Here is a 60251-nt window from a genome sequence, read left to right on the forward strand (position 1 = left end):
TTGAGAGTGTTCCCGCCTGATCACGAAACTGCTTACGCAGACTGTGCAGTGATGTGCGGCCTGTCTTCACGCCACACACCCAGCTCTGCTGGGCTCTGCCTTGAGACAGTCTCTTTGGGAAGGAGGCAGGGCCAAAGTGGGCGTCCCTGGTGGGAAATAGGGGCTATAGGAGTGTGATCTGAGGGTCCCAGAAGCCCCTCCATCCCCAACTGGTCTGGCAGGTGCTGCCCCCTCCTGTCTGTCCTGAGTCCTGCCGGGAGCCACAGACCCAGGCCGAGGTCCGGCAGGCTGTGGTCAGAATGCCTATGGGGGCCAGACTGGGGTCTCTGGTGTGATCAGGGTCTCCTGTTAATGCTCCCCTGTTAGGCTGCCCCCTAGGATCAGGGTGGGGGAGGCTGGCTAGGAGAGAAGCCCACAGAAGGAGCTGTCAGCCCCAGGGTCCTCCTTCTTCCTGAGTCTGGGATATGTCCTGACCCTGACCTGCCTCCTTGGGGCAGTGGTCAGAGCTGAGCCCTCTACCTGCACTCACCCCCAGCGGTTGAGTCCTCTTGCCAGCAGAGCAGAGAGTGTGTGAAAAGGCCGCCGTTGAGTAATCTACTTCTTATGAGTATATCTGGTAGATTTCTCATCAAAGGGCTCAGTTCCCATGGTCTGGAGATGGGAAGCTTCTAGCTGTGAGCACAGGCAGAGGATGACGAGGAAGAAAGGAGAGACCAGGGTGGTGAGGCGGGGTGCCCAGCAGCCAAGGCCGCATGGGCACCATGAAAAGGCTGGCGGGTCAGGGTGGGGCGAACTCTCAGGGGCCACTCTGTCCCTTCACTTGCTGTGCTCCCATGAGAGTTTTTTGTCTGTTTGCTTGTTTTCTCTAAGATTAATTTATTTATGGCTGCACTGCATCTTCATTGCTGCATGCAGGCCTCTCCAGTTGCAGCGAATGGGGGCTACTCTCTAGTTGCAATACCCGAGCTTCTCATTGCGGCGGCTTCTCTTATTGTGGAGCACGGGCTCCAGACACGCAGGCTTCAGCAGTTGTGACACACGGCCTTAATTTGTTTTGTGGCATGTGGGATCTTCCTGGACCAGGGATCGAACCTGTGTCCCCAGCATTGGCAGGTGGATTCTTCACCACTGAGCCACCAGGAACGTCCTTTGTGAGAGTCATTTAATGTTCAGTACCTCCTGATGGCAGCTACCACTTGCACCAGATTTTAGAGCCTTCAGGGCATGGTCAGGCATGCCCAGAAATCCACTTGTTGTTCAGTTGCTCAGTCGTGTCTGACTCGTTGCGACCCCATGGACTGCAGCACGCCAGGCTTCCCTGTCCTTCACCAACTCCCAGAGCCTACTCAAACTCATGTCCATTGAGTTGGTGATGCCATCAAACTGTCTCATCCTCTGTTGCCCCCTTCTTCTCCTGCCTTCAATCTTTCCCAGCATCGGTCTTTTCCAATGAGCTGGCTCTTCACATGAGGTGGCCAAAGTATTGGACCTTCAGTTTCAGCATCAGTCCTTACAATGAGTATTCAGGGTTGATTTCCTGAATCAACTAGAAATCCACTCACCTCAGTTCAGTCTCTCAGTTGTGTCCGACTCTTTGTGACCCCATGAACCGCAGCATGCCAGGCCTCCCTGTCCATCACCAACTCCTGGAGCCCACCCAAACCCATGTCCATTGAGTTGGTGATGCCATCCAACCATCTCATCCTCTGTCGTCCCTTTCTCCTCCTGCCCTCAATCTTTCCCAGCATCAGGGTCTTTTCAAAGGAGTCAGCTCTCCGCATCAGGTGGCCAAAGTATTGGAGTTTCAGCTTCAGCATCAGTCCCTCCAATGAACTGCCAGGACTGATCTCCTTTAGGATGGACTGGTTGGATCTCCTTGCAGTCCAAGAGACTCTCAAGAGTCTTCTCCAACACCACAGTTCAAAGGCATCAATTCTTCAGCACTCAGCTTTCTTTATAGTCCAAATCTCACATCCATACATGACCACTGGAAAAACCATAGCCTTGATTAGACAGACCTTTGTTGACAAAGTAATGTCTCTGCTTTTTAATGTGCTGTCTAGGTTGTTCCTAACTTTCCTTCCAAGGAGCAAGTGTCTTTTAATTTCACGGCTGCAATCAGCATCTGCAGTGAGTTTGGAGCCCAGAAAAATAAGTCAGCCACTGTTTCCCCATCTATTTGCCATGAAGTGATGGGACCGGATGCCATGATCTTGATTTTCTGAATGTTGAGCTTTAAGCAAACTTTTTTACTCTTCTCTTTCACTTTCATCAAGAGGCTCTTTAGTTCTTCTTCACTTTCTGCCATAAGGGTGGTGTCATCTGCATATCTGAGGTTATTGATATTTCTCCCGGCAATCTTGATGGCAACTTGTGCTTCCTCCAGCCCAGCATTTCTCATGATGTACTCTGCATATAAGTTAAATAAGTAGGGTGACAGTATACAGCCTTTTCCTATTTGGAACCAGTCTGTTGTTCCATGTCCAGTTCTAATTGTTGCTTCCTGACCTGTATACAGGTTTCTCAAGAGGCCAGTCAGATGGTCTGGTATTTCCATCTCTTTCAGAATTTCCCACGGTTTATTGTGATCCACACAGTCAAAGGCTTTGGGATAGTCAATAAAGCAGAAATAGATGGTTTTCTGGAACTCTCTTGCTTTTTCGATGATCCAGCAGATGTTGGCAATTTGATCTCTGGTTCCTCTACCTTTTCTAAAACCAGCTTGAACATCTGGAAGCTCGCAATTCACATATTAGGAAGGGGCTTTTATTACCATGTTGTGGATGGGGAGGCAGAGGCTTGGCAAGGCCACTGAAGCAGCTGGGCTGCTGCATCTCTGAGCCACAAGGTGGACCCTCTCCCCCTACTCCTGCCCATCCCACCACAGAGAGCATCCTTTCAGAGTGGATCACTTTGCCCCTCTGCTCTAGAAGCTCTGACCTCAGAAGAAGATGAGATCCCCTCCCAGGCCCTCAAAAGTCTCCTCCGTGGCTCCTCTCCTCTCATTTCTTTCCTCCTCCACCAGCTCAGGAGTCCCACTGGTCCAGGGATCATTGTCTGTTCCGTGGAGGCCTGACCATCCTACTATTTGAACAGTGTCCACTATCTATGTTTAAGTAAGCACTGCTGATGGAAGGAAGGCCAGCCCAGGTACTGCCTTTCCTGCCTCGTGCCCAGCATGGACCCCAATCCCCTCCTGTACCACCATCAACCTACCTGTAATGTACTTCTCATCCTCTGTGTACTTGATCATCTATGTGTCTACCTTGCCTAAAAGGCTAAAAGCCCCCAGGTTATCTATTTCTTTCATAAAGTGACAAATGGATTTTAGCTTCTGTAAAGTTCAACAGCATTTTGTTCCACTTGCAATAACAAAGAAAGAAATGAAAAGGCTACAGACAGCCAACTTGTCATAATTTTCTGCATTAACTGTACTCACTAAGTTAGCATCAAACACCATTTCACAAATGACACTTTATTTTACAGAAACAAAAGCTGAAGCACTGACTTTGGAATTGTCCGGGTTCTAAGGTATTAATAACTTCTCTACCAGTTTAACTTTTCTCTAAGTTGTCTGTTTCCAAGTGATCCGGGGTGGACACGGGCTGCAATGGCTTGAAGTGGGGCTTGGGTTCCCAGCCAGAGATTGGGGCCAGGTCGCAGCAGTGAAAACACCAAGTTCTAGCCACTAAACCAGTGGTCAATGACAAGGCTCTGGCTCTTCAGCTTTGCAGAAAAGAATTCCCACAAAGACAGAAAGTAGTGACTCAAAGGATTTATTATAAGGAAAAAGAGTACAGTACGTGTGGATAGAGACACGGGCAGACTCAGAGGGAAAGTCCCTGAGTTGCACCCTTGTGGCAATTTAAATCACTTAAATGGGGCGTTTCTTTCTGGTTTCCTTTGGCCGATCATTTTGATTTGTCTGCTTCACAGTCTACATCTGGTGTGTCTCAGAATCCTTCTATATGGGCGCACGCATCTTTTAGCCAAGATGGATTCTACCACAAAAACCTATGGGTAGCCTGGTCCCCTTTGACCCCCAACAAGCCTTTCTGCGCCTGTGTGGTTGGGAGGTCTCCTGACCTCCAGAATGAGAATGTCACGGTGGAGCCCAGCCTCCTCTCTTAATTGTCCTGCTATTCTCCTCTTGGTTTTTGGTCCGCAGGGAACGAATCAATTTACCCTGGGGGTGCCCATCTATTGGCTCAAAACCACGCATAAACAGAAGGCAGCCATTTTTAAAAACTCTTTCAGTATTTTCCTGTTTCATATCTCAAGTCAGCATCACATAGTGGAGTGGACAAGGATTGTTTGTGTCATTTTCTCAGTTTACAATTCCTGGGCTAGATGACAAGAATGAGGGCCTATGTGTAACAGCACCCACCACAGAGGGGGCTCAGAGACATGTACACAGAGACGGCCGGGGGTCACATTTTCCATGCCATCCACACCTCTAAGACCCTCTGCCTTTCCTGGAACACGGAACTGTTTTGGATAAAGTATTTCAGCTTCCACGTTTGTGGGCTAAGGGAGGAGAGCCCAGAAAACGCCCTCATCCAAACCTCTTTTCTTCTGGGCCGGCTCCTCACTCTCGCCGGCTGGTCAAAACGACGGCCAGTTTATATGAAATCCTGTGTTGTTCATAGTACCCACCCCCTCCTCCCCCCGCCCCCAGACTCTACTGGCCAAGCACACTTAAAATTCTAAGGCCTCTAATTGAAAAAGGTGTTCTCAGTAAGTTTCAGGAGTCCACCCAGCCACAGGGGGCAGGGAGAAGGGCGGCAGAGAACCATCCGATCCATACTCCAAAGCGGCACATCCTTTTCCTCAACCCCTGGCTAGAATCGCAGGGATCCCAGGGGTGGAAGGGAACCAGGCAGCGTACACCTCCCGTGCCAAGCTGGAGGGGAAGGGGTGATGGGTGGGTCGCCTGGTGCCCTGGAGAGGTGGACTGCGAGTCCCAAGTGCTGAGTCAGGGTCCACTGGGCGCTGTCTGCCCGCAGTGTCCTCCCTCCCCCAACCTCTGGCGATCTGGGAGACGGCGGGGGTGCGGCCCCGAGCGGTGGGAAGCCAGGTGCGCAGCTGGGGGCCGCGGCAGTGCCAGGCTGGGCACAACAAAAGCCGGACTTGGGGGAGGGCCGGGAGGCGCGGGAGGCACGCGTGGAGGGGGGGCGGCCGAGAGCTCCCGGAGCCGGCATTGGCCGCCCGCCACCGGGGGGCGGAGCCAAGCCGCCTCGGAGCGCAATAAAAGGCCGGCTCTGCCCGCACCCGCAGCGCACACATCCATAGAAGGCAGTGGAGCACCCGGGACCAGGTCCGCGGCGCGCGCACTCGCTCGCTCGCCGCCCCCCAGCCAGCTCTCGCCTCCGAGCCGCCGACCGCGCCCCGCGCCCCCTCGCTGCACCCCGCGACCTAGAGCCAAGAAAGTTTGTGCGGCGAGTGAGGGCCGGAGAGGAGAGCGCGCCCGCGGAGTGCCGTCCAGACCAGCGCGGCCCCGGCCGGCGAGAGGGGAGCGCCCCGAGCCCAGGCGGCGGCGGCTAGCCCGAGCCCGCGCCCCCCGCCCCTCCGCCCGCCATGGGCGCCGCGGCCCGCAGCCTGCCGCTCGCGTTCTGCCTCCTGCTTCTGGGGACGCTGCTCCCCCGGGCCGACGCCTGCAGCTGCTCCCCGGTGCACCCGCAACAGGCGTTTTGCAATGCAGATATAGGTAAGGACGGCGACCCCGCCCCGGCCGGGCGCCCACCGCCCCCGCGGGTCGCGCGGGACCTCGAGGTTTCGCCAGCGCCCCGCCCGCCAGCATCCTGCAGAGGGACCCAGCGCCCGCCTCTCGGGGGCCTTGGTGCCTTCTAGAATCCTGCAAGTTGAGACCAAAATCGTACTTTCTTTTTCCCCATTCCTTCTCTCCCTTTCTTTTCCTCTCTGCCGAGATGCTTCTCAACCTCAAAATTCCACCGAAATTCCGCTGCATTTCCAGTCCCAGAAAGGGAGCCAGGGAACGGATTGGGTTTTGGCAGGCGGAGGGCCCGGGGATGCCAGCGAGGGGGGGCGGGGAGAATGGGGGACACAGCGCGGGGGTAGAGGCCCTCTTGACCTCGGTGGGTTGAAGGACGGGGGACCCCAGGAAGAAACTTTCACAGGTGAGATGGGACTTGGCTCCTCTGGGCTTGGAGCTGGGTGGGGAAGAGCTACTCCGCCTGGGCCTCTGCCAACAACCCCATGTGGGGTTCACCAGATCCGGCTGGGGCTGGATGGAAGCGTCCCTCCCTTGGGCAGGTTCCCCAAGGGCTCAGTGGGACAGCCTGAATGATGGGCCCAGCCCCAGGGCCGGCTCCTCCCCGGCTCTGCCCAGGAGGCACAGCTCTGCAGGGACAGGCAGAATGGTCCTTGAGTGGGGACCGCTTTTTCTGGACATCCACACAAGCTTTGGTGACTGGAGATGGCAGGTAGGGTTGTCTGGCTGCCTAGAGTCCGCATATCCTTTCCCCTCCAGATTTCTTGTCCCCCAAATACGGGAGCTGGCAAGGAAAAGAGAGCCCAGTTATTCTGAGCCCCAGAGGGGCAGGAGACAGAGTGGGGGGAGAGAACAGCAGAAATGGGGAGAACCAGCTGACCTTGGAGGTTTCCATCTAGTTCTGTCACCCGTGGGCCTCCACTGCCCTGGTTTTCCTGGGACAGATTTCACCAAAACAACAGATGTACAGCAGGTGGGTCTCCGCAGCTCCCTCTCACTTCCGCACAGGTTTATTTTCTGCTTCTAAGTCTCAGCCAGCCCCGCAGCCTGTTGCCAGGGGTGGGGAGGCTGGGCCGCCCTCACCTGTGCAGGCTCAAAGCTGGGGTCTCTGGGTTTCTCCCGTTGTCAGCCATACCGCTCTGATCTCCCCATGACTCCTGGCCACACCCCAGTTGGCCCTTGGAGCTGCCACCACCGCCTGCTCCAGGAAGTCTTCAGGTGATCCTACCTGTGCGAGTCACATAGCTCAGGCCAACCTGCGCTTGGGGCCTGGTGTGTGCTCGCAGAGTGGTTCCCCACAGCACCCTGACTGTGAGAAGCTCTCCAATTTGGCTTCACTGCTCAGGAAGATTGGAGTGGGGAGGAGAAGCTTGTCCCAGTGCGGGAGCCAGGATCAGCCTTCCAAGGGGTGTCCCCTGGGAGTCCAGACCTGTCCAGGCCCCTTGCAGAGAGAGAAGCTGTGTTTCTGGGGCAGAATCAGGCCCAGGCCCAGAAGGAATCCACGGATTAGAAGATTCTAGGAGCAGGAAGGGGTTGGGCTTGGGACCACCTCACACTCCTCAGCTGCACAGAGAGGATGTCCAGCCAGCCCCTCCCATCCTTGCCCAGTGTCAGCTGAGGCAGCGCTGGGGCTGTTTTCTGCTTTGGGTTTGGATCAAGGGCAACAAAGGTCAGGGTCCAGGAGTGTCCATATGCCTCAAGGCTCCTTCTTGCTTTGCAGGTTGCCCTCTCTTCCACCTGCATCTCCTGGCATTTGTGTCTAAATCATTGCATCAAAGTCATCGTAGAGCCAAAACATTTCAGCCCAGCCCAGCCCAGAGGTTCCACAGGGCCTGCTGATGCCAGGGTCCTGCTGCAGAACCCAGTGTTTTTGGTCCCCATGGTTACTGTAACAAGTGACCACAAACTGGAGGGGCTTAAGACAGCAGAAATTGATCTCTCACAGCTTAGGGGCCTCAAGTCCAAAAATGAAGGTGTTGGTCGTGCAGGTTCCTTCTGAAAGCCTGGAGGGAAAATCTGTGCCAGGCCCCCTCTCCTGGTAGCTCCAAGCAATCTTTGGCGTCCCTTGGTTTGTAGACACATCCCTCCCATCTCTGCTCTGTCTTTAGGTGGCCGCCTTCTCTGTGTGTGTGTGTGTCCTCTCCTCTTACTAGGATACCAGTCATTGGATTCATGGCCCACACTAGTCCACTGACCTCATCTTCGTTTGATCACATCTGTGAAGACTCTTATTTCCAAATAAGGTCACATTCACAGCTTCTGGGTGGACGCGAATTTGGGGGGAATGCTGCCCAGTCTTGTTGTGCTGGCAGCCCTTCTGTGTTCAGTCAATTAGGGACATGTCACAGAGACAGCCCAGGGTGTCGGACCTGGGTGGCCATGGAGGAAACCTTAAAAGCAATAGCCTTTCCACCTCCACTTTACGTGGTACAAGTGCATGACTTCCTTGATGGTGATTCTTTGCTCTGACTGAAAGCAGAATTGCTTGGGGTCTGGAGCTCTTTGCAGACACAAAATCTGGCTCAGACCTTGGCTTTTGTAGTTGTCAAGCTCTATAGGTGACTGCCACCAGGGAAGTGGGCCAAGGATCCAGAAAGGGTGATGGCCTGTGGCACACTGGGGTTCCCTAAAGACTGATCTTTAATGCAGCGTGCCAGCTCCTTTCATTGTTGGCTGGACACGGGCTTAATAAATGGCTTGGGGTCGGCAAGAGGCAGTTGGCTTAAGAAACAGTTATGTTTCCGTCTGCCTGTGTAGAGATTACTGGGGGAAGGGTGGGGGTGGCATCTCCTTAGCTCTTGTAGCCTGTGGGATTGGAACTGGGATTGGCAGAAAGTTTGTTATGAGGTTATGTGATTGAGGAGGAAGGGGTGGGAAGGGGTTACCGGGGCTCCTCCTGGAAGGCCCTGCTCCCTGACCTTTTCCAGGAAAGTGGGAATGAGCCGGAAGCCTTTTGGGTCTCAGAGCCCTGTTCCAAAGTGCCGCTGGCCTGGCCCCGTCTCATCTAATGGATGAGTCCTTCACCATCTCCTGCAGGGCATGGCCCCAGGAATCTGGCTGGAAACCAGCATTGGGCTTGCTCTTCGGGCAGTGCCACAGTGGAGGAGCTTGGAGTTCCTTAAGCCAGCTGAGTGACTGGGCAGACCTGGGCTGCTCCGGCTGATTTCTGGAGTCACCGGTAAATCCAGGAGCTCCCTGGACCCAGAGGGTAAAATCTCCACCAGTGCCCACCCACCCTGGCCTGGGTGGCGGTGCCCAGGGCCACTGTCTTCCAAAAAAGTGCCTCCAGTCCATCTTTCTCAGAACACTCCCATCTCCAGTCTCTGCTTTCTGCAGACCCTCCAATGGTCTCTAGCACCAAGTGGGGCAGAGCCTGCAGCCAAGGCCACATGCTGGCTGCCAGGGCAAGTGGGCTGGCCTGGGGTACATGCTGATGGGGTCCAGGTAGTGGGCTCTCAGGGAAATACACAGCAGGCACTCAGAAAGGGCAGTGCCCTCTCCAGACACGTGCTTGGGGAAAGCAAAGCAAAGCTTCCTGTGAGCAGAGTGAGGCCTTGGGTGCAATGGGGGTGTGGGTGGGTGCTCTTTAAAGACACTGTTGGCAATTCAGTTTGCAAAGTATACAGTCAGCTGTGTTTTGTAATCCCAATTTGCCTATCGGGCTTGCTCATGTTTCAATAAGCAGTTACGGAGTGACCCGCTCCACCCCAGGGGACAGCAGGGAGATGCAAGGCATTTTCCCTGCCCTCGGGAAGGAATACCAGGACTCCAGCTCCAGGCAGGGTGGAAGCGGGTGTAAGACTGTATGGGTCAAGGGGGACTGAAGCCCTGTAGAACCCCTCACCCCAACCGACTGCCAGGGGATGGTTTAAAGTAAACCAGGCTACATGTGCTTTGGGCAAATAATGAACAAAGTAACTGGGTCACAAGATGAAAAGCATTTGGGGTTCTGAAGAGAGATTCCAGGTTCTGATGGGAGGAGGAGGGTACCATGGCGGGGGTGGGGCACTTGAGTTCCTGGTCCTGTTCCGTGTCCCTGGAAGAATGTATTCTCCAGTGTGGGTGACTAGAACCTGGGTTGGGAGGTGAGAAGAGATGTGTGCAGGGCTTAGAGGCTGTGCTGTGGGTGTGGCACGTGGCTGGGAGGGCACTCTCCCACCCTACATATTCTTCCCTCTCTGATCTGAGGGTGTGGTGCCATCTTGCAGCCTGGGGACTGCCATGTCCTCTGGAATCTGGTCTTGGATGCCAGTCCTTGAGCTGCAGGTGGGTTGGGATCCTGCTATTCCTCTTGGCCATCTCTACTGGGTTGCATCCCACATGTGCGGGTGTAGATGACTCCCAGGCTTGGGTGGGGTCATGCAGCCACCCTCATCGCGATGCAGAGCCACTGATCCAGTGCCCAAGGGGCTGTGGGAGCAGATGAAGCCCTTGGCTCCCAAAACATCTAAGAGATACACTTGGAGGACCCCAGGCAGTCTAGAGGATGGGCAAAAGAAAAAGGCAGGAAAAAGAAAAAGTGTGTATATTAACTGAACCACTTTACTATACACCTGAAACCATCATAGCATTGTTAATCAACTATACACCGATGTAAAATAAAAAGTTTAAAAAATAAGTACTAAGGATGTAATGTACAATGTGATGCCTATAGTTAAGACAGCTGGGTGATAGATAAGAAAGTTGTTATGAGGGCAAATCCTAAGAGTTCTCATCACAAGGAAAAAAAAATTGGTTTTCTTTCATTGTGTATTTATATGAGATGATAGGTGTTAATGGAATATTTTGTGGTAATCATTTCATGATATATGTAAATCAAATGATTATGCTGTACACCTTAAATTTATACAGTGCTATATGTCAATTATATCTCAATAAAGCAAAAAAAAAAAATACATGAAAGGAGATAAAGAGAAGGCAGACCGGGGGTCGGACTGTAAATGCCACTGATTCTTCTCCCCTGTCCTGGACATGCCTTCCACCCTGCGTATACACACACACACAGAGCCGAGAGCAAGTGGTCTTGTGGCTAGGACGGGCTTTCTGAAAAGAGAATGGCAGACTTAGGAAGTCAGGGTTGGAAGCATAAAGAACCCTAAATTGGAGGATGGAGCTAGGGGAACATGGGCGAGGCGTGGGTTAAGTGCCATTTCATGGTGCCAAAGTAGACAGACAGGCTACTTGGGAAACGTGAGAGTCTGGGTACATAGCAGACTCGGGCAGGAGGGCCCAAGAGGGCGAATGGGGCTAGACATCTGGTTTATCATATGGAGTTCGCATTCCACTTCGAAGGACCCGAGGAGAGGCATTGAGGGTGTGTACCTGTGGGCGACAGTGGGCATCGCCCAGGGAGTTTGCCAAAAGGCAGATGTCAGAATTAGCGTCCCATATTGGGGCTTTCCAGGTGGCTCAGTGGTAAAGAATCCGCCTGCCAATGCTGGAGACAAGGGTTCCATCCCTGGGTCAGGTAGATCCCTTAGAGAAGGAAATGGCAACTCCCTACAGTATTCTTGCCTGAAAAGTTCCATAGACAGAGGAATCCAACAGGCTACAGTCCATTGGGTCATAAAGAATCAGACATGATTGAGTGCACACACAGACACACATGGGACCCTCAGGACCCAGGGCTTGGGCATTGGTTTCTCACAGGTGATTCTGATGCCCACCGAAGTTTGCACAGAGCAGTCGCCTCCAAGGTGGGTAACCAAGGCAACTTGGATTTGAGAAGAGAACCTTAGAGATACTTAGAATACAGACTGACAGCAGCGCTTGTGCCTAGTTTTACAGTGAGCGGGTAGATTTTGAGCGTGATGGGCTAGATTTCTGTTTGGTTGCTACAGGGTCCGTAGACCATGAGGCCACAGGGTGTTAGGGTACGTGAGATGCCCTGGAATGCTGGGAGGAAAGGCAGTCAGGGGAAGTGAGGCTGCCTGACTTGCAGCCTGAGGGACTTGCAGCCTGAGGGATGGTCAGGGGCACCAACATTTCAGAAAGGGCAGGAATGAAGCTGGCTTCCCCCAGCCCAGGGCCCATAGTCCCGGGACCCCAAGGCCTGGTCTGGCTGGAATCCTGGAGCCTTCGATGCCGCCATCACTGCATGGATGTGCAGCTCCTGTGGAAAAGTGATAGAGACCCAGGGGAATCCCATTTTGTAGCTGATAAAATTGGGGTCAGCTGTGTGCAGTTAGCCTCCTGGGTTAAGCTTCTGGAGACCCCAGCAGGGTGGACTGGGTGAGGGTTTGCTGTAAAAAATCAACTTGAAGGGCTTCCCTGGTGGTCCAGTGGTTAAGACTCCTAGTTTCCATTGTAGGAGGCATGGGTTTGATCCCTGGTTGGGGAACTAAGATCCCACATGGCCTGCAGATCAGCCATAACAAATTTTAAAATATAATTTAAAAATTTTAAAAAGTTTAAAATCAAATTGAGATATTACCTCTATAAAGAAGGGTCCTAACCCGAGGGGCGGGGAGCTTCCCAGGTGATGCAATGGTTAAGAATCCGCCTGCAATGCAGGAAGCACAGGAGATTTGGATTCGATCCCTAGGTCGGGAAGATTCCCTGGAGGAGGAAATGGCAACCTGCTCCAGTATTCTTGTCTGGAAAATCCCATGGACAGAGGAGCTTGGCAGGCTACAGTCCATGGGGTCACAGAGTCGGACACGACTGATCCTTTTCATCCTTTCAACCTGGGGGGTGTGGACGTGTGTCCAGAGATGGGCCTGAAGGACACCCTCGAGTCCTGAAACAGTAAGCGCAGCTGAGTGTATGTGTGCCCGTGTTTGTGGTTTCCAGTGGACAGGGACTGTGGTTTCCACCAGATTCTCAAAGGAGTATGTGATCTCTAAAAGGTTAGCCACTGCCTTAGAAGGCTTTCTTATGGCCTGTGGGGGGAGTAGGGGCTCTGGAACCAAAGGGTGGGAAGCCTTGAGCCCCAGCAGTGGGGACCAGGGTGAGGGTCTTTGCTGTCCCCCTGAGAGCTGTTAGACAAGGCAGGGGAGGAAGAACGAAGCTGCAGGCAGGAGAGCCACGTTAAGGGGCAGAGCAGGTACCTGATGGAGGAGGAACTCAGGAAGGAGGGAGGGTGCCAGGCTGGAGAGGCGGGGCAGGGTGGGGGGTGCTGCCTCTGGGGTCTGACCTCAGGGCTGGGGCCAGGCATCCCCTCACATAGTCAGGTGGTCAGCAGGGGTGTGTTCTCTGTTGAGTTCTGGGAAAGAGAGACAGAGGGGTCTCCAGCTGTAGCTCCAGCAGATCATGGGAATGAGTGAGGGGCCTTGGAGGGAAGAGGCAGAGAAAGGGGTGGGGGCACGTAGGTTCGGAGCATCATGGTCAGGATGGCCGCTCTGCAGCCCAGGCCTCAGTCCAGGGGTGAGACTTGGGCAGGTGCCCTCTGCCTCGGTTTCTCCATTTCCAAAGAAGTGATGATCACTTCCTACTTCCTAGGGCAGAGGTGCAGTGCCTGGGACGGTGCCCATGGAGGCTCTCGGGGTTGGGGGGGTATTGACTTTTTCTGTGCGCGATGCTGTGCTGGGCGTGTAATTCTCACCCCACCCCGAGGGCTGGCCGTGGCACTCACACAGGTCGAGGGGAGTGCAGAGACGCACAAGCTGGGCTCTGGTGCCTTCTGGAGGGCGAGAGCCAGGAAACTGGGAGGGAAACTGCGCTAGGTCTGTTATGGAAAAGAGACTATGATAGTAACAGCAGCTGTCAGCATCAGGGCTAAGGTCTTGGAACCTTGTTTCACACAGTTTTCCTGCTAATTCACCTAATTTATAATTATCCCTATTTTACAGATGATCAGATTGAGGCACCGGCTGATTCATTTGCTTGGGTCATATGACTATCAAATAGCAGAGTAAGAAGACAGGGTTTTAAAAATGAGAGGAGGCGTACAGAGGAAGCTGAAGGCGGCCATTTCGGTGCACCTTGGCTTGGAGTGGGTGGTCTCTGCGGAGCATGAAGGATGGAGGACCATGAAGGAGAACTCTTCAGAGCTGACCTTGTTCGGGAGATTCCCCCATCAATTGGAGATGAGCTAAATTAAATTAAGCTCTATCCTGACAGCAGAATATTAAGCAGTCATTTTAAACAGTATTATAGATTCATGTTTATGACCTAGAAAAATGTTCAGAGTGCATTAAATTTAAAAGCCCAGTTACATCTGTATGCTTTCACATTTCAAACCCTGTCTAATATAATTTTTAAATGCACAGTGCATAACTGTACACTGTTAACAAAGTTATCAAGCAAATATTCAGGTTAAGAAAAACAAGACCCTGCCACCCTAAAAACTCTCTTAATTCCTCCTGGTCCCTAAGGAAAGGGGGACCTCCTTTTCCTTAGATAACCACTGTCCTGGGTTTTATGGTGAAAATTCCCTGGCTATTTTAATGTAGTTTACTGATTCTGTGTTTATCTCTAGTCTACTGTTGTTTTTTTTTTTCTTTAATTAGGCTTATACATACACATGTAGAGAAAAGTCTAAGAAGGATGTCTGTCAAAATTCTAGGCAGTGGGTGAGATCAAGGGTGGTTTTTATTTTTTTTTGCTTATCTGTATTCACTGAATTTTCTGTGATTAACGTGTGTTAGTTGTACAATTATTTTAAAGTGAAAAGGCAACAAGGAGACATGGGTAGGGGTATCCTCAGGATGGGAGAGGCGGAAGAGAAGGCTACAAGCAAGGCCATGAGAGCCCTGAGCCTAGAGGGTGGGGCTCACGTCCAGGGCTGCCTCCCTTTGCCTTGCTTCTCTGAGAAGCAGATTCGGGAAGGGTTTATTGCTTCTTGAAAAGAACTGTTACCATTTTTCTGCCTCAGAGACATATGCTTTTTATCTGCTCTGTTGAGGTATGATTCTACTGTTCACCCATTTAAAGCGGGCAGTTCAGGGAGGGACTTCCCTGGCATTCCAGTGGTTAAGACTCTGCGTTTGCACCATAGGGCGGCACAGGGGTTCGACCCCTGGTCGGGGGAACTGAGATCCTGGCATGCCACGCAACATGGCCAAAATAAATACATTTCAGTTCTCCTTTATAAGTTAATTAATTAAATTATAAATTAAATAAAGTGCAATTCAGTGGGTTTTTAGTGCAGTCAGAGCTGTGCAGCCGTCACCACTATCTGATTTTGTATCATCCCAGGGGCCCCAGTGCTGGGTTCAGGCTGATATTTCCGATGAGACTCAGGTAATATGTTTCCACTTCATGCTGCAGCAGCAAGGCCATGCCCTGCAACAGGACACATGGGATGTAGCCTTTCAGGCCTTGGCAAACAGTACCCCCACAACACCCCCCCACCCACCTCTGATCTCCTATTAGGGTAAATACGGTTTTACTGGAATGCACCCACACCCATTCCTAACACAAAGTCTGCAGCTGCTTAGGGGCTGTAAAAATGGCAACCTTGAGTGGTTGCAACAGAGCTACGTGAATTACCAGCTGGCCCTTTATGAAAACTTTCCCTCACCCCTGGGTGTGAGCTTCCTGGGGCCGACTCACCTCTCACCTGGTGGCCTGCTCCTTGCTTTCCAGAAAGATTGATGCCTTGGGGTATCATTCTCTGAACTGACCTTGAAGATGCAGTGAATCTTGAACCTGTGAGCCCGAGAGAGGGAGAGATGAGTTTCAAGGCTGTAACCCTTCTGCTGTGAGACGTTCTAGGGTGGAGAGTTCCCGGGGACAGAGCCTGGTTTGGGATGAGTCTTCACTTGGCCCTTTCTCATCTGTGGTCTGGGGGTCTTGGGCTTTCTGGAGACCCTGTAGGGTCAGCTCATCTTCACCGACTCGGCTCAGCTCTCAGGCTCTGCACCAGGCTTTGCTTTGACTGACTCTGATGACAGTCAGGGACTCTAGTTAGGAGGCACTTCAACAGCTGATTCTTAACCAAGGACAGGATGGGGAAGTGGACTGACATTTAGAGAAAAAAAGATAAAGTAAAAGATATCAGAGGAAAAGCCTGGGTCTTTGGAACCTACTCGAGCTGGTTCTGAGTCCTGACTCTGTGCCTCTGTGAGCCTCGGTTTCTTCTGTAAAGGCAGGATTAAAGTCTCGGGGACTTCCCTGGTGGTCCAGTGGCTAAGACTGTGTGCTCCCAGTGCAGGGGGCCCGGGTTCAATCCCTGGTCAGGGAACTAGATCCCACACGCTGCAACTGAGTTCACATGTCGACACTAAGACCCAGCGCAGCCAAATAAATTTTAAAAATATTTTTTGAAAAAAGAAACTCCTCAGGGCTGGGCCACAGCAGATGGTGAGTGAATTTCTGATGAATGAGTAAAGTGTGTGAAAGCACGGGAGGGACTCAATAAATGTCAACCCCGCCCACTCCATCTAGATTTCTGAGATCCTGGATAATGCTTCTGTGAAACCTTGTGGGCCTCTGTCCCCAGAGCTCCTCAAGAAGAAGGTCATGTGCATAAAAAAAGAAATAAACCTCCTCTGACATTCCTGGCCCCCTCTGGTTTTTTTTTTGGCTCTTCCTTGTTGTTCAGTCGCTCAGTCATGTCTGACTCTTTGCGACCCTATGGACTGCAGCACTCCAGGCTTCCCTGTCCTCCACCATCTCCCAGAGCCTGCTCAAACTCATGTCCATTGAGTTGGTGATGCCATCCGACCATCTCATCCTCTGTCGTCCCCTTCTCCGCCTACCTTCGATCCTTCCCAGCATCAGGGCTTTTCCTAATGAGTCGGCTCTTCGCATCAGGTGGCCAAAGTATTGGAGCTTCAGCATCAGTCCTTCCAATGAATATTCAGGTTTGATTTGCTTTAGGATTGATTGTTGTTCTTACTACGTGGGAAACTCAGCCTGGTTTTTCTCTTCAGCTCAGCTCACTTCTGCAGCCCTTCCTTTGGTCCAGATCAAGAATTCAGGGCCCGTGGATGGGTTTTTAGCACAGGCACGTGATGTGAGGGTAGTTGAGAATTCACTGTGCAGAGTTGGTAGACACGCCCCAGGCCACTGTGACCTCACATGGGTCACGAGACATGTGAGGTAGTGAAGAACAAGGACTGGGAGGGAAGGATGCCAGGAATGCATTAGACATGGAGATGCATAGGAATGATCCTACAGGGCCCCATGTCTAGAGCGTTTGCGCACACACAATGAAGCGGGTGCCCCAGGCGCTGGAGTCCAGGAGGCTGTCAACAGCTCTCCAGGGACTTCCTTGGTGGCCGCTGGACCCCCAGGGAGCATGGAGTCTCCCAGTGCAGGGACCAGGGTTCAATCCCTTGTCAGTGAACTAGACCCACATATCACAACCAAGAGTTCAAATGCTGCAGCTGAGACCTGGCACAGCCAAATAAATAAATAAAAATAAATATTAGACAGTGTTCTGTGTAGCTGGGAGAATAGACTCATGGACTTCAGGTCCGTGTGGATTTTTCCACTCCCAGGGAAGCATCCCTTTTCGGAAGGACTGTTGACCCTGTGACAGGACAGCTTTGAGGGCAAACACAGTTCTCTCCTGGGGGCTTGTCTCTGCAGCCCCTCCAGCATTTACCCTTCAATCCTCAGGAGCCCCTGGGAGAAATGGCCCCGCCAGGCTCTGCCCAGACAGAAACCAGGTGTCTCAGGAAGAGAGGCCTTGGAGCAGAGAAGTGATGAGCACGGCTGGTCTCTGATTCTCTTGTTGTGACATCTTGGCCTCTCGGGCCCATTGGCTCCAGGAGGGGGCTTCCCTGGTGGCTCAGACGGTAAAGAATCTGCCTGCAGTGCAGGAGACTTGAGTTCAATCCCTGAGTTGGAAAGATCTGGAGAAGAAATGGGCTCCCCACTCCAGTATTGTTACCTGGAGAATCCCATGAACAGAGGAGCCTGGCGGGCTACAGTCCATAGGACCACAAAGAATCAGACGCGACTGAGCGACTAACACTGGGGAACAAAGGAACACGTTTAAGGAGGTGTTTATTTCTTGTGCGCCAGTTCTGGAAGGCAGGGTAAAATGACCGGCAAATAGTTGCCAATCAGAAGTCCCTTACGTAAAAACTACAACCTTTTGGTGCAAAAGGACTTCTGTCTCTTCCTGTTGACAAGGACTCATGAGGTAGGTGGTAGGTCAGGCAGGTGTCCTCCCCTGTCTGGATGGGGAACAGTCGATGACTCACCCAAGGTCTCGTGGTCAACGCGGTGCCAGGAATCTAATGAGCCAGAACCTGGCTCAAGTCTCTGGAAACAGGTTGGACGTCACAGCTACAGCCTTTCCATTGCTCTGTTCCACGTGGCCAAGAAGTGTGTTGTCCTTGGAAGGGCTGACTCTAGGTGGGTGTGTTTTGTCTTAACCTGAGCAGTTTAGAAGTTTGAAGGACATTTTGACACCGCCGGTCTACAACTTTAAAAATAAGTCTCCCCTTGAATGTAAATTGGTACAACCGCTATGAACAACACTGTCGAGGTTCCTTAAAAAGCTAAACGTGGAGTTGCCACATGAGCCAGCAATCTCATTCCTGGGCTTGTATCTGGAGAAGCCCTGGTTTGTAAAGATACATGCACCCCAGTGTTCAGAGCAGCACTAGTCACGATAGTCAGGACATGAAAGCGACCTAAATGCCCAATAGATGAATGGATAAAGATGTGGTTTGTTCATACAATGGGATACTACTCAGCCATAAAAAAGAATGAAATAATGCCATTTGCAGCAACACGGATGGACCTAGAGATTATCATACGAAGTGAAATAAGTCAAAAAGAGAAAGGCAAATATCATAGGATGTCATTTATATGTGAAGTCTCAAATATGATACAAATGAACTTACTTACAAAGCAGAAACAGACTCACAGACATAGAACGGAAACATGGATGCCAAAGGGGAAAGTGGGTGGAAAGATAGATTATATAAACCGCTATATATAAAGCAAAGTTCTATTGTACAGCACAGGGATATATTCAATATTCTGTAATAAATCATAATGGAAAAGAATATGAAAAAGAATGTGTAGTTTAATCACTTTTCTGTACACCAGAAACTAGCACAATATTGCAAGTCAACTATACTTCAAGAAAAAGAAAGAAAGGGAGAAAATAAGTCTCCCTTTTGATCAAACAACTCTAGAAATTTTTCTGCAGAAAATAATAAAGGACGTGTGCTAGCATCTCATCACAAGGATGCTCACCTCCATCATGCTTATCTCAGTGTTAGATATAGCAGCAGGGCAGTGGTCAGATACATCACAGCCACAGATGCTCTGCAGGACCAAAGGTTGCAGATTTTTTTTTTTTTTTTTTTTGGCCAAGCTGAGCAGCATGTGGGATCTTAGTTCCTGACCAGGGATAGAACCTGCACCCCCTGCAGTAAAAGCACAGAGTCTTAACTCTGGAGTCCCCAAGGACTCTTTATTGAATTCTAAAATGTTCAGGTAAAGGAGGAGGAATTAGACTTGCTTCTGCAAGTATGGTTTTCTAATTTTTCTGTGTTGAACTTGAATGACATGTGTTGCTTTTAAAGTCAGAGTTTACTGAAGGATGGGTCTGACTGTGGGCAACAGTAGGAATGGGGCCCAGACTTTAAAGCTGGTTTGGTCCACGTTCAGCGATGGGCCCCATGAAGAATGGCCCAGTGAGCAGAGCAGGTTCATCCAGAGGATGGGAACCGTGTTCTTGGAATCACTAAGGTGGTGTCGGGAGAGCCTGGGCTTGGGAGAAATGCCTTCAGTGCAGGAACATCTGGAAGAGGATGGCAGTGGTGGCTGTGCTGGGACATTCTGGAATGCCATCAAAGGCCTCACAGGCTGTAGGTTTGAGTCATGTTATCTGCCCTCCCCCCGACCCCACTCCAAACTTGTCCCATGCTGAAGGTGAGTGTCCATGACCTTGCTGAGAAGAGGCTAAGACTCTGGGGGCTGAGTATGCTCTGGGGGAGGAGAAAGAGACACAAGGTTTTGTATCTAGGGGGCCTGGAAGAGGGGCCCAAAGAGTGGGTGGGGTGGTCTGTAGTTGAGGGGTTCAGGGGCAGAATTCCTCCCACCACATGCCAGGTCAGGGACCAGATGACCTCTCCAGAACCCTTCCAGCCCCACACAAAAGAGTTTCATCCTTGGATCCGCTCTGCTCCCAAGATTCCAAGTTCCTGCTGTTGACTTTCTCAAGAAATGAAACCCTGAGATCGGTTGCTTTGACATCTCAGTACCAATATCACATCCCCCAAACTAAAGTTCTCAATTGTCAAATTTGTGGAGAGTGTGCTCTTAATCCTAGCCATGAGGTCAGGCATGTATGATTTCTTAATTTGGGTGTGCAGTGGGGGCCCCAGGCCAGCATGCCCTCCCCCCACCTCCAGTCAGCTCCGCTCAGCAGTGGATCCTGGAGAGGCAAACGTCCCCAGCCCGAGTGGGACCAGCGCCCTGCCCGTGGGGGGAGGGGTGGCCAGCGTTGTCAGGGAGCCCTGACCTTGAGGTGCCACAGCTCAGAAGAGAGACGCCCTGATGAGGACCACTGTGACCATGCTGTCAAGCTGGAACAGGAAGGGTTTTCTCCCTGCCAGGCCGTCTTTAAACATCAAAAGCATGCTCTCAACAGGCATCTTCATGGTGCCCCTCTGCCATCCCTCTGCTCATTACCGAGGGCTTCCCAGCTGGCGCTATTGGCAAAGAACCCGCCTGCCAGTGCATTTAGACTTGACAGACATGGGTTCAATCCCCGGTTTGGCACGATCCCCTGGAGAAGGAAGTGGTAACCCACTCCAGTAGTCTTGCCTGGAGAATCCCGTGGACAGAGGAGCCTGGCGGGCTACAGTCCATATAGGATTGCAGAACAAGTCAGACATGTCTGAAGTGACTTAGCATGCACGCATGCTGCTCATCGCCCCAGCCGTTGAAGCCAAATCTTTTGTGATCAGTGGACCCATAACCGGTGTGTGGACAGGTGCTTGCGCTCTGGCTGGCTCGTCACTGTCCCTGACTTCACCCCTGCTCTGATGTCACAGCACGGCAGCTCTGTCGTTTCCATGGCAGCGGCTGCCAGAGTTCACCAGCTAGGGCGGGTGCTGGGCTGCTGGCGAAGGTGGGGAGCTGCGATTCCAGCCAACTTTGGTCAGTGGGCCCCGGAAACCCTATGCAGACCACCCCGGGCCGAGGTTCTTGGGTCCGCCACCTTATCCATTGTGGGGGTGGGGTTCTTTCTGTGCCCAGTGGTTGGTGAGGCTCTGAAGGGGGCCCTAGGAAGTGGGCCAATAAGGATATCCAGGCCACATGTCCAGAGGCTAACTGAAAGTCCTTGGCGCCACGGGGCTCTGCACCAATTCAGTTCGACTGGGGAAGATGGACAGTGGAAGCTAGTGGGACAGGGTTGGGAGTGAATATGGTTGGTTGTTGGGGGTGGGGATAGATCATTATACAAAAAGAACAGTTGTTGGCATTGGGGACGCCTGACCTAGGTGGGGTAGCCCGTCGTAAGGTTGGAGGGAAAGCGATTGACATCGTCAAGAGACATTTAGCTGGATCTGCCATAAGCAGCCCCCCATGCAGCTAGCCTGGGGTCTCCCGTAATTTTGGAAGACTCTATGCCCATGTCTGTCTGAATGAAACTGGTTGGGAAGGTAACAGACACAATGACATAGGCTTGTTCTCCTAAGAAGTTGTCTGCCTGGCCATCTCGGCTTTCTAGAACTGCCCTGGTCCTGAATGTGCATCAGGGAGATGGTTAAACATACAGGTTTACAAACACCACGCCAGGGTAAACCTGTGGTGGGGCCGGGCCAGGACTCATAGTGATGATCTCTGTCCACAATCACCTCCTTGCCAGGTGATTCTGATACAGCTGGTCTAACACCCAGCCGGTTTTAGGAACCACCACTTAACTGAGGGAAGAGTTGGGAAGTGAGTGAAAACGGAAACGGGGCACGGAAGTGAGCAAAAAACGGAAACGGGGCAGGGAAGTGAGCAAAAAACGGAAACTCTGGGCAGCACATGGGGTGTCACAAAGTGTGTTTTTAGAGGCTAGAGCTCAGAGAAATGGAGTTTGAAACTTTTCTGATGTTTGTTTTATCCCGGCTTGACTTGGAAGTTTCCAGTGATGGGTGTGTCACTACCTAGCAACTCAACCCAATGATTTCAAGACAGCCCTGTAGAAAGTGCTGCTTTCCACCTGGGCCAGTTTCTGCCTCCCTGTAATGTGTTCTCAGTGGTCTGGTCCAGGCATCTGGAGACGCGCACAGTAAGTACCACCCTCTTTTCTAAACAGCTCGCCAAGCTTGTGGGTGTTTCTGATGGTGATGAGCATCTGCCCAGATGGATGTTGCTGTTATCATCCCCATCTTACAGGTGAAGAAACTGAGGCACCTAGGTTTAAGAAACATGCCCTAGGTCTCACAGCTGCTCAATACTCTGAACCACCAGAGTGTACTGTTCTAGACTTCTCTACCACCTGCAAGCATTCCTCCACACATTCTTGGTTCCATAAGACTTTCCTTCCTATGACCTGTTTTTGTCTATTTTTTTCATTCTCCTGAACTTTGAGGCCCTCCTCATCCTTTAACCATTCTCTGTCTTTCTGAACCTTATCTGGGAAGAGAACGTCTCCCTTGCTCAGGTTTTCTCCTTTTCTAGTAAATGTGTCGTTCTTATTTAGTACATATTTCTTTTTTTAAGCACTGTTTTATTTATTGATTTAGGCTGTTCTGGGTCTTCGTTGCTGAGGCATTTCTCTAGTCGTGGTGCACAGGCTTCTTACTGGTGCATGGATTTCTCACGCGGGGGCTCTCTTGTTGCGGAGCACGGGCTCTAGGCATTTGGGCTTCAGCAGTTGCAGCACGTGGGCTTGTTAGTTGTGGTTCCTGGACTCTAGAGCACAGGTTCAGCAGTTGTGGCGCGTGGGCCCAATTGCTCTGCAGCATGTGGGACCCTCCCAGACCAGGGATTGAACCTGTGTCTCCTGCATTGGCATGCAGATTCTCCACCATTGAGCCACCAGGGAAGCCCTAGTGTATATTTTCTATTAGGTGAATTCCTAAAAATTTCAATAATTATATTTTGATTTTGAAACTTCCAGACTATTTTGTTTGGATCCTCACGCATCCTGTGGGGTGGGAATGGCATGGATAATCTTCCAAGTACCTTTTTCATGGGGCTGGGCTGGACCATTATCCTGCTTGTTTTTGGCACTTGTAGCAACACAGGTAGAGATCACGTTGGCGTTTTGGTGGCCACAGGTCTCTACCAACTCTGAGCTCACAGCTGGCTCAGACCCTGTCATTTCCTGCTTTGCTTCTTTAGGAACTATGGTCTCCCGCTTGGCACATGCAGAGTTGGACGTGGAGACCCATGTGTGGGTTGTCGATGGGTTCCCAGTACACTTGACCTTGTTAGATCTGACCAGGTGTTCAAACCTGTGAAAAATCTGAGCTGAAGCCTTGCATTCCAGCAGCATGGCTGATTTTCTGTCTCCCTGTGGGTGATTGTGTGCTGGGGACGTCACATTTGGAGACAATGGACTTGGACTCAGACGCCTATGCATTTGACTCATGGAAAGCCCATCAGGGCCCCAGACTCTGTTCATTCTTCTGGCTTTAGACACAGTTTTAAGACATTTCTTTGTGGGAGTCCCAGTCAGTCCAGAGCAGTTTAGAAGCCGTATGAGAAAAGGGGGATAGGATGCCGTCAGACCCCCCAGAAAGTTACAACTATGGAGGAAGCTATGAAAAGTTGACTTAAATTATATTCTGGGGTCATTTAGTTCAGAGGAATTGTGTCATCTATGTATGGTTTTTGTTGTTGTTCAGTTGCCAAATAGTGTCCAACCCCACGGACTACAGCCTGCCAGGCTCCTCTGTCCTCCACTATCTCCCCGAGTTTGCTCAAATTCATGTCCATTGAGTCAGTGATGTCATCTAACGAGCTCATCCTCTGTTGCCCCCTTCTTTCGCTTTCAATCTTTCCCAGCATCTGGATCTTTTCCAGTGAGTCAGTTCTTCGCATCAGGTGACCACAGTATTGGAGCTTCGGCTTCAGTAACAGTTCTTCCAGTTAATATTCAGAATATTAAGAAATGAAATGTTTTTTGAGGGGTCATATAGATCTTAAAAGCCCTTGAGGGATTTTCTATATTGTAGTCCCAAAGATAATCCAGAGTTCTAAAAAGGTCAAGTTATATCTCTTCTGTGTACACTCAGGAGACAGAGAAATGTTTAACTTTAAGAGTAAGCTTTAATTACATGGAAATGTTCTCGCTGGCCATGCCGCTAATTGGGGGCCCTTTTATATCTATTTTTAAATGTTTCAAAGAAAATGTGCTAAACCGTGTTACCTGGGCGCTGAGTCTGTGGGTCTTGGGAGAAAAGCCAGAACATTTTTCTCATTGCTGCGGAAATCAGGGGCCGCCTTGTCCAGGAGGAGGAATCAGACCAGGTCTGGGAAAGGTGGGTGGGTGGGATGAGGAGGGGTTCTGTTTGAGGAAGAAGGACGGGATTGAGCCCAGCGAAGGCACTGGGATGGCATGGAGCCTGGCCAGCTATGCCTGGCTGGGGAGAAGGGGGCAAGATCATGAACTGCTGGAATGTTCTCAAGCCTGCAGATCAGGGATCGACCAACTGACTCTGGTGAGATGGTTAACCGAGCACATTCCTGGGCCCTCTTCCCACTGAGGCTGGGGTGGGATCATCAGTCTGAGGCAGGGCCCCAGAATCTGCATTTTAGCCAGTAGCTCAGGCGACTGTGATGCAGGTGACCTCTCATTCTGCTTGAAGACTTGCTCTGCAGACCAGGGGGCTGGTTGCAGATGCTGAAGGGACATAGGTGGCTGAGTCAGAACAGTGGCTGTAACCACAGTGCTGGGGAGGAGGGCTGGGGTGGAGATGGGGGAGGTGACAAAAGCCTGGTTAGGAGGCTCAGGTGAGACCCTTTGATCCAGCCTGCCCGGCATCAGAGCCTCATTGCCTGCTTCGTGGTCACTGTTCCTCCTCGTTGGAGTGGGGTTGCCCTGGAGCCTCCGTTGAGGGGTCGAAGGCAGGAGGGCTGCTGTGAGCCTGGGCGCTTCCCGGTAGCCTGGGAGGGGGTCTGCCTTGGCTGAAGTGTCGTCTGAGCCACTGCCCAGGTGACCACCGAGGGCTGGCTCTGCGCGCCAGGGGCGGCAGAGGGTGAGAGGAGAATGGGGCCAGTGTCCCTCCCGGTGGCTGTGCTGAGCGGGCCTTCTGTAAGGACGGGGCTGCGGCTTCCTGAGGGATTGAGGGTGGCAGTCACAGCCCAGCCTGTCCCCCTCTCGGGGAGCAGGAGCAGAAGATCCAAGGGAGAACCGGACGCCCAGAGCATTCTGGTCTGGTCAGCGAGCAGGGCAGGGCTTGGAGGTGAGGGCCCGGGGGAGCTGGGGGCGTGGGCAGAGGGCCCCGGTGCATCTGCCCGTTGCTCCAGGGTTTTCAGTTCCTGGATGAGGGAGCTGACTAATTTCTGGGCTTTCTCCCCAAGGTCACCATCCGGATGTTACAGGTTTTCACCCATTTGCATGTCTCCAGGAAAACCAGCTGGACTGCACTGGGGCGCCTGCCCCCAGCTGACCTGGCTTGGGCTGTAATGGGGTGATTGAGTGGGAGATGCTCATCCAGGTGATGCTGGTTGTCACCCGTTAGCAGGGCAGTTTACCCTGTTCTCTCTAGCCATCTTCCAAGACAGACAGAGAGACCTTCGCAGCTCTGTCTCTCCTCATCTGTTTGGACACCCTGTGGCCACTCCTATGTTGTGCTCAGTTGCTCAGTCATGTCCGACTCTCTGACCCCATGGACTGTAGCCCACCAGGCCCCTCTGTCCATGGGGATTCTCCAGGCAAGGATACTGGACTGGGTTACCATGCCCTCCTCCAGGGGATCTTCCCAACCCAGGAATCAAACCCAGGGCTCCCTCATTGCAGGCGGATTCTTTACCATCTGAGCCACCAGGGAAGCCCGTGGCCATTCCTAGGGGTAGGAAAAACTCAGTCTCTGACGTTTGGGACTCAGATTCAAACCCAGCTCATCCCTGTGAGCTGGGACAGTTACTCGGTTTCTGCGCTTCCTTGCACTTCCAGCTTTCTGCACTTCCTTGGTGTAGGGACATGATTTCCTTTTCCTTGGGCATGTACCTAGGTAGATCTACTTTTACCTTTTATTTATGGCTGCACTGGGTCTTCATTGCTTGGCATGGGCTTTCTCTAGTTGCAGCGAGCAGGGGCTACTCTCCAGTTGCAGTGCTCGGACTTCTTACTGCAGTGGCTTCTTAGTTGTGGCATGCAGGCTTGGTTACCCTGAGGCACGTGGAATCTTCCTGGACCAGGGATCAAACCAGTGGCGCCTGCATTGGCAGACAGATTCTTAACCACTGGACCACCAGGGAAGTCCCATACATTTACCTTTGCATAAAACTGCCAAACTGCTTTTCAGAACAGCTGCAGCATTTTGCATCCCCACCAGGAACCAGAAGCTTGTGAGGGTTCCGATGTCCCCACACCCTCACCAACACTTGTCATTGCCTGTCTTTTTCATTGTTAGCCATCCTCGTGGGTGCGAAGTGGTATCTTCATTTTGCCTTTCCCTGGTGAGGGTTGATGTTGAACATCTTGTTATGGGCTTTATTAGCCATACATAAATCTTCTTTGGTGATATCTATATTTCAGCCTTTTGCCCATTTTAAAATTGGATTGTTTGTTGTCTTCTTACTGGGTTGTGTGAGTTGTTTATACCAGCTGATTCAGGTCCTTTGTTGGGCGTGTGATTTGCAGGTATTTCCTTCCAGTCCGTGTCTTGTGTTTATACCTGTTAACAATGTCTTTTGAAGTGCAAAGATTTTTAATACTGATGATGCCAAACTTATCAATTTCTTATATTGTTTGTGCTCTTGGAGTTGTATCTAAGAATGTGTGTGCAATCTGAGGTCATGAAATTACACTTCTGCTTTCTTGTAAGTGTAGCTTTAGACTTTACGTTAAGGTCTGTGATCCATTTGCATTAGTTTTTGTATATGACATACAATTTTGTATATGGTAAGATAGGGCCTAAATTAATCTTTTTTGTATGTGGATACCCAACTGTCCCAAGTACATTTGTTGAAAATGAACAAAGAACGATTCTGTCCCCCATTGAACTGCCGTGGCACTTTGGTTGAAAATCTCAACCATTGTGTTTAATGCCCTAGCTTTCTCTTTCTCCTCTTGCTTATCATGGGGGTTGGCAGACTGGTAGAATATGGTATTAACCAGATTCCCACGTGTCTAACTGCATGATCACAGTTACCAAAAGCTGCCGGCTGTGTGACCATTGGTCAAAGACGAGATGTCTACCTGAGCGGCAGCTGCCGCTTGCCAGCTGTATGATCTGGGTCAAGTTTCTTAGTTGCTTCCTGCCTCAGTTTCCCCACCTGTGAACCAGGAGTGCTGATAACTCCTTACCTCCAGGGTTACTGGAAAAAAGATGAGTGGAGGGCAGCCCGCACAGTTCACATTAGTTGTTGCAATTGATGCAGTGGGATTTTTGGGGACCACCATCACTTTGAGCTAAAATTTGCTCAGCCTGACTCCACCCTGTGCACCCTACGATGAAAGAAGGGAAGGGAATCCTACACAGGTGAAGCAGGCTCTGTTCAAACTGCAGTGTCCAGGAGGCGGCTCATGTAACCCACAAATAATGGTGGTTTTGGACATCAGCTGTGAGTGGCCACAGGCTCCATACTCTTTTTTTTCTGGTATAAATGCAGGTCCTTCTTTAGGAAGGTCTGGTGGAGCACATGTCCCTGCCTGATGCCAAAGAGATGTGAAAAAAGAGATACCACCAGCTTAACCTCTGTTTGCACTGAATTTTAGTACAAACATTCGATCCGTAGTCACCTGCACACCTCCCCCCACCCACATGCACACACACACCCACACACCTTTCTTGCCAGATTCTTCCTCCTACACTCCTTCCTCCTTTCATTTATAAGTAGCACCCTCCAGAGGGCCAGGCATTTGCACACACCCCCGCCGACCTGAGCCCTAACTCGGCTCCTAAGGTGAGGTCTTAACCTCAGCACTGTGGACACTGGGGCCCAGGTCCCTGCTAGTCGCAGGGCCGTCCATCCTGTGCATCACGGGCTGTTTCATAGCAGCCCTGCCTCCACCCACGAGACGCCTGTAGCACTGCCCCTCTCCCCCAGTTGTGACAACCAAAACTGTCTCCAGAAATGGCCACACGTGCCCCTCTGAAGCAAAACCGCCCTCCGCTGAGAACAGCTGCCCTGCAGGTCTTGTGTGGAGGCGTGTGAGACAGAACTCGGGAGCTGAGCGTGGGCCCGTGCGGGCGGGGGTCAGGAGGGCAGCCTGAAGGGACGCGTTGCCTCCCCTAGCCGCCCCCCACACTCAGAGTCCCCCTTGTGCCTTGTCTCCAGGGCCTCGATCTCCTCGGAACGCTCGGGGCAGCGCTGTGCGTCTTCCTGCCGGGTGGGCTTGACCCGGAACAGCCGTGGCACCTGTGGCCTCTTGGCCCCTGGTGCCCTTGAACCCCCGCTCTCTCGGCTCCTACCACCTTCTCTCCGAAGCTGTGTCCGCAGAGGTCCCCGACATGCGAAGAAGCTCGGAGAGGGCCGCTCGACGGAGCCCCAGTCCCGACAAGGAAGCCTTGCTCTCGAGGCAGAACCTTTCGGACAGATTGCTGCAGGTCCAAGAGAAGGGAGATCTGGAGCCGCAGAGAGGACAGAAGGACCCCCAGCAGTGGAAGACCCAGCTACTCCAGCGCTTGGTCGAGGAGCTGAAGGCAGAGTGGCCAGAGGCCTTGGACCAGCAAATTCGAGGCCTGGGGCGGCTGTACTTAGCGCATCTGTTGGGCTCGGGGGGCGAACAGGCCGAGGACCATGAACCCAACTCAGAGGGCTCGGCCCAGCGAGGAGCAGCCAGGTTGCCCAGGGCCAAGGGGAAGCACAGAGTGGCCGCGCGGGAAGAGAAGGGACGCAAGGAGGAGCTGGCCCGACGGCAGCCCTGGTGCGCCACGTCCCGGAGGAGGGCAGTGGACCGAGAGAGGCAGGGGGCCTCCAGAGCCACAGGCCCGTGTCCCCCTTCCCTGAGCTCCCCGGAGAGGAGTAAAGGAAAACGAGCGCCTTCCATGAAGACCGGTGGGGGCTGCCGTCACGGGACAGACGTGGAGAAGCTCTTGGCTGCCACAGAGGGGATCAAGCGCCTGGAGGAACGGGAGAGTGACGCAGCCCGGGAGGGTAGGAGGCAGCTGGGGAAGCGGCCAGCTCGTCGTCAAGGCCCGAAAAACAACTGTCTGGATCAGAGCCCCGAAGGCAAAGCCGACCACCTGGAACAGCTGTGTCCAGTCGGCTCGACCCACAGAAGGGGGGCCTCGCCGCCCGCGAAGCTCGGGAACAAGAGCAGGTGGCAGAGAGAGCTGGAATTTGCCTTCGAAGAGTTGTTTGATACCAACAGGAAGCTGAAAAAACACCTGAACTTGCAGCTGGATCTCAAGCCCGGGGTGGATCAGAGCCCTGGTGAAGATCAGGACTTCAGGGAGGAGACGCATGCATGGAGAAGGGAGAGCCAGAGAGACAAGGCGGAAAGAGATGCAGAGATTCACGTGGTGCCCGCCGGGGAGCCCGCAAGTTCAGCGGGGATGGAAGCCCACCTGGCGTCGTCCAGAACCAGCTTGCAAAAGTTTCTAAGCAAGCTCGAGAACCAGAAATACCATAGGATGGCCAAGGGCGTGGTTAAGAGCGACAATACACTTTGGTCTCCCGAGGCAGGAACCTCTCTGGATGAAAAAGACCGGCTCTCGTGCAGCCCTGGATCCGGATGGGAGCCGCCCCAACTGGATGTGCTGGTGCAGGGCTCCCTTCAGCTTCACCCGCAAGAACAGGCAGACAGGGTTGGCTTGATGGCATCAATGCAGAAGCAGAAAATGCAGGTGGAGCAAAGAAGACTGAAGCAGCTGGACTTGCTTGAGCAAGTCGAACACCCCAAGGTGAGCTTGGAGGCCGATCTCCAGACGGAGCTGAAAGATGGGAGGAGGGAACAGAGGCAAGCTCGTCTGGCTCAGCCGAAGCCTGACTCCCCTCCAGACCCGGAGAAGGAAGGCGGGTATGACCGCAGCCCCACTTCCCCCTCGGCCGCCATCGTCGACGATGACAGGCATAGTCAGATGATCCGTGACATTCAACAGCAGATTCTAGAGCAAAACAAGTTGCACAAGCAGTTTCTTAAAGAAGCCAGGAAACGCTTGGTGGAGTTTCAGAAAATATGTTAAAAGTGAGAGTCCCACCCATGGTAAATACATCACTGATAACTGGGCATTCTGCCGGAACTGGTACCCAAGTCTGTGCGATTGTATTTGCGTCATCTGCTCAGAAACCCATAGCCTCTTTAAAATGGGCCATCAGTCATCCTCCTGTGCTTTTGGCGCAAGTTCCTCTGCAGAAATCCTACTCACTCCCAAACTTGCCTTCAAAAACTAAGTCCTATTCGGAAAGAATCCTTAGCATGAAAATAAGAACCCGTGTAGGGCGCGGTACGTGGGTCTGGCCAGTGTTAGCCCAGAGGGGTGTCCTGGAGCTGAGGCTGTTTTCATGTACTGCGAGCGCAGATGGAAACGCCAGGTACATTTAAGTGCTTCAGATGTTTTAGTCAAATAAACACTGGACTTTGAGGGGCATCCAAGGTCAGACGGGCGCAGTTTCAAAAGATACATCATTGGTTGCTTAGCCAGTGGCTGAGACGTTCATGGAGAGGTTTCACGAAAATCTTTCAGTCTTTTCAAAGCAACGTCATTTCATAGGACATCACTTGGTAACATTCTTGTAAATTTAATATTAGAAAGCGGGAGGGAGGGAGAGAAGGGGGTGGGAGCAAGAGGAAGAAAGAGGAAAGAGAAGAAAAGAAAGGGGAAATGATTCTCAGTGACACAGCACTACAGACTCCTTTGGGGCTGGCAGTGGTGGGGGGCGGGGAACAGGGTGTCTGATCGGTTGCCTTTTTCCCAGCTTTACGCCTGACCCAGAAGCCTCAGCAGCCACGGAGACCCTACACTAGATGGGCTTTTGTCTACCAGTTGCATACTTAGGGATTGGAATAGAGTGGACAAACCTTTTCTGCAAGGAGCTGAGAGTAAACAGTCTAAGCTTCACTGGCCATATGGTCTCTGTGGCAGCTACTCAATGCCTGGAAGGCAGCCATAGACTAAATGAATGGGTGTGACCGAGTTCCAATAAGATTTGATTTACAAAAATAAGGGGTAGGCAGGCTGTGGCCCTCAAGCCAGCATTAGCTGACCCCTGGGCTTAGCATATCAAGGAAATGGTCCTCCCTCCCTCCCTTCCAGGAACCTCAGCTGTCCTGAGTAGGAGCCCCTCTTCTGTGGCCTTTTTAACCATATGTATATTTGGCACCATAGCCTAGCTATAGTGACCAACAGGGAGTGAAGGCAGGGTCTGTTGGGACCCCAGCCTGCCCATATATAGACGGTGTAATCATCACTTGTGAGCCCACCATTCAAATCTGAGATCTGAAATATTTGCCGAAAACCAGCTTTATCTGTGTGCCCCTCCCCTCTTCTGTACGCTGTTCCTCCTTAGCTGTATTGTGTATCCGCAGAACCTGGGAGCTGTCCCCACTTCACACACCAGAACACACCCTATATTGTTCAGCTTTACTTACGCTTGACCCCTATAAAAAGGATGTTATAGCACATGTGGTCTTTTGGAAGCTTTTTTGGACCCAGTGTAGTGAGTTTGCCCATCTCACAGGCAGGTGTCATTTTTGCCACTGCGTCACGTTTTCATGGGACCCTCTGAGCTTTCTTCCCATCACTGCTTGTTTTGGGCCAGTTCCCGAAACGAGAACAACATCCCTAATGCACTGGGGTCAAAAGGCCTGGCATCAGAAAGTGCTTTGGGAATGTGTGGACACCCCAGCTGGGACGGAGATGTGGGAAAGGTCTACTTCCTCCTTTTCTTCCCATTTTTACCTCTTCTTTGCCTCTGGAAAATGTTGGCCTGAGCTTGGACCATTCTTCCTTTGCAAATACTGACTGGCAGACACTGCCTTACAAAACTGGATGTGAGCAGTGAACACACACATGGACATATTATATTCTGGTGGAGGATACAGGTAACAAGTGACCACAATGACTTAGATGGTGATGGGAGACTACTTAGAGAGGTGGGGTGAGTGACCTGATGCATGTCTCTGAGCATCCAGCCCCCAACCCCTGAATGTTTGTATGGAGCAGTAATGGCATCCTACAAGGTGTTTGGTCTTGTTTGTTTGTTTTGGTTTGGGGTTTTGGGGGTTTGTTTGTTTGTTTTTTGGTTTTGTTTTAAAATCATTAGTTTTCTGTAAGGACCCTTCCACCATCTCATGTCTCCATCATGTGAGTCTCTGTTGTCTGTGGCTTTTACATTTGAAGTGGAGAAAATGTTTGATCCCAGCCCCGTTTCTCTCATCTGCTTCTGGAAAGTCATGGGTCAGGGCTGCAGAGGCAATGTGGATAAAAACAAAAGTCCTGGGGCTGGGAGAGCTTTGTCACTCCCGGGCCAAATGAGGATTCCCCACGGGGAGGGGCACAGGCCTTCAGCGGGTGCTCAGCCAGAACTCCCTGTGCCGCCACGGGATTGCCTCAGTCTGAGTGTGGAGGGGCCACCCTGGGGTCACCAGGTTTAAAGCCGTAGCCACGATGGGACCCAAACACTGAGTAATGAGGTCCTCCTGACTCGGCCTGGAAGCCACAGTCTAATGAAGGGGCAAGCCTGCCTTTGAGTGCGTTATTTTTGTTTCCACTTTCAAAGGTCGTGTTTGCGCCCCGTGTGTTCTAGGTGAGGAATCGTCCCCTCTTGGCCACACTTGAGCTAAAAGTAGGTGTCGGGGAAGAGCAGCGAGACATGGTGGACGGTGACTCATCTCTGCCTGGACGGTCCCTCCCACACTGTCCCCCGGCAGCTATATGAGACACCCTGCCCTTCTCCGCCTGACCTGCCGAAGACCGAAGCGGGGTGGTCTGGAGCACCCCCTTGCCCGGACCAGCAATGTGAGCAACGGAACAGCCCTCCAGGACCACCTCCCCCCAGACAGGCGACCCTCCCGTGGTTCCCAACAGAGGCGTCACCCGTCACTTTGATCTCTTTGGGATCCCAGGGGCCGACTGTAGCGTCCCCAAAGACGCCGCCTTCACCCCTTGTTGCTCATGTTGATGCGACTGGACCCAGGGGCCAAGGACCCTGGGGCAGCGCCCCCAGGAAGGTGTCCACCCGGTCATGGCAGAGGGCAGTGCGGACCCCAACACGGTGGCTCCTCCTAGGGGGTCCTCCCTCCTTCCCCCATGGGCCCTTCCTCTCTGAAACTGCATCTTTTAGAACGTTCCCCTGGTTGTGTGCTTCCACCCCCACACTTGGGGCAGCTTCCCTGTTCCTGTTTCACTCTGGGTCGTCAGGTCACATCCTTGCAGCCAGATGGCGGCCCCTGGGGAAGGCCTCCGTGGCCGATGGGCTGGTGGACAGGCCCCCCGTTTGCCCAAGAGATCTGCACGGGGCAGGCCGCCCCAGTGGCACCTGCCGCAAAGTCCACTCTCCACGGGCACGTGCGGGCCGGCAGTGACAGACAAGAGCCGGGACAAGGGACAGCAGTTCAGCTGAGATGGTGGGACAGGTCCTGCCCTGGTGGGGCCAGGGGGGCACCCTTGATTTTGGATGTGTCCCCACATTCCATGGCTGCTGCCCTGGGGGTCCTCACGCCTGTCCCCTCCCGCATCCAGCCAGGTGCCGGGTCGCAGTGTGAAAGAGAACATCCAGAAACTCAGAAATGTAAAATGACGGGAAAATAGGTTTTTAAAGTTGGGGCATGGGGCAGGGGCGCCTCTTCTGGTGAGTAGGAGGCAGCCATGAGGTGCGGCCACTTCTTGCCTGCACCCTATTTGCTCTGTAACAGGCTGGAGAGTCGATGGCAGAGTGTAGCCCACCGTCATCCTGGCCTGGACACGAGGTAGGGGGGTGGTGGATTGCACCCCCCACCCCACCCGCTCCGAGGGGCAGGGGAGCTAAGCTCATGAGGACTAGCCGAGGAGTGGGCGCGTGACCTCCCAGCCCGCTCACCCAGGGTCCCTCCACACTGACAGCAGGGATTGTTGTCCTGGGATTCCCGCCTTCCCATCCCTGCCCCTGGCTCCTGAGCAGTGCTGAGCGCCGGGGTCAGCCCACAGACCGCATGCTTCAGCATCCCACGCCAGGGCCGTTGCTGCTGCACTGTCCACGCAGGTGGGGACCTGAGCCACCGCCTGGCACCCTGTGTGTGTTCACACCCTCAAATGAGACCTGCCCAAGGTCCCGGCCCACCAGTGAGGATGGGACCTTTGCCTGCTGTCCATCTGGGCCCTTCCTCAGCCTGCGGGCGGGGAGGAATGAAAGCAAGGGGGGGGGTGGCCGGGAGTCCTCCCAACGTCTCTCCCAGCCTCCCGCTGCCCCCTGCCCCGCCCAGTTCTGCCCCTGCCCCCCACTCTGGGCTCCAGGCTTGGGTTTGCAGGGCTGAGCTTGGCTCCTCCTCAGGGTCTTGGCGGAGAAAGTGCAGAGCAGCAGTTCCCTCCACAAAGCCGCACTGTTCTCAGCAAATCCTCCCAGGAGCGGGATGCATTTTTTTCAAATGATTCAGCAGCACGTGAATGGGAAGGGCCCCGAGCCCAAGGCTTCGGAGACCGTGATCAAGGCCTCTGGCATGAGATCCCGCTGGGCCAACAGCGAGAAGGGAGGAAGGGTGGTGGGGCTTGAGTTGGGTTTCCATCTGGGTCCTGGGGTGGGGGGTGGGGGTGGTCAGGAGGGCAGCTTGAAGCGGAGTGGTGAGGCCTGCAGCGTGTGTCTGCATGGCACGGCTCTCCTAGAGATGCTTCTCTCCTGCTCCCCAGGGGAGCCGAAGCAAACGGACAGAAAATGGAGATGGGCGAGCTGGTCTCCATGGAGACAGGGCATCCAGTGGACAGCCGCTCACATGTGTGTGCTAGAATCTTGAGCAACAAGGGCAGGCCTGGCAGATCCTCAGGTAGCAGGCTCACGAGCAGCATGGACCCGGGCTGGGGCTGTGCTGCTATTTCCTGTTTTCTGTCTGCACCCTCCCTGCCCCACCCTCGATTTCCGAATAAACACATCTGCGCTGAGCAGTTATCATTCCGGGTGTTTTTGACCTTGGCCCGAGTCATGCTGGCCAAGTCTTGACCTCACCCTGGACAGCCCAGCCCTGCCCTGGACATCTGTTGGCTCTTGGGGTTGGGGTGGTCTGGGAAGCTTTGGGGGACCTGGTGGTGGGGGGAGGGTCCGGTCTCTCTCAGCTGCTGCAGGGACAGACGAAATCCTCAGTTGCCTGCAGCATCCCAGGACTGTTTCTAATTACTTCATTTCCCTGAAAGCAACGAACTTGGAGGTCTCCTCCAGCCCAACTGAAAGGGGCCTGGCCTTGAAACCAGGGAAGGCAAAGCTGAGTGCCCAGGGAGAGCCCCCAGGGCCGTGTCCACCAGAGGGGCCGCTGGGAAGGTGAGGGCTGGGTGCACAGTGAGGCCGGAGGGGAGGTGGGGCTGGATGCTCCCAGGGCCTTCCAGGCATCAGGCCAGCGCTGACGTCATGCATTCCTGTGACATCTCCCAGGACCTGCAGCCACACCCCGTTTTCACGTGCTGTTCTGTAGGGAGGGGCGTGGCCCCAAAACATGGGCTATCTGCGCGGTCTGCAGTCCGTGAGCACAACGACCCTGTTTCTAAGTCACCATCCAACCCCCAACCCCCGCCACTCCAGACAGTGAAGTTTGCCTCTCCCGTCCCCACCAAACAAGCAGATGCAGCCCCATTGCCAAGGCTCCCAGTGTCTTTACCACACACCCTACGGCCCCCTGAGATGATTTAGTTACATGCAAGCAGTTAGGAATCCTTCAGTAATACCAGACCACGGCTCTGAAAAAATATAATCATTCCATTACAGCTTTCAGAGGGCAGAGCAGCCGACTGTGTGTCTGGGGTGGTAGATGCAGGAAGTGGGGTGCCCCTCACTCTCCTGACTCTAGCCTCAAAGTTTAGTGGCAGCTGGGATGGAGGTGCCCCTGTTTCATGCCCCCCTGAGACTTGGGACACGTTCGTCAATCAAAGGTTGAGGGGCCTCAGCCAAGTCGACCAGCCTACAGTGTCATTGTGTTCACCCGAAAGGGACAAGAGACCCTCAGCCCAGGTGGCAGCCCTGGGATGTTGCTGCAGGGATTAAGCAAAGACTTCGATGGCTCTGTGATTTGAGGTGTAGATGTCTACACTTGAGGTGCCCATTCTCCAGTGAGTGTAGACAAAAGTGTGGAACCCTCCAGCCCCCTCGCAAGTACCCCAGCAGAGCAGAGCACACCTGGAGAGTGGGGGTCTGGAGCCCAGCCTGAGATAAGTGGAGGCTAGGAAGGACTGATGCTGAAGCTGAAGCTCCAGTACTTTGGCCACCTGATGCTAAGAGTTGACTCATTGGAAAAGACCCTAATGATGGGAAGGATTGAGGGCAGGAGGAAAAGGGGGCAACAGAGGATGAGATGGTTGAATGGCATCGCGACTCAACGGACATGAGTCTGAGCAAACTCAGGGAGGTCGTGAAGGACAGGGAAGCCTGGCGTGCTGTAGTTCACCAGGTTGCAAAGAGTCAGACGTGACTTAGCAACTCAACAAGGTCCTGTCTGGAAAATTGTTTCTATCTGAACTGTTCTGAAACGGTTGGTGTGTAATTCTTCCCAGAGACAAGCAGATGGACCAGGTGACCCTCCTGCTCTCAAACCAGGGCTCCCATTCCAGGCATGACAGCAGAGTGGGCCCCCCACTCACTCTTGACTGGGGCCAGTAAGGGTCTTTGGCCGATGTGCTGGCCAAAGTTTCCCGACCCCTCCCCTGCAGTAGATGACTCTCAGGCTGTGCGTCCCTCACCAGGGGGACCACTGGGCATTTTCCATGCGACTGTGAGCGAGACTGAAGAGCAGGGCAATGGGGTCCTGGTTAATGCCATCTCCCTGGGCACCCCTTCCAGGTCCAAGCAGAGGCTACAGTAGGTGCACTGGGCTGGGAGGGGATGGTGGCTTCTGTGGACGCCGAGCCACGCTTGCCAGCTTGAGTCAGTAAACACGTAAGGTTCAGATGGTTCAGGGTGGATTTTGACCTTGTATTTAGATGGATGTTTTTCCGAATCCTGGAGATGCCCACACCTCTTCCAGGCAGACCTGTGATTTTTTTCTTAACCCGGAAGCTGTACCAGGGTTGGCACTGGGCGCTCGGGATTCAGGAATGTTGAGTCTGTTGGGACAAGGTCATGAACATCTACAAGTCAAAGTCCTAACATCCATGGGTTTACCATGCTCTTGGGTCAGGAGCCCATGTTGACAGAGTGGCCCCATTGGGAAAGGTCCTATAGGATATATATGTAGCATATGGGGTTCCTCCAGAGAGCATTTGGGCCCGTGGCAAGACAAGCAAAACAATTCAGTTTATTTCAGTGTGAAATAAATGAACTTCGGAAAGGCAGTTCTCCTTGTGGGGTCTGGTTTCCCCACAGACTATGTCCTTGGCTTGTTCTTAGCCTCCGTCGTTTCCCCAATAAGGTCCGCAGGCACGGGAGGACTCATGTCAGTGGGGTGTGGGAGAGACTTGAATCAACACGGGCCGATCAAGTGTGCTGTCCTTCCAGGCCACACCGTGTGCTGGGGACACCCAAGAGTTCCTGCCCGTCCCCTCCCCGCCTCCCCACCCAGGGCAGTAGCACAGTCTGGCCTCCGTGGGTTTTGCCTGGGCTGTCGTCATCTCTCAAAGTCTGAACGTTGCCTGTGTTCCTTGGATCGTCGTCCGCAACCTTGACTTTCCATCCACTCCGTTCTTTTCCATCCCAAATCTGGCTGGGCCGACTAAGGATTGTTTTTGCAGGCTCCTAGTGGGGGAAGTGACGTCGTGTGGTGTCCACAGCCCAGGGGTGGGGGTGGGGGCTCTGCGGTCGCGTGTGCTTTGAATTAAGTCCACGGTTGTGCATTCCAGTAGCCAACATCTGGCGGTGAATTCATCAGCCAACGAATCACCCTTGATCTCAAACACAGATGTTGTGTTCACGACCGAAGGGAAAGAAACAGAAATCTGAGCAGCCCGGGGAGAGGCCATCATTTTGGGGTGCAAAGCAGTCAGAACAGGGATCTTTATAAAGACCCTCCCTCCTGCTGCTGCCTTTGGTTCTTGAAGGGCGGGGTGGTGGAGCAGAGCTGTCTGCTCGTGGGGGTGGACAGGACATAGCCTGATCCCCAGCCCCGGGGCCAGACACCGGGCTCAGCATGCAGCAGGTGTTTGGTAAACATGAGTCCATGCCTCGATTTTAATTTCTTCCCAGATTCTCCAGGTCTCTTCGCTACTCCCCATCCCTGTCCTTTAAATGGCCTGGGTGTCAGAGAGGCCCGTCCCTCACTTGGAGTGGCTTCAGTCTAGAGTTCAGGGTGATGGCCATCGTGCTGGGTGCAGGAAACGTGTTTCTGGAACGTTCTCCTTGCCTCCTCCTCCTCTATCTGCCATTGGCAGGTGGAAACAATGTGCTCCTCTGTTTTCCAGTCCATCATCCATCCATCTTGCCTGGATTGGATCTCCTTGAAGGCAAGCTCTGTTACTGAAGACTTTCCAATACCTTGCACCTTTTTCCCTTTGGGCAACAGAATCGGGCCCCTGCTCTCCGGGTTTGTACTTAAAAGGTAGCCCAACTCTGAGCTTGGCAGGGAAGACAGTCCCCACTCTGGCTTGTGCCGGGGGCAGAAAGCTGGGGGTTGGGATGTCTGTGGCTGGGCTGGCTGGGTTCCACCGAGACGCCATCTTGCCCTCCCTCTCTCATGGGGCCTGGACATCTGTTTCCTTTTGGGTCTGCTATCTGTAGCTTGCCCATGGGATCCTCTGGCTGTGATCGATTCCTTTGCCGACGCTTACATGTGTCTCCCCACCCCCACCCCGTGCAGAGGGTGCTGAGCCCAGATGGACAGGAGTGTGCCCAGCCCCTCTCCTTCGAGGTTGGAGGGTGTTGATGCTTTGGGGAAGGTTTTCCATAGAACTGAGCTCTCTTTTCTCTCTTCCTTCTCACTTTCTTTCCTTCTCTTTCTGTTGCATTCTGTAAAACATTGAGACTCAGTTCGCAGGCCCTGAAGAATCTGAACTCCTGTTCCTGGGTGGTGACAAGCCCACTCAGAGATCCTCCCCACCCCACCCCCGACCTTCCTGCGGGCAGCTCGCAGCTCAGGGGCCAGTGAACGTTCTAGGCTTAACTCTCTTCTTTTCTGATAGTTTTTGAAGGCAAGCGTGTGGTCTGTAGCCCCAAAGCAGGTCCTCCAGGAAGCTGTTAGCAGCCCCAGAACTGGCGTCCACGATGCCCAGGGCCTGAGCAGTGAGCCTGGTGCAGTTCTTCTAAGTCCTCGTCGCCCTGGGGAGAGAGGGAATCGGCGCCATCCTCCGCGGTGCTGTGTACGCTCTGCGCTGAGTTGTGCATGCATCGTGTGCCAGGCATCTCTTAGGCCCAGCTCTTCGTCGCCTCCCTCACCCTGAGGGTGTGTGGTGGTATCTCTCCGTTTCAGAAATGAGTAACTGAGTCCCAGCAAGGTCAGGGAGCTTCCCTGAGGCTGTGTCGCGGGGAGGGGCTACGGCAGGATGGAGTCCTGGTGCTGCCCACTTTCAAATAAGGACCCAGACTGCCCCGGAGCTTAAGGAGCTTTTACGAGAGAAAAATGCATGGACCTTACTGTATGGAATCGAATGGGGTCTCTTGACTCTTTGGGAGTAGTTTTTGCTTTTTTTCCTTAAAAAAAAAAAAAATGGTTTCAGTGTCGTTGATTTAAGTGCTGTTAATTTCTGCTGTACCGCAGAGTGATTCGCCTATATTATATACATTCTTTTTCATCTTCTTTTTTTCATTATGATTGATTTATCACCAAATATTGAATATAGTTCCCTGTGCTGTATAGTAGGAGCTTGCTGTTTATCTATCCTACATATAATAGTTTACGTCTGCTAATTTCAAACTCCCAATTCCTCCCTCCCCCCACACCCCTCCCCCTGGAAAGCCAGAGTTCTGCTCTGTCTGTGAGTCTGTTTATGTTTCATAGATATTGTTCATTTGTGGTTTTTTTGGATTCCACATGTAAGTGATATCACATGGCATTGATCTTTTTCTGACTTGCCTCACTTAGTGTGATAATGTCTAGGTCTGTCCATGTTGCTGCAAATTGTATTATTTTGTTCTTTTTTATGGTTGAGTAACATTTCACATCTTCTCCATCCATTCCTCTGTCAGTGGACGTTTGGGCTGTTTCTGTCTCTTGGCTGCTGTAAATAGTGCTGCTTTGAACACGAGGGGGAATCTATGTATCTTTTTGAATTATAGTTTTATCCAGATATATGCCCAGGAATAAAATGGCTTGATTATAGGGCAACTCTAGTTTTAGTTCTTTGAGGAACTCCATCCTGTTTTCCATAGTGGCTGCCCCAGCTTACATTCCCACCAGCAGTGTAGAGGGTTCCCTCTTCTCCACACCCTCTTCAGCATTTGTTATTTGTAGACTTTTTAACGATGGCCGTTCTGACTGATGAGTGGTGCTACCTCATGGTAGTTTTGACTTTTTGCTTGTTTTCTGATGGTCAGCAGAGTGTTTACTGAACACCTATAAAGCAGTAAGCATTGTGCAGAGTGCTGGACCTCTGAAAAGCAGTACCAAAAAGTTTCAAAAAGCATGCAGGATTGGGTGTACCATAATACAGTTTGGCAGCATTGCTTCTTCTAGACCCGTGATCTCCTTCGGATGGTCCTGATTCGTTTAATAGCATGCGCTGAGGACGATACTGCGGAAGAGCAAACAAGATAGACTGATCTAATGTTTACTGCTTCGCATAAAAACTTTTGTGCAGTGTTGCAATAAGGTATAGACTAGGCAGGTGGTAAGAGGGACCGAGACAAACCTCACCTGTGTTGCCATCCAGGTATCTCAGGTTCAGCTCAGCAAATAGTGCTAACTGTTCTGTGGTTCGAACGTAGCTTCTGCCTGTAAGAAGCTCCCTGGGCTTTGGGTAAACAAGGGTACAGGTGTTTATAGTAAAATGGATGAGAGGTGTGGAATATACCAAGTGCCAGGAGAGGACAGGATTTCCCATAGAGAAGATGGACAAGGGCTATTTCAGCTCGGTCTTGAAGGATGAATAGAAGTTCTCCAGGCAGAGAGGAGATGGCATTCAGGGCTGAAAATATGGACACCTGGGCAGGTTCAGATTCAGGAAGTATTATGGACTGTCAGGACAAACAAGAGTGGGTGACCACCAAGGCAGCTGAAATAGTCACTGGCTGGTACCAGGTTGCAAGGAGTCTTCTGTTTTAGAGGACAGCAGTGGGCAGCCAAGGAAGATGTTTGAGCTGGATGGGGTATAACAGTGAAAAGGTAACACGTGCTGGGGTGGGAAGATGGGTGGAGGGGTGGGAAGGAACATTGGGATCAGGATGACCTGCTACAAGGGCAAGGCCTTTTGTTCTGGCGTGGCCCACCACTTGGCATTTCCTGGATGTGGCTTTGTAGGTTGGGGCCTGGCTCAGCCTGGGAAACAGGAACCTGTGGCCTCGGCCAGTCATGACTCAGCGCCAACAGAAGGAAAAATAAGGATGGCTTTGGGGCGGGGCGGGGCACTGGAGCTGTGGCGTGGGGCTCTGGTGCCAGGCTGGGGTCCAGGGAGCATTTGGGGGGTCCAGGGGGGTGGGCACAGATGGGGGTCCGTGTCCTGGACCTCCCTGCTCTGCAGGAAAAGACAGCCCTGGCCAGGGGCCCTGAGATCCCAGCCGCTCACTGGGGTGGAGGGTGGGAGGCTCCTCCAAGCCAGGCCCTGTCTGCGCCTTGTTCTCTATTTTGCTCACACCCATGCTCACGTGACACTCGTCCACAGGGACCCTGAACAGCCGAATCTTGAAGGACAAAGCTTTAAAAGCCATTAAGCAGCCTGTGCCACCAGCTGATGAGCCTCAAAATGAAAAAAGGGAGGGAGGGCTCTGCCCAAGTGACAACACGAGCTGCTGACCCTGCCTGTCAGGTTACGGGGCAGAGCAGGGTCCTGGCTTAATTGCTAGTAGGAAGCCCTGGGTTGCAGGCCCCAGCGCAGCCTCAGACCTCAGGGAACATTCCAGAACCTTCCCAGCCTGACCTCTTCCCCTCTCCTCCATCTCGTGTCAAGGTCCAGGACCAACCCTCTTTGTGTTTTGGCCTTTTCCCTCGGCATCTGTCCCTTTTGTCTGCCACAGATGCTCTCAAATGTCTCCTCCTCCTGTTCCATGCCCTTTGGGTTAAAATGTTCGACCTTCCTCTGCCGTTGCCTCTGGTAGAATGTGTTATTACAAAAAGCAGCCCCAGGACTTTTCTCAGGGACATGTAGAGGACAGATTCAGAGGCTGGCAGGATAGGCTTTTTTGATGTCAGACCCCCAACCTAAATACGATCGGACTCTTGCAGGAAGGTAACTCCCCCTCTACCTTCAGCCTGAAAAAGCCTGATTGACCGAAGGCTATGGGAGGAGGGGGGCAGGGTAGGACTCTCAACCATCCTTAACTGCGTGATCAGGATGGGAGGCCCGTCAGTGTGCTTTTCTGCTTTCCCAGCCACTGACACATACCCATTGGAAAGAAAGGGAGAAAAGCCCCAGAGTCCCAAAGAGTGAGATCCACAGTGATCCTTGTTCAAATCAGTGATGGCCTCAGCAAACCCCAGGTCTTGAGGGACAAGAGCTGCTCCAGGGTCCTGTCAGTGGGGGACTCTGGCTTCATTCCTGGTCTGCCACCTCTGGGTGGAGTCCAGGGCTACGCCCAGGCTGGGATTACCTGGCCTCTCGCCTCCCGCCTCCCTGCTGCCACCTCCTCCCCCCCCAACCTCGGAGCCAGGACGGTCTTGCGGGGGACTCTGCTCACCTTTGCATCTTTGTTTTGCAGTGATCAGAGCCAAAGCAGTCAGTAAGAAGGAGGTGGACTCTGGCAATGACATCTACGGCAACCCCATCAAGCGGATTCAGTATGAGATCAAGCAGATAAAGGTACCGGTGACCGTCCTGGGGTTGCTGTGTCCGGCAGAGCTTCGGGAGGTTTGGGAGCATGGCAGGGTGTCCCGCTGTCTCATTGCACCTCTAGGCCCCTAGAACTGGTGCAACCACGCCAGGGGCTGGGGGCGGACAGTGAGGAGCAGGGGCATCAAGCTGCAGGTAGATCTGATTTTCCTTAATCTGTAAATGCCAGAGAAATTGTGTGCATGTGGCATGTTCCCCTCAGCTCAGTTCTTCCAGAAATGTGTTGTCTTCATTCCGATGGATGTAAGTCAGTGGCAGAGCTTCAGCATTAAGGTACCAGCTTTACAGCTTCTGTGGAACTTTCCATGAGTGCCTCTCCGCCTCTTCCATGGTGGGTGGGTTCAAAGGCAGTGGGAACTTGGCCATTGTTTCTGGGAGCCCGCAACTAATGGGGCAGATGACCTAACTCCCCCAAAGTGCGAGTGGGCTCCAGTCTTGCCTGGTTAGCTTTACTTTCAAGAGGTGTGAGGATTTGGAGAGAGGACGGCTCCTATGGAGAGGTGTGCTGGGACATTACCTAAGAGAGGGGAGTTAGGGAAGACATGGACTTGGCAGCCCGGCCGATGATGGAGAAGATGCTTTGCCAGGCTGGGTAGGACTGGAGGCGTTGGGGGCTATAGCCCCAGGGGAAGGTGGCTGGTATTTGTCAGTTTTTCAGAATGTGAATATTGTTCAAGATCATATGGCAAGGAGCCCGTATTTGGGAGGGAGGGAGGGAAGACACGGGGGAGGTTGGGAGGACAGGACCAGTGCTAATGGAAGGTTATTGTTGTTGATAGTAACTAACTTGGAAAAGACCATGATGCTGGAAAGATTGAAGACGAAAGGAGAAATGGGTGGCAGAGGACAAGATGGTTAGATGGCATCACCAACTTAATGGATGTGAATTTGAGCAAACTAGGGGAGATAGTGAAGGACAGGGGAGCCTGGCGTGCTGTAGTCCATGGGGTCGCAAAGAGTCGGACACGACTTAGCAACTGAACAACCACAAAACTTGGTCTGTAAGAGGGAAGAAGATTCCAGGCTCTAGCAGGAGAGACAGCTTTGTGACCTGGTTAGTCATTGTAGCCATCCATATTGTTACAAAAATAGAATATACATGTTACCAGAAGGTCAGCAAAATGCTTAATCATTAAGTCTGTGTCATTTAAAGGGGTGCCCCGGTCTTTCAGTGCCAACATCTCTATTTATGAAGCAGTTAAGACAGTATCTCTGCTCTAATGACCCACTGTGGGGTTATGAAAAGGGAGGTGTTGACACCAAGGAAGCACCTTCAGCCCTTTGGTGACAGACGTCATTCGTAACCTTTCTTGGCATGGGTTGGGGTATAGCTCTTGCAAAGCTGGTTCATCGTGACATTGGGATGACCCTGTTCCATTTGGGTTTGCTTCTTGAAGCTCTCTTCCCCCAAAACCAACCAGTGCTATTACCCTGGGTTTAGCCACAGCAAGAGTCCTGATGAGGTTCGTGTGGAATTGTGGAGCCTTGGTTGTGTGTGTTCCACGGTGCTGTTTGGCCGCCTGTGTTGTGTTGGTCCTGGCGCGTGTGTGCCCTCTCCTTTCCATTACCTCCACCCCCACTCACCTGGCTGCCAGCGAGCTGCACCCCCAAAACCGGAGTGGAGGGCAGTTCTCAGCCCATGCTCACGTCTCCGCCTGTCACTGTCCCTGGTGGGGCAGCAGGAACCCACTGGCTGGGGCTTTCTCACTTCCTGCCCAGACCCTGGAACAGTGCACCCCTTCTCCTGAGCAGCAAGTCTGTTCCCAAGGGGCTCAAGGGAAATCTCAAGTTGAACTCCCCTTGCCCAGGGAGTTACATCCTAATTAAGAAGTGCCTCTCTGCCCTGGCATCAAGTAGCCAGTACTTGATCAGAATTCCTGGAGAGAGACGAAAGTGGCTGTCCTCCGTGGTGGGTCAGAATCACCTGGAGGTATCCAAGCCCCTCCCTGGAGATTCTGTGATGACCTCACCCGTGGTTGGGAAGGCAGGTGTGTCTGAGGCGGGTCCTTCTGGATGACCAGGTCATCCCCAGCCTGGTGACGCTGCCACACTAGGCAGTGAATCACAGTGATTCCGAGGAACTCTGTGCGTTAGGAATTGTCATCTTCCAGCCTGTCTGACCGGTGCATCCCCATCCCTTTTCCGTGCTGGCAGTACCCTGGGTGCAGGTTGGGGCACGTGTTCAGGGAGGCATCCGGATTCCTGGCTGTGCTGCCCACGTTCACTTATGTTCCTCATCCTCCTTTTTCCAGATGTTCAAGGGACCTGACAAGGACATAGAGTTTATCTACACAGCTCCCTCCTCTGCGGTGTGTGGGGTCTCGCTGGACATTGGAGGAAAGAAGGAGTATCTCATTGCAGGTGTGTACGCAGATATGGGCATGGGATGCTCTTCAAGGGTGTCCAGGGGAGTGGAGGTGGGGCGGCTGGAGGTGAACCAGAGCCTTGACAACACACATGATACACACAGTGCTACTCAGAAGTCTTGAGATTTCCCTGATTTTTCCCATCAGAGGACTGATAAATTTTCAACCGTCCTCCACATTCCCCTTGTTAGAATAGTGGAACCAATGTGACTTAAGAGAAAGAATAGAGTAAACCAGTATTCATAGGAAATCTGAGGTCAGGTGGACACAGAGAGGTGAGAGGCTGGAAGTGCTCAAGGCTGGGCAGGAAGCGGAAGGCAGAGTTGAAACCTGGTTTTATTATCTTTTTTGGTAGTTTTTTATTTATCTGGCTGTGCCAGGTCTCAGTTGCGACCATGCAGGATCTTCGATCTTTGTTGCAGCACACGAGATCTTCAGTTGTGGCATAAGGACTCCTCACTGCGGCATGTGGGAGCTAGTGCCCTGACCAGGGATTGAACCCAGGCCCCCCCTGCATTGGGAGCTCGGAGCCTTAGTCACTGAACTGCTGGAGAAGTCCCAAAACCTTGTTTTAAATCTCTTAACATTACTATGTGTGCTACTCACCCATTCCTTTGTTCATCGTATCCCTCTTTCATTTATTGTGATAAAATATACCTAGCATAAAGTTTACCATTTTAGCCGATTTTAGTTCAGCAGCATAAAGCACATTCACATTGTTGCTCAAGCATCACCACCATCCGTCTTCAGAACGCTTTCATTTTCCCAAACAAACTCTGTGCACATTAAACTCCCCTTCCCACAGCCCCTGGCAACCGGTGTTCTGCTTTCTGTCCCTGTGAAATCTGACTCCTCCAGGGATATCATAAAAGTGGATTCTAGCACAATTTGTCCTTTGGTGATGGGCTTATTTCACTGAGCATAATGTCCTCAAGGGTCACCCATGTTGCAGCAAGTGTCAGAATTTCCTCCTTTTTTCAGGCTGAATAATATTCTGCTGTGTGGATAGACCACAATTTTATCCTTGCATCTCTTTTAAAGTTTTTATTCTTTTAGTCTTACAGAAAATGACTTTACTTTTTTTTCTTATTATCACTAGATTTTATTTCTTAGAACAGTTAAAGATTTACAGAAAACTTGAGCAAGTTAGTACAGTATAGCCAGCTATCTCAGGTCTTCCTACAGCTTCCTCTGTTATTAACATCTTAACATTAGTATGATATATTTATTACTATGGATGGACCAGAATTGATACAGAAATCCCTTTACTTCTTTCCATTGCCTCCTCTGCCTGCCCCACTAGCTTGCACCCCCAGGGTCTAGAACAGGGCTTCTCAAAATCAGTACTATTGATATTTGAGACCATTTTTTGCTGGCAGGCTTGTCCTATGCACGGAGAATACTTAGCTGCATCTGTGACTTCTTGGAGTAGGAAATGGCAACCTACTGCAGTATTCTTGCCCAGAAAATCCCATGGACAGAGGAGCCTGGCAGCCTTATAATCCATGAGGTCGCAGAGTCAGACACGACTGAACATGCATGCATACGTGGCTTCTACCCATTAATTGCTGTCACATCCTCCCCCCAGTCATGGGGTCTTCCACATCACCAAATGTTCCCTGTGGTGGGGAGCAGGATCACCCCGAGTTGAGACCTACAGGTCTAACCAGACCTCCACTGATGCCAGAAATGCCCTATGTCTGAGCTGGTCAGTGAGCTACTGAGCACTTGAGACCTGTGGCTGGTGCAACTGAAGAGCTGGGGCTTTAATTTCATTTATTGCAGTTGATGTAGGTGTGACGGTGGGGCCTTCCCTGGTGGTCCAGTGGCTAAGACTCCGAGCTCCCAATGCCGGGGTCCAGGGTACGATCCCTGGTCAGGAGCTGGATCCCACACGCTACAACTAAACATTGAAGATCCTGCGTGCGGTAACTAAGACCCAGCCCAGCCAAATAACTAAACTAAATAAAAATATTGAAAGAGATTATATTTAAGGAGTTTTTTCCTTCTTTTAGAAAGCCTCCTGAACTTCCTAAATGTCTTATTCTGAACATCTGTTATTTAAAATGTGTTAATTCAAGGGTCAGGGTGTATTTATTATTGAATGTATAATTCAAGGGTTAGAGTGCAATCATCACCATGGTCTAAAAGAAACCCTGTACCTTTTAGCTATTACCTTCCTAACTGCCATTCTCCCCCCACCCCCAGCTCTCAGCCACCACTCATCTCTAGATTTCTTTATACTGGACTTTCTTATAAATGGACTCATGTAATATATGGTCCTTTGTGTCTGGCTTCCCTCAGCATAATGTTTTTCTTTCCTAAGTTTTTAATGTTTTACTCACTGTTCAGTTCAGTTGCTCAATCATGTCCGACTCTTTGCGACCCCATGAACCGCAGCACACCGGGCCTCCCTGTCCATCACCAACTCCCGGAGTTTAGCAAAACTCATGTACACTGAGTCGGTGATGCCATCCAACCATCTCATCCTCTGTCGTCCCCTTCTCCTCCAGCCCTCAATCTTTCCCAGCATCAGGGTCCTTTCAAAAGAGTCAGCTCTCCACATCAGGTGGCCAAAGTATTGGAGTTTCAGCTTCAGCATCAGTCCTTCCAATGAACACCCAGGACTGATCTCCTTTAGGATGGACTGGTTGGATCTCCTAGCAGTCCAAGGGACTCTCAAGAGTCTTCTCCAACACCACAGTTCAAAAGCATCAATTCTCTGGCACTCACCTTTCTTTATAGTCCAACTCTCACATCTATATATGACTACTGGAAAAACCATAGCTTTGACCAGACGGACCTTTGTTGGCAAAGTAATGTCTCTGCTTTTTAATATGTTGTCTAAGTTGGTCATAGCTTTTCTTCCAAGGAGTAAGCGTATTTTAATTTCATGTCTGCAGTCACCATCTGCAGTGATTTTGGCAGTAACACCCTTTAATATGAGAGCCTCAGCCATCCCTCTGGGTCTCCACACTGCCCTCTAGGGGCTATGTGGCCAAACTGCAGAGCTGCAGAAGCCCTTATTCAAGGAGTGAGAGCCCGCATCCTGTTGCCGGTGGCTCCTGGTGGGAAGGTAACTTTGGTCTGGGCCTGCGTCTGCTTCCAGACATGCACAGGTGAATCCTTACCCACGCTGAGGCTCTGTCTTAAAGGCTTCTACATCAGGCCCCACCAGCTTCCTGTTAATAGAAATAGAAGTGCCCTTTTCCTGGCACTGATGTTCGTCAAATGCTTTTCATGTGGGTTCCACTTAATCTTCACTTACCCCCATCATGACCCCATTTTATAGATGAGGAAAACTGAGGAGTAGAGGATGGAGCCATGGGCTCAGGCCCCGTGGTGTGTGCCTGGACCCACTTTCAGACCAGTGACTAAACTTTGGTTGATGTCATGTTGGTAGCTTGAAGTTGGCCAGGGTAGGAGTATTGACACCACAGAATTCAAATGCTACACACTTAATCCCAGGAGAACTACTGGTTAGGCGTTTCTCAACACATCCCTGCTGGCATCACACTGCCAGGGAGTGGTGCTGTGGTGCTGCCAGAAATTAGACCCTGGTTCGCCTAACCCTGGGCTTGCCTGGTGGCTCAGCTCGTAAAGAATCCGCCTGCCATGCGGGAGACCTGAGTTCGACCCCTGAGTTGGGAAGATCCCCTGGAGAAGGGAAAGGCTACCCACTCCAGTATTCTGGCCTGGAGAATTCCATGGACTGTATAGGCCATGGGGTCGCAGAGTCAGACACAGACTGAGCGACTTTCACTTTCAGCCTAACCCTTGGTGGCTCAGTGGTACAGAATCTGTCTTCCAATGCAAGACAGGTTACATCCCTGGGTCAGGAAGATCCCCTGGAGAAGGGAATGCGACCCATTCTTGCCTGGGAAATCCCGCGGACAGAGGAGCCTATTGGGCTGCAGTCCATGGGGCTGCAAAAGAGTCGGACACGACTGGACAACAAACAACAACAACAGCATGACTCCTGGTCTGTTACACTCCGCTTCTTCCATCACTGGTCCAGGTTTAGCAGTCTCGCTGCCCTGACGCCTAGCCCAGCGGTCCTCCACCTCCCCTGCTCTTTGGAATTCCACAGTGAGTTTGCAAAACTCCTGATGCCCAGGCAGCTCCCCAGACCAATTCAAGCACCATCTCTGGGGGTGCCTCCCACCCCCAGAGCATTGGTAAAGCTCCCCAGGTGAGTCCAGTGCACAGCCAGGGCTGAGAACCTGCCCTGCTCTGGGTCAGAGGCAGACCTTTTGTTCTAGAGGTGCCAAAGAGCCAGTCTGCACAGACTCAGGAGGCCTGAGCCCTAGCAGCCAGGGTCAGTCACCCCCTCACACAGTGGCCTCTGGGCATGATTTTCATCTGCTGGGGCCCTTCCCGGGCAGTCAGACCTGCTTTTTGCCCAGAGATCCTGAGGAGTGTGGCACTGCTCTTTTATTCCACGAGATGGGTGGTCCAGACCGCAAGGCCTTCTGGCTGGATCCCAGGGCAGGACGGGGAGAGGGCTTATGTCCAGCAGTCAGGAGCCCTGGCAAGGTCTCTCTGGAGCATGGGGCTTGGGTCCTATCCTTCCCTGCTTATCCCAGGAGTGCAAGGAAACCATGGGACTGCTAAGAAGGTGGATCCAGGACAGGCGTGGAGGGTGGTGCGATGATTGTTTTGCTGGTAGTTGCTTTTCTTCCTTTTGGGAGATGTGATAGGAACATCCGTTGTGCTCAGACCCTTTTCTGAAAGGGAAAGGCTTCATGTCCAAACGGAGCATGGTGAGTCAAACACAGAAAGCCTCATAATTTCAGTCACTCTCTGATAACATTTATTTTCACTCACGTGTCATCTCAGCTGTTCATATCTGCCATCAAAGACTATTTAACATGTAATATGTACATGACCTGTGAAACTGCTCCCACACCCAAGCCCTTTCGGTTGTCCCCAGGCTGAATGAGAAAACAGTTATACAAGTAACTGCCACACACATTTCAGAAACTTATTACCCGTGAAAGCATCCAAACTGTAGCTCCACTTATAAGAAAAACTACAAATGTTTGAAGATGCTCTCAGTTGATAAGTGTGTGCCTGTCACCTTAGTGCGAGCACGCTCAGTCATGTCCTACTGTTTGCAACCCCGTGAACTCCAGTCTGCCAGACTTCTCTGTCCATGGAATTTTCCAGGCAAGAATACTGGAGTGGGTTGTCATTCCTTTCTCCAAGGGATCTTCTGACCCAGGGATTGAATCTGCATCTCCTGTGTCTCCTGCATCAGCAAGCGGATTCTTTACCCCTGTGCCACCCGAGAAGCTATCGTCTTAAGCTACCATACATTTCACATTGGAAGCAGGCAACACGGGGCACATTTTAGTTTCCTAACTGGCCATGGAACGTAAGATTAATAAAAGGCCCTTCCACTGGCTACTGACTCACACCATTACAGAGGAACCTCTCTAAGCCAGCTTCGTTCCCTGGCTCAGTGAGACAGCTCTGGGTTCAATCTGGTGTTTACTTTCTGAAGCACAGAATCTAGATCTTGTTTTCCTGGAGTCACAACGGGCTAACCAAGAATCACGGGGCACAGAAAACCACTCAGCTAGTGCTGGCTGCGGCCCCACGAGTGACCACACAGCCTGGGGCAGCCCACCTCCTCCTGGGCTGATGACTCAGCTTCACATGTCGAGTTGGCACCGTGAGACGCTTGTGTTCAGGAACTGTTACAGAATCGGCCCTGTCATTTTCTTCTCCAGTCCTCATCTCCGGAAAAAAGTAAACATACAACCCTCAGTTACAAATTTTAATTAATTCCTGCTTTTCTGTGTCCAAGAAAGACTTTGCTTTTTTCCAAGGCAGACAGATGCTCACGTACCAAATCAAGTCTTAATTATCTCTACTGAAAGGCATCTCTTCTTAACATTCTGAGATGCTGCACCATTTACACATGACATTTAAAGCTAATGGGAACTGGGAACTGGGGCCATTGAAAATACACATTTTCAGACTTCCCTGGTGGTGCAGTGGTCAAGAATCTGCCTGGCAATGCAGTGGACATGGGTGCTATCCCTGGTCTGGGAAGATCCCATATGCTGCAGAGCAACTAAGCCTGTGTGCCACAACTACTAAGCCTTCATGCTACAACTTTTGAAGCCCGTGCTCTGCAGAAAAGAAACCACTGCAGTGAGAAGCCCATGCACTCTCTACAACTAGAGTAGTCCCTGTTTGCTGCAACTAGAGAAAACCCTCACGCAGCAACAAAGATCCAGCACAGCCCAAAATAAGTAAACAAAATTTTTTTAAAAAGAAAAAAATTGCATTTCATCTCCATGCTGTGCCTTTGCCCACTCTCTGTGGAAGCTTGAACTGGTGGTGAAAAGGCTTAAAAAGGAAAACAGCAAAAAAAAAGATATTGAAACACATTGTTAGAACAAATAACCATGTCATCATCAGTAAACTTTTACTGAGCCATTATTATGTTCAAGGAACTATGGATAAAAAAGGATTAAGACACAACCATTACCCTTTGTGCTTATGACCTGATTAAAGAACATGATATGCAAGAAAGGCAAAGAACAATGTGACGTGGGAGACTAATGCCAGTCACATGATGCAGTGGAAGTTGCTACCTAAGTTTGGAGGGAGGGACTGGAATGAATACTCAGCCTGCCTCTAATGAATGACCAGGCCGGGCAAGGTCAGTGCCAGAAGAAACCAAGATATAGGAAAGAGTTACTTGCCATTGTCCATTTAGCTCCCTGTCTATTCTGTACGCTTTAGATAATGGCTGTGTGTGTGTGTTCAGTTGTCAAGTTGCGTTCAACTCTTTGCAACCCTATGGACGCCAGGCCTCCCTGTCCCTCACCATCTCCTGGAGTGTGCCCAAGTTTGTGTCCATTGAATCAGTGATGCCACGCAACCATCTCATCCTCTGTCGCCTTCCTCTCTTTCTGCCTTCAATTTTTCCCAACATCAGGGTCTTTTCCAGTGAGTCAGCTGTTCGCATCAGGCGGACAAAGTATTGGAGCATCAGCTTCAGCATCAGGTCTAGAAAAAATTGCAGCTGTTTTTGAAGCTTAAGGTCACCCAGACACATCTTTTTTTTAGTTATTAGGATCAGAATGAATGCAGTCAAGGAGTCCTCCTGCTTCTTGATCCTTTACTTTACCTGGAATGTCAGACAAGTCCAAGAAAAAAATAGAAGGCTTGAAGGTTAGAGGTATGGTTAAGACAGAAAGAAGAGCAGGAAAATTCACACCTGGGGAGTGCTGCCTGCCACCTGCCCAACACAAAGGATGTCATTGGTGCCACGTGCAGCCTCAGGCAAGCTGATGTCTTTCCCCTGATGACGGGTTTCTGTTTCACTTCCTCCTGACGGGATGCAGAGGATAGGCTGTCTGCATCAGCACTCGCTGAGTTGTGTTTCTATTAGTGATTGTTGGTGGCCAGGGCTGTGCCTGAGATCATTAAGTTGGAAGTGCTGCAGCTTTGTCAAGCCAAGATGCCCAGGGTGCAGCCTGGGGCTCCTGTCTGCCTCTCAGGGAGTCGCGTGTCACTCTCTGCCAGGCTCTGGTGTCATCACTGGGCATCTGTGTCTCTTGACAAGGTGCCATTGTAACAGGAAGGACGAGATTTTAGACAACCTCCCTGGCCCTCATTAGGTCCTGTCATTCACCAGAATACATACTGGTCTGTCTTTTTCTTCTGCTCTGCTAATGCCTGGGCTGTCACCAGTGAGAACTCTTCACAAAAGGAGGAAGGGGGCTGAGTTAGGAGTCTAAGGTGCGAACTGTGTCTTATCAAGCATCTCATCATGCCCAATACAGGGAATTTAGGGCAGATTGCTGATTTTATAAAATTCTGCTCTTATTGTTCATAATGGAACAACCCAGAATTACAGGTTCAATGTCAAATGGAGGAAATGCTTGTGAATAAATATTTGGTGGAAAAAAACACAAGAAGCAATATAATCTACATACAACAGTGACATTTTTCACTTGAATACATGCGCATAAAAGAATATTGAAAGGAAATGCATCAGAATGTTAGCTCTAGGTAATGAAAAGAGAGATGTTTTTAAAAGTTACTTTCTTAAGTTTTCTACAGTGAGCTTGCATTCTTATACTCAGAATAAATATTCCATGGTGTATGAGTCCGCTCAGGCTGCTATAACAAAAACCATAGACTGGAGGCCTTAAGCAGTAGAAATGTATATTCTCACAATTTTGGAGGCTGGAAATTCAAGATTAAGATGTTGACGGAGTTGGTTTCTTCTGAGGCCACTCTCCATGGATTGTAGATGGCCAGTTTCTCCGGGTCCCCACATGGTCATCCCTCTGTGTCTGTCTGTGTCCTAATCTCTTCCTCTTACAAGGGCACCTACTGGATTCGGACACACCCTAATGACCTCATTTTAATCAATTCTTTAAAGACATTCTCTCTCTATAGAGTCACACATCCTGAGGTGCTAGGGGTCAGGGCTTCAATCTTGGAGTTTTGGAGGGTACACAAAATAGCCTACGGCCCAGGGTACTGTCAGAACTAACACTCCCTATGCCTGAGTCTCATCCAGATGCAGGAAAAAGAAGAGACCCCGTAATTTCATTCTGAGCTTGGTGACCCCTGTCTCCTCAGGGAAGGCCGAGGGGAATGGCAATATGCACATCACCCTCTGTGACTTCATCGTGCCCTGGGACACCCTGAGCACCACCCAGAAGAAGAGCCTGAACCACAGGTACCAGATGGGCTGTGAGTGCAAGGTAAGCTGCCACCACCTCCTCCAGGTGGACTGCCGGGGGTTGATCCCTGACTTTCCCAGGGCCTCTCAATCCACAGGGTCCTGACTTAGGACAGGGCTCTGGGGAGGTATGGTCTGCCCACAAGTGAGGGTGTCCAGCCAGGGACCTTTGGGAGGTAAGGGGAATCTGACCACGTAGGCTGCAGCTTCTAGGAAGGGAGCCTTCTAGCAGGAGGAGTTTTGTGGGCAGAACATGGGCCTTAGGAATGTCTTTCTACAAATGCACAAATGCAGAGACTTGGCGTGCCTTGTGAAAGAACATCCCAGATGTTATGGTTTTGCCAGTGTACCAGCCATTTCCACACATGGGTCCATGTAGATATGGGGTCTGTGTGTTGAGAACCCCTGAAGCCCCTGCCTTTCTTCTTGAAAGCACCCCAGAGGTGGTGCCAAACACAGTTATAGCAGCGCAAACGCTTAGATGCAGCCATAGAAGGTGAGGTCTGCGTGGCCCCCAGGGTCCCATTCTGTTGTCTCCTAATATCCCTCGGTCCCCGCCGCCCCTCCCCCAGCCCCAGCACAGGATGTGAGTCTGGGCCCGGTGTGGCCCAGAGATTGGCCTGTGCCGGTTCACACTGCTTCTGTCTCCTTCCTGCCCATCCTGGTAGATGCTCGCTAGCCCAGCCCTTAGCTTGTTCACAGTGTGAATTCTGACCCACAACTACTTGTAAGTCTAGCAAACTCCTCTGTGCCTAAGGTGAAGTTAAAAAAAAAGAAAACAAGTTCCTCCTTTTTCTTTGCACGGCCTGAAGGTTTGCACCCTCCCGTGGACTCAGGTTCTTTTACCAAGACGCTATTCATCCTTGCTGATCCCCTCGAAGCATCTGTGTGCTTGGGAGCAAGACGCTGTTCTTTTTACTTGAGTTGAACCTGTCTGATAGTCAAAACTCTATTGTTTTTGTTTTATTTATATATTATGAGACGTCCCCTTCCTTATTTTTAGCTGTGCCATGAGGCATGTGAGATCTTAGTTCCCTGACCAGGGATTGAACCCATGCCCTCTGCCGTGGACGTGCAGAGTCTTAACCACTGGCCCATGAGGGAAGTCTCTCAAGGCCCTTTATTGTTGTTGTTGTTAAACTCTCTGGAAGGTGGGGCTAAGCTGAAGCCGGTTTGTTGTGCTCAGAGAAGGTAGACCAGATGGCACAAAGTGGAAGGCGAGCTTACAGTAGCTAGGGGGTACAGAAAGGTTTCTGTCCTGTCTTGGACAGGCTGCCTGCTGCCACTTGGAGAGTCTGGGGCTCAGGAAAGCCTACTGATGGAGCAGGTTCCCTCCCTCCTTCCCTGCTGCACTTACCTGGTCATTCATTCTGCACACTGCCCTTGAACACCTTCACCAGGTGAAGGCCAGGTTCTGGAGACGCCCCACGAGTGGCCTCGGTCCCCAGCTGAATCCACCTCATGTCCCCCTTCCCAGATCACGCGATGCCCCATGATCCCATGCTACATCTCCTCTCCGGATGAGTGCCTCTGGATGGACTGGGTCACGGAGAAGAATATCAACGGACACCAGGCCAAATTCTTCGCCTGCATCAAGAGAAGTGACGGCTCCTGCGCCTGGTACCGCGGAGCAGCACCCCCCAAGCAGGAGTTTCTGGACATCGAGGACCCGTAAGCAGGCCACCAGCACCCCTGGGGCCGATCGACAGCGTCCAAGAGTTCAGACTGGTCCAGCTCCGACATCCCTTCCTGGAAACAGCATGAATAAAAACAGTCATCCAAGTGGCTTTAAGTTAGTGTGATTCTCCTCTCCACCCCCATCTTCATTTTAAACACACAGGTGTGGGTCTGGAGGCAGAGATGGGTCCCACACCCCATCCGCCAACCTGGGCACTGTGCATCTCGGTCTCCCGTCCCTGGGTGCGGGCAAAGGGCTGGACGCACAGGTGTCCCTCCTGGGCCCAGCCCTGGCACTGTCACAAACGCTGAGCAGACAGCACTTGGGGTCCCCAAGCCGGGTCAGGGCAGAGCCTGGAAATGTACATTTTGCGGGAACTTTCGAGGGTCATTGCCGGACTGTGTAGCAGGCCTACCAGGTCCCTTTCATCCTGAGAGGGGCATGTCCCTCGGTTCCTGCAGTTTCCACACCTCTGGCCCTAGGGTGGTGGTCCCTGCGCACCCCCTGTCTCCCCCACGCCCACCATGGACTCCCAGCGTCTGTGACTTCCGGGAGCAGCCCTGGACCAGTGGCTTGCTCTTGAAGGACCCCCAGTTAATCATATTAATCTGCAGGATTCCAGCAGGAGCTTCCCTCCCTGGCCTCGTAGAGATGTGAGGGCGGCAGGCTTCAGCTCCAGCCAAGTTTTTTGGGTCCCATCCCCGGCCCGCAGGACCCGGCCCAGCCCTTGAGGGAGTCTGTGACGTCCTGCCCTGGCGTAGATGTTTGCCAGGGAGGCCTGGCTGCCCCTAGAGTTCGTTCCTGGGCTGCTAAGGCCCCTCTCACACCCTCCTCTGTCTGGCCTCGGGCACCCAGGTGGAGGGGCATGAATTGGCTTTGCGAGGCGCTCTGTGTGGCCAGTGGCATGAACTCCCCCTGCTGTCTGGCACATCTTGAAGACATCAAAAGCTGGATCCTGCCCTGTCCCCCAACACACCTCAGAGCCCCCCAAGCAGGTGCCAGAGTTTTAACAGTGTGAGCTCCCTGGAAGACTGACCGTCAGTGTGCCCCGGGGGTGCAGGGGTTCCACAGAGTGAAGTCAGCAAAGCACAGAATGAAGATCTCCCTTGGGAAGGATGAATTTTGGCGGGGAGGTGGTGTTAGTAAAGCACTCATGGCTTTTCTGGGCCTCCAGAATACTGTGGCCGGCTTTAAGAGACATCTCATTCTGCTAAAGATGAATTCTTAGGGAATATGTGAACCCAAATTTACCGGTGTACCCGCCCTCCTCTGCTTATATTTCTTGTATTACAAAGATCTCCAAGTTAAGAAACTTCATAGGGAGCTAAGGAGCCTAGCTGTTCCCTAAAGATAGTTTCCTGATGCCAGTAAATCGGGGGTTAATGGAGGCAGAAATTTCTCAGTAACAGTAAAGATAATCTCCTTTCTCTCCCCACTTGTGCTGTAAAGGTCAACTGTCCTAAGTTTATCATGCACGCTATGCAAACACACAATGAAACTGGAGTCTGTTGGCCTGGGAGTAGTCGTTCTGCAGTTTTCCCAAAGTCATCTTCTAAGCCTGCTCTATTCTGTGGTGACCCCAAAGCACCTCTGAGACTCCTGACCCTCCCCCGCTGTGACATGCAGCCCCCATGCTCAGCCGGGGGGCCTGGTCAGCACAGATTTTGATGACCCCCTTTCTAGGGCAGACTAGGGGACTCTCCAGGAATTCAGCCCCGCTCCAAGGGCATCTTCATGTTGTGCAGTGATAGAAAGTTTGTAAGATGTCATAATGGACCAGTCCGTGTGATTTCAGTATATATAAGAACACCAGACCCTGCAGTCAATATAACACCCCACCCCCGTCTGCTTCCTGTACGGTGTTATCACATGTAACATTTACTCCTGTTTCTGCTGACTTTTTTTTTAATGTTTTGGTTTGTTTCTGACATCAGTTGTAATCATTCCTGTGCTGTGTTTTCTATTACCCTCGATAGGGGTTAGACTCGCACCTTTTTTTCCCCAAAGGTTTCTGCATCGTGGGAGCTTTGGATCCAGAGTGGATATGGCATGGTAGCTAGCCTATGATGGTGATTCCTTCAGACCTTTTCTTCCGTTCTTTGAGTATCATTGCTTTTCTGTCTCCTATTTTTTGTTCTCTGGTTCCAATTATTACAGAGCAAAGAATCTTTGTGTAGGTTGGTTCTAAAAAATGGCCTTTATATTCAATCCATGCACATTGGTCTTATAGCCATGCTGAGCAGGAAAAAAAAAAGTCAAGATGAAGAACACAATGGTGGCCAAGAATCCACTCAAATACTCTCAAGTCAATAATTGCCATATATATATAGTTTAAGAAGGCTCTCCATTTGGCATTAATTTATATGTTATGTTCTAAGCACTGCTCTTTCCTCCCTCTATTCTTGTCTTCTGCAAGCGACTCAAAGTATTTAAAATAAAGTTTACATTGTAGTTATTTCCAAATCTTTGCTTGATAAGTATTAAGAAATATCGGACCTGCCGCCGTAATTTAAAGCTTTGTTGATCTTGTTCGTTTTTGTTTGGATTTTTTTTTTTCGTTTGTTTGTTTTTTCAATTTTGGGGCAATGTGATTTTGCTGGAATATGAAGTCTTGAGACCTTCCTGTGCTGGGAACACGTGAGAGTTGTTGAAAGTCGACAAGCAGACAGCGCATGTCTCCGATGCTTTGTGTCTTTCTCAAGTGACCGCTCGGTCCGTGGACAATAAACAGTATTATCAGTGAGAATGCTGGCTGTCTTCATGTGGTCATTTCCGACGTTCTGAGCTGCCCCTTTCTAACTTTGGAACAGGGGAGGGTGGGGGTTGGTCTGCTGTTGGTTAGTCACTAAGTCGCGTCCGAATCTTTTGGGACCCCACAGACTATAACCGACCAGGCTCCTCTGTCCATGGGATTCTCCAGGCAAGAATACAGGAGTGGGTAGCCGTTCCCTTCTCCAGGGGCATCTTCCCGACCCAGGGATGGAACCCATGTCTCCTGCATTGGCAGGCAGATTCTTTACCACTGAGCCACCAGGGAATTCTATAGGTTGGTTTATCTCCTAAGAAACAGGCCTGGGGGCTTGGAGGTCTCCATGGGATGTGGCAGAGAATTAGGGCAGACGACAGTGAATATGGTTTCTTAAATTGGCCAAGAGGCAGGACAGGGTCCCTTCATTTGGTACATACATCTCCTTTTCTGTTATGGAGCATATCTCACACTCACACTCACACACACACATACAAAAACAGACCTGCATCCATCTTGCATCTCCCACCATCAACCCACTGTTTTCTTTCTCTGCACCTACTTGCCCAACCACCCTGCCCAAGGTTATCAGGAAGTTTCTAGACGTCAGTTTTGTCTGTTTTCGGTACGTATCTCTCAAAAAAAAAAAAAAGAAAAAAACTATTTTAAAAACCTTTCCAAAATACTTAAATCACACCTTGAGAACATAATTCATGAATGTCATGGACTAGTCGGTGTTCAGACACCGCTGATGGTCTCATAAATGCTTTTTTACAGTTTGTTGCTTTGAATCGGGATCCAGATAAGATCCACAAGTTGCAGCTGCTCCCTCAAGTCCCATGTTTACAGGTCCCCTCCTTGCCCCCTCCCTCCTTGGCATCGGTGCCTGTTCTGACCTGCAGGCCACATTTGGGGTCTAGACAAAACCATTTCATTTATTTTATGTGTTTAGGTCAAACGTGACTTTTTAAAAAGCACTTCTTATGGAAATTTTCAAATACATACAGAAATGCAGAGAATGACATCATAAACTCCATGCACCCATGATCCAGTTTCAACAATCTTCCCTTTTCTTGATCTTTGCAAATAGTTTTCAGTCCGTCTGAAGACCCACATATGGGGTGAGCAGATTGTTAGGGATCCTACCAGACACCACTGTCCCCCCACCTCAGCTTTGCTCGTTCTGTGAAAGAAAAGCATTGGGGGCAACTGAGGACAGCCTGGCGCTCGGGTCGGAACCCACAACAGACATGTGGGTTCAGAGTGGAAACACAGAAGCCTCTGCAGGACCGGTTTAGGATGAGGGTTGGGGGTGGAGGGTGGCAAGGGGGTGGGGGAGCCGCCCGGGCTGGTGAAACCCTTCATATATTTGAGGGGCACTCTCTTTTCCCCCCTAAATTATTCCTGGACATGTTTATCTGATCTAACTTAAAATCAAGCCAAGAGAGCAGAGCTTGAATAATATTTTTTAAAATAATTTTATTTATTTATTTTTGGCTGCGCCTTCCATTTCTAGGAAGGGCCTTGTAGTGAGTGGTTTGTTCTTAACGTGTTTGTTTTCAGAACAAAGGCAAATTTCTCTCCTTTATTTATGAATTTTGCAGCAACGATGACAGCAAAATCCTAGTCTCAGTGAGGACACTTGATCATATCAAGATGCCTTGTTGCGAGTTGTAATTTCCAAATCTAAAGGATAAAGTTCAATGATGTGGGAAATTCACCTCTATATTCTGTGTCTTCCAAACCAGGACACTTTTGACAGAGAAAGGGGGTGTCGTGAACGATTAGTGGGGCTGGTCGGTGTCCAGCCACCTGTCCTGGGAAGCTGGGAAGCTGTGACGCAGTGTCACCCTGCCATTATGGGACATCTTCCAACCACACAAGGAATATCACTGCCCCCACCCTCCATGCTGTATTCCCAGGTGCTAGGGGTCATCCTCAGATGTAGCACTCCACAACCCTGGGACTGAAAAGCCTTGCCCTGTGGTCTGGGAGCAAAGGTGTACTAGCTAAGGCAGC

The 60251-nt window shown here is 51.6% G+C and overlaps 2 protein-coding genes across 2 annotated transcripts; both read left to right on the plus strand.

Moving 5' to 3' along the window:
- Positions 1–5263: 5263 nt before the first annotated feature.
- TIMP2 (TIMP metallopeptidase inhibitor 2) lies at positions 5264–58232 on the plus strand. The gene is made up of 5 exons (XM_043905338.1): positions 5264–5707; positions 42596–42696; positions 44979–45087; positions 53706–53830; positions 55286–58232. The coding sequence occupies exons 1-5, from the start codon at positions 5578–5580 to the stop codon at positions 55481–55483; spliced, it is 663 nt and encodes a 220-aa protein (XP_043761273.1). The 5' UTR covers positions 5264–5577; the 3' UTR covers positions 55484–58232.
- Positions 25907–36155, plus strand: CEP295NL (CEP295 N-terminal like). Its single transcript, XM_043905337.1, has one exon. The coding sequence runs from the start codon at positions 28213–28215 to the stop codon at positions 29887–29889; it is 1677 nt and encodes a 558-aa protein (XP_043761272.1). The 5' UTR covers positions 25907–28212; the 3' UTR covers positions 29890–36155.
- Positions 58233–60251: the final 2019 nt, after the last annotated feature.

This window comes from Cervus elaphus, chromosome 5 (genome assembly GCF_910594005.1).
Source record: "Cervus elaphus chromosome 5, mCerEla1.1, whole genome shotgun sequence".
Lineage (NCBI taxonomy): Eukaryota > Metazoa > Chordata > Mammalia > Artiodactyla > Cervidae > Cervus > Cervus elaphus.

What these genes read in the sequence shown, in the direction of transcription:
- TIMP2 (XM_043905338.1), top strand. Translation starts at nt 5,578, where the DNA reads ATGGGCGCCGCGGCCCGCAGCCTGCCGCTCGCGTTCTGCCTCCTGCTT. An exon ending in GTTTTGCAATGCAGATATAG is followed by an intron (nt 5,708 to 42,595) that starts GTAAGGACGGCG and finishes TTTGTTTTGCAG; the next exon opens with TGATCAGAGCCAAAGCAGTC. An exon ending in ATGAGATCAAGCAGATAAAG is followed by an intron (nt 42,697 to 44,978) that starts GTACCGGTGACC and finishes TCCTTTTTCCAG; the next exon opens with ATGTTCAAGGGACCTGACAA.
- CEP295NL (XM_043905337.1), top strand. Translation starts at nt 28,213, where the DNA reads ATGCGAAGAAGCTCGGAGAGGGCCGCTCGACGGAGCCCCAGTCCCGAC.